The sequence below is a fragment of the Xenopus tropicalis genome, chromosome 1 (assembly GCF_000004195.4).
Source record: "Xenopus tropicalis strain Nigerian chromosome 1, UCB_Xtro_10.0, whole genome shotgun sequence".
In the NCBI taxonomy this organism is placed as follows: Eukaryota; Metazoa; Chordata; class Amphibia; order Anura; family Pipidae; genus Xenopus; species Xenopus tropicalis.
Genome location: NC_030677.2, coordinates 153394976 through 153460548, shown reverse-complemented (window position 1 = coordinate 153460548; position 65573 = coordinate 153394976). Strand labels below are relative to the sequence as shown.

General features: G+C 38.7%; 3 protein-coding genes across 7 annotated transcripts in view; all 3 read left to right on the top strand.

Annotated features, from left to right (window-relative positions):
- Positions 1 to 10771, top strand: part of ess2 (ess-2 splicing factor homolog) — a 12345-nt gene extending 1574 nt beyond the window's left edge. The window contains exons 2-10 of one of the 2 annotated variants that reach the window (XM_012955528.3): positions 1 to 74; positions 1780 to 1863; positions 1963 to 2135; positions 3781 to 3898; positions 6406 to 6539; positions 6734 to 6836; positions 8181 to 8290; positions 9752 to 9867; positions 10372 to 10771. The exon at positions 1 to 74 is cut by the window's left edge and continues 95 nt beyond it. In XM_012955528.3, coding sequence (XP_012810982.1) covers positions 1 to 74; positions 1780 to 1863; positions 1963 to 2135; positions 3781 to 3898; positions 6406 to 6539; positions 6734 to 6836; positions 8181 to 8290; positions 9752 to 9867; positions 10372 to 10654 — 1195 coding nt within the window. In that variant the 3' untranslated portion in view covers positions 10655 to 10771. 2 annotated transcript variants of the gene reach the window in all.
- Positions 10772 to 14395: 3624 nt separating this feature from the next.
- dgcr2 (DiGeorge syndrome critical region gene 2) lies at positions 14396 to 43536 on the top strand. Of its 4 annotated transcripts, none has more exons than XM_012962894.3 (11): positions 14396 to 14728; positions 24369 to 24401; positions 28206 to 28328; positions 31558 to 31683; positions 35536 to 35746; positions 36320 to 36396; positions 36969 to 37145; positions 37759 to 37962; positions 39020 to 39172; positions 39467 to 39703; positions 40556 to 43536. In XM_012962894.3, the coding sequence occupies exons 1-11, from the start codon at positions 14650 to 14652 to the stop codon at positions 40813 to 40815; spliced, it is 1680 nt and encodes a 559-aa protein (XP_012818348.1). In that variant the 5' UTR covers positions 14396 to 14649; the 3' UTR covers positions 40816 to 43536.
- Positions 43537 to 52186: 8650 nt separating this feature from the next.
- LOC779564 (carbonic anhydrase 15) lies at positions 52187 to 64191 on the top strand. Its single transcript, XM_002931906.5, has 8 exons — positions 52187 to 52782; positions 54660 to 54695; positions 57668 to 57838; positions 58137 to 58297; positions 58733 to 58825; positions 58910 to 58976; positions 60785 to 60951; positions 62698 to 64191. Exons 1-8 carry the CDS (start codon positions 52716 to 52718, stop codon positions 62905 to 62907), a joined length of 972 nt encoding a protein of 323 aa, XP_002931952.3. The 5' UTR covers positions 52187 to 52715; the 3' UTR covers positions 62908 to 64191.
- The last annotated feature ends 1382 nt before the right edge of the window (positions 64192 to 65573 follow it).

Genomic DNA, 65573 nt, shown 5'->3' with positions numbered 1-65573 from the left:
TGAGAAGATGAGACAGATTTCCATTAAGTTTGGCTCCACCTTGGGCAAATCAGCTCAGGATACTCCACTGCCTTGTAAGTTTATATTACTAATGAGCTCATGGGGAAGATCCTGTTACTTATATATTTTATATTCATGCTACTTAATTAATGCAAATGCTGCTTGGGTTTTAAATAATGGGCTTGCCTGCTTAGAAACAACATCTAATGGGTTAATGTAATAAAATGTCTAAAATGTAGCAATTTGTAGCCGCCAATCAGTAAACAGTAATTGCTACTAGCTAATTGATTACTTTGGGTTTCGAGACAAGCTTTACACATTATTCCCATGCGAGATAGGGAGTAGCAGCCTGGCTTAAATAATTCCGAAACATTACTACATATATAAATGTAAATATTAATTGTCAGATGAGTTTGTTTTTTTAAAGACTGCAATAGGTATAGAATTTCCAAGACTGGAGCAGTGAGAAAAAGGTTTAAGGTAGGAGACAGCAATGGAAGTGGGTGGCAGTCGCATTGAAAACTTGGGAATATGTTTATTAATACCAATTTTAATTCTAGCTAAAAATATTCCCAGGTTTTTACAGTATACACTGACATATTTTAAAGATAAAATAGCTTTTTTTTTGTTTACATTATTTTGTGTTCCGGCTGTAAAACTTGGAATTTAGAGTGATAACTGGTTGCTGGGGTTTTTGTACCCTATCAATGAGGCAGAAGTTTGGAAATCAGAATGAAAGATAAAAAACTTCCCAAAATGTATTATTTAAAGAAAGTGTAATTTTATGCCTACCCTACCTTTCCAATATACATTAATATAGATTTTATTTTTAAATTAAATTAAAAGCAGCATCTTTTTATAACTTTTTGTTTTCTAGGCCTACCTTAGACTGTCAGGTTAACTGGTTCTTGAAACTGACCCTAGTGTATGTGCATACATACTAGGGATCTTATATTGTACGCTCTGCTGTGTTAGGGCGAAGACAGATGGGGTGATTAGTTGGCGTGATTTTTAAAATCCAGTCACAGCAACTAATCACCTGTTGGAAAAGTCGTGGGGACTGGTCCTGCACGGTACCATGCAAATGCAGTGAATTGTATATCTGTGCACAGAGATTATTCTTCACGAGAAGTGATGGGCAAAATAATTTGGCAGGCATGGATTTGCTGTGAATTTTCGAGTTTCGCCATTGGTGGCTTGTTTTGCGAAATGGGCGACAAAATCCGGTGCACATGGAATTTTCGCCGTTTTGTGAATCTTTTGACAGATTCGCTCATCACTATTCACGAGCGTGGTTTTCGTGCGCAGCGACTAATTGCCCCATCTGGTGTTGAGGATAATGAATTAAATAAGACTTGCCCTAAGGCTGTTTGCTGAGTCATAATACAGGTATGGGACCTATTATCCAGAATGCTCGGGACCTGGGCTTTTCCGGATAAGGGATCTTTCCGTAATTTGGATCTCCATAACTTAAGTCTGCTAAAAATCATTTAAATATTTAATAAACCCAATAGGACTGTTCTGCCTCCAATAAGGATTAATTATATCTTAGTTGGGATCAAGTACAAGGTACTGTTTTATTATTACAGGGAAAAAGGAAATCATTTTTAAAAATTAGAATTATTTGCTTATAATGGAGTCTATGGGAGATGGCCATTCCATAATTCGGAACTTTCTGGATAATGGGTTTCCGGATAAGGGATCCCATACCTGTATTTAGTTGTAAATGTGTCAAATGCACATATGGGAGATTTGTACAACTCTTTATGTTTTTTGCAGATGTAACACCAGCAACCTTTGAAACTCCTGCTGGAGTTCCTGGCACTCCCTCCATGGCCACTGTCCAAAGAACAGGAGAGGAAGGTAAGTGATTATCTATTTTTTTTTTAATATGACAAAATTGAAAGCAAAATATTCACTACTTTTTCACACTGCTTGTTTACATTAAAATATATTTTACAGCAGATGGAGCAATAACAGAAAAGAATGTTGACAAGCTTCCTGGTTTGGACAACTTTTTGGCCAGACACACAAGTGAGGATAATGCTTCTTTTGAACAGATAATGGAAGTTGCTAAAGAGAAGGAGAAGAGCAAACATGCTTGGCTTTATGAGGCAGAAGAAGAGTATAAAGAGGTATGGGGAATGGTCATTTAAAGAGTACCCACTGATGTACAGTGGATTTTTCTGCATGTCTTTACACACTAACACAAGTGTTAACAGATTTCAGTTTTTCCTGTTTGTCTATACCCAAAGGAGTGTTCATCACTGTTCACATCCAGTTTTGGACTTACTGCTTGAAAGGGTTGCTATAACCCCCACATTCCTTCTCACCCAGTTGCAGGATATAGAATTTATTTTTCAGTATATGTATTCCCTAGGGCAGTGCTGTCCAACTTCAATGGTGCCGAGGGCCGGAATTTCTCTAGCATACATGGTGGAGGGCCGCTAATGGAAGCCAGTTTTGACCACTCCCCTTTTTGAAACCACACCCACTTCCAACCACACCTATTTTATCACAATGGTGGTAGCACAGCAAAATCTTAAATGCTTGGTCCTTACTGTGGGTATCTCAACCATCATTCATATGTGAAAGAATTATGTCATATTAAGATATACCCTTAAATTCCATATGCCTCCCCCTCCCCTGTGGATAGCACAGCAACCCCCCGTACATAATTACACACCTTAGGGACCATATAATGACTATTTCCAACTGCTAACAAACTCCCACAACAAACCCCTGCCAGGATCACCTTCCACAGGCAGCATAGGGAAAGCAGAGTAAGGCACACACAGGCAGCACTCTGCCTGTCCTATGCTGTCTGTGTGTACCATACTCTGCCTGCCCTACCCTGCCTGTGTGTGCCATACTCTGCCTGCCCTGTCCTGCCTGTGTGTGCCATACTCTGCCTGCCCTACCCTGCCTGTGTGTACCATACCCTCCCTGCCCTACCCTGCCTGTGTGTGCCATACTCTGCCTGCCCTATGCTCCCTGTGTGTGCCATACACACAGGTAGCATAGTCCAGGCAGTACCTGCATAGGTACCTACAGTAGGTGTGAAAAACACAGGGGATTACATTTTTAAACAATACAGGGGATTACAGCCTGAATCTGAGGTGAGAACCATGCAGGGGGCCAGTTAATCTCAGTACTGATACCATTTAAAGCTTACAGAAAGGTAAGCCATCAAAGCAGCCAGACAAGTGGGGGGCCACACAGAGGGGGGCCGCCAGTTGGACAGCACTGCCCTAGGGTACAGAATTGTGTTTTTGTCTTTTTATAAAACCTTTTAGGCGGATGTCAGATTGGGTCTGAGAAGGCCTATTCCTATGTTTTTTTTTGTCAACAGCAAAACACTGATGCAGAAAATGGATATAACCCAAGTCTGATTTGTGTTCTTAGTAAGAAACATCACTGGCATGTGCCTGTTACTATTTACATGGGTGGATTTTCATCCAAATATGCATATCTGAGATGGCTATGCAGAAATATATCCCCTGTGCACATTGAAAGGAGCAAGCCATTGATGTCACTACAGACATGGGGCAGGAGCTGGTGACCTCTTTTTCTCTGCCAGCATTCTTTTTGTCGTATTTGAAGGCTGGTTGTTCCTTTGGCTTATTAAACTTTCTTATCTCAGTTACTCAATTAATCTTGCAAAATCTTGTGCAAATGCAGAATGACAGAACTGCTTATGTGAGTAAAATTAAAAGTTAAGTATTGTCATAAGAGCTGTCTTCTAAGGACTGGCACTGAGCCTTATTTCTTACTTTTCAGAGACTCCAAAAGAACCTGGCTCTGCCTTCAGCTGAGATGCAAGCCATAGAGTGTGGGAAGGCTGGTCTGGACACATGGGAGTACAAAGCCCAAAACTCTCTTATGTATTATCCTGCAGGTATGTTTTGTAAATGTGGGGTGAGGAGAAAGTACAGGAACACTAAAGAGCACATGAAAATTATTTCCCACATGCCATATTTTTTGTTCTGACCTCAACACAACACCTGAGTAGAGCTTTGTATTGGGCTATATGCATGTGTATAATGAGTGAGTGCACCAGCTGGCCCATTATGCCAATGCATGTGATGTAGGATCAGTTACGTTTCCCTGCATAATGAGCATGTGTGAGCTGGAGCAATATCTACCCATATTTAAATGATCTCCCTTTATTTGTCCAGTGTTTTATATTCACATTTTGTAAATGGGTCTGATTTGGCTTGGCCAAACACCTAGGATTTATTTGGGCAGAGCTGCAGTAGATAGGTTGTTGGCAGGCAGAAGTTTAGGCTGAATTGCTATTAACTCACATATGCTCAAAGAAAATCTCAGTCTTTTGTTGCAATAACTGAGGACTGAAGACTACATTTCTTCTTAAGTTCTATTTTAAATATTTTAAAATAGTTATTTGACACATTTGCTTGCTTGAAGCTACATCCACAAATTAGTAGATTTTGTTAGATTAGCAAGAGATGCCGCTAGCCATTTCATGGAATGTCTTTGACTGCATTACCAGTTTTTTTTACACACAGTGGTTCTTTCTAAAGGGATTCTGTCACGATTTTTATGGTGTCCTTTTTATTTCTAAATTACACTGTTTACATAGCAAATAATTTACTCTACCATTTAAAATGTTATTCTTGAACCAACAAATGTAGTTTTGTTTGGTTATAATAATGGTGTGTAGGCAACTATCTTAGTGCTTTTGTAAGGAGCCGGCACTACACATAAGAACTGCTTTCAGATAACCTGTTGTTTCTCCCACTTCCATGTAACTGGAGGAGTCCCAAGACGGACTTGGATTTCTTACTATTGAGTGCTATATAATTGGGGCTGCTATCTTGCTGCCTTCCCATTGTTCTGCTGATCGCCTGCTGGGGGGGGTGATATCATTTCAACTTGCAGCGCTGCAGTAAACAGTGACTGAAGTTTATCAGAGCACGGTCACATGGCTGTGGCACCCTGGGAATTAAAGAATATGACTAGCCCCATGTGAAATTTCATATAAAAAAATCTGTTTGCAATTTTCAAAAATGGATTTCAATGCAGGATTCTGCAGGAGAAGCTATATTAACTAATGCATTTAAAAAAAACAAAAAAAAACAAAACATGGTTTCCCATAACAGTGTTCCTATAAAGAAGTACTCTTTGTCCCCCCTCTCCTTGGTTTTTGGGCACAGTACCCTGTTCTAAATGTTAATTGAAAAGTAAACATTTACATATGGTGTGGAATGTTTGCAGTTTTGACAAATTTACTAGTGCAGTGCATTTCAGAATATAATAGTGTCTTCTAATAGTAAGGGGAAGATTTATTAACATTCCAATTTAAGGTTTAAAAGCAATTTACAGGAGAAGGAAAGGATAAGTCACTTGGGGGTGCCAAAATGTTAGGCGCCCCCAAGTGACTTAGATCGCTTAACTTGTACCCTGGGCTGGTGCCCCTGTTAGGAGAAAAAAGCATCAGCCCAGGCCACCTGCAGGAAGCGCTTCCTCCTTCCTTTTTCTTCTGCTGACGAAATCCATGGGCCGGCGCATGCGAATAGGAAGTAGGAAGCGCTCGCTGCTACCCCGGGCTGGTGCTGTTCTCTCCGTACAGGGGCACCAGCCCGGGGTAAAAGGTAAGTGATCTAAGTCATTTGGGGGTGCCTAAAATTTCGGCACCCCCAAGTGACTTAGCCTTTCCTTCTCCTTTAAGTTTTTGAGATTAATATGAAATTAGCCAGACTTGTTGAAAATGAAGACTAGAATGGGATTTTATTGTAAGTTGTTTTTTAAGGTTTAGGTTTTTAAGAAATTGAGGTTTCAAGCATACATTTTTTCCACAAAATAAGCTCACATTTGAAATTTTTGAGTTTAGAATTAAAAAGAAAAACCTCAAAATCAAAAATTCTAATTTTGATAAATCTACCCAAGAAAGGGACTAAAATGATCTATTTGTTATAAAGAAGGGGCAATAGTACTATGTTTGGCGACCATTTCAAACAGTAAATTTTGGAAATACGTGTAATATTGAGATCTAGTTTTCCAAAATGCATTAACTCAGAACTAGTTGTGCTTATCTGTCCTTTATAGCTCATTTTGATTGAATCTACCACATGGCATAATTTATTCAGAGAAGTCAAAACATACACAAGAAAAATGTTTTCTAAATGGGTCTGCAAAGGATGCAATATCTTTAGAGTGCTTATAGAATAACTTTTGTATCATGACTTCATCCAGTCAGGATGCTTTGTACTTACCTGTGCACTTTTTGCTGTCTAGTTGCTTGTTCTTTTCTTCTGCTATTTTTTACTGCACAGTAGGCTAGTCTCTTGTCTACAGTTCCAGGTAGTAGAACACAGTTCTACTATTGTCCTGGCTGTGTCTGCTTGAATTTATTTATTGTAGAGAATAATTATCTATTTACAGGTGTCCCAGATAAAGATAACATATTCAAGAAGCCTCGAGAAGTCGTTCATAGAAACACCAGGCTCCAGAAAGACCCCTTCAGTCAAGCGCTAAGTAAAACACAGCTACAACAGGCAGCAGCTCTTAATGCACAGGTACCAATAACCTTTGTCTTTATCGCTTATTCCATCAGCTATGCTAAGGAAAAATAATGGTATACAAAATGGCAGACCTCTTTTTGGTTTTTAAGTTTTCTAACATTAGACTATAGAAAGGGTGTACACGTTAACTTCCTTGCAATGTACTAACAATAACTAAACATTCTGACTCCTTTTCTTTCTGTTGGCAGTACAAACAAGGAAAGGTTGGTCCTGATGGAAAGGAGTTGATACCTCAGGAATCTCCAAAGGTCAACGGCTTTGGATTTGTTGCCACACCTTCTCCAGCTCCAGGTAAAACATGTGATTTTGCATGTATATAAGCACCCAAAGTATGTTGCCAAATTACTGGGGGTTTCGCACATTATAGTAATCTGCTTTTGTGTTTAGTAGCAATATAACATGAATCAAATATAAAGCCTTCTTTCCTTACACTGGTCACAATGAGTGTAGTCTTGTTACTTGCATGGTCCTAAAGTAAATTCTTTTACCTGACGATAGTATTCTCTTTTCAGCCAGATGCAAACGGAGCAGATCATCTGCTTTCTCCGCCTGCATTTTGTATACAGGTAGAGGAAGGCTGATCCGCTGTCATGCACTCCTTCCTGTAGCTCCATTGACAGTGGGCCTGTCTAATCCACGAACGTCCGAAAAGCGTCCGAATGCGTTTTTTTTGTAATGATTGGTATTTTGCGACTTTTTCGCAAATTTTTCGAGCGCTCAATACGAAAAAGTCGCGACAATTCGCGAAAGTTGTAATGGCTATGCAAAAGTCGCGACAATTCACGAAAGTCATAATGGCTATGAAAAAGTCCCGACAATTCACGAAAGTCATAATGGCTATGCAAAAGTCGCGACAATTCACGCAAGTCGGAACAGCTACGAAAAAGTCGCAAAATGTTCGTTTCCAATCTGATTTTTTCCCATTCGGATTCGTGGATTAGTAAATCAGCCCCATAGTGTGGATATCGGCACGAAAACTCGAAAGTATGCATTTTCATACCTATATTTATATAATAAATTATCTTCATGGATTAAAAATAAATCTGCTTCAAAGGATGCTAGTGGTGTGTAACACTTGGTTGCAGCTGCAACAGCAGGCAAGAGCTACCATGTTTTTTTTCTATCCTTTTTTTTTCATTGCTCTTTTGCTCTCACCACATTTGTGTTTTCACCCACAATCCAAAAGACAAAGTATGTTGTGAACATAACTCAGTTGGTCTAAATATATTTTTATATTTATTTTTACTACTCTTTATACTAGTATTATATTTTTATTATAACTCAGGGGTCCCCAACCTTTCTTACACGTGAGCCACAGTCAAATGTAAAAAGACTTGGAGAGCAACACAAGCATCATAAAAGTTCATGGAGGTGCCAAAAAAGGGCTAAGATTGGTTATTAGGTAGCTTCTATGCACACTATCAGCTTACAGGAGTCTTTATTTGGTAGTAAATCTTGTTTTTAATTAACCTAAACTTGCCATCAAGTCAGGAATTCAAAAATAACTGCCTGGTTTGGGGACACTGAGAGCAACATCCAAGGGGTTGGGGAGCAACATGTTGCCCCAGAGCCACTGGTTGGGGATCACTGTTATAACTACTGGTATACTTCATGAGCTATGTTCTATTTTAATAGGAGTTAATGAATCACCACTTATGACTTGGGGTGAAGTTGAGAGCACACCCTTTAGGATCGATGGATCAGAAACACCATACATGGAGAAAACACCTGGACCATCTTTTAAGGTATCAAATTATTTGGTACTAGCTGTTATAACACAATGTATTGGATACATGATACTCAGTGAGGGTGAACTGGCATCTGTATGGCTTGGGGTAATTTTTATGTATTAATTTTACAATAGTATAATAACATGTATTAAAAAAAACAATAAAATCAGTATATTCTGGCAAATCGAGGCCAGTCAACGACTAATATTGTTTCAAGGCAGCACAAATAGTTTAATTTTTATTAAAGAAAGAGAAAGAAGGAAAGTGTGCTAAGGAGTGGGAAGTTGGCAGTGGTTTGATAAGGTAATATGGAAAATATGGGGAAGAAGTTGAGTACTATTGGAAGAATTTCAAAGGCATTAGCTTCAAGTGGCAACTTGATGCAGAAAAAAATATTACCTTACACTTATCACTTTACATTTATGAATATGTTAAATTCATATATTAAATTTCATCCATTAAAGCGTTTTTGCAATAAAATCAGCTCTTTATCTGTAATTATTTCTTTTGTGAAGCCGTTCTTTGACAGAGGAAATCTGTGAGGGTTTCTAGTGAACAAGCATTAGCATTTCTATGGCATTTAAGGGGTTGTTCACCTTTGTACAACATACACAAATCGAACAATATTTGCCATATACAGTACATAATGAACAAAAAATGTGCAGCTGAATAGATATTCACCTAGAATCATTTCTGATCCTTCACTTCTGCACAGACCCTGTGCTGGGGGTGGGTGGTTTAATAAGATTTGGACATTGAAGGTGAACAACCCCTTTAAGAAGGTGTGGAAGTATTATTTAGTGGGTTCAATGCAGCATCTACAAAATAGAAAAGTAGTACAAATTTCTGCCACCATAGGGATTTCCCCTACCCAATGTTTCAATTAAATTGCAAGACCAGAAGCTATGCAAAAAATAACACACTTCTTTTTTAAGCTCTATTGAGCAGGGCCCTCCCTACCTGTTATCATATTTTTGTATTTGATGTAAATGTTTGGTAGATACACTCGTGTAATGTACAGCACTGCAGAATATGTTGGCAGTTTACAAATAGTTGTTCATAATAAATTTATAAATATACCTCCGGCAGAAGCTGCTGTCAGCGGGAAATATTTTGTGCAAATGATCTGGCATGTGTTACCTGCAGCTTAGAAGCTCATTATTACATTTTTGGTTATGGCAGCATCCATAATGAGCTAATTAGTGTTGTAGGGTTCTGTGTTTTTATTCAGCCTGCTTGAGTATCAAATTTTACAGAATTTTTTTTTAAATTATTTTTGCAGTTTAACATTGAAACCTATTGTACAAAGCTTTACAGTTTTGCAGTGTTTATCTAGTATGAACGCTTAAACTAGAGTTAAAATTAGCAAGCAATAAATATTAAATATTTTTTTTATAACTTCAGTTTCAGAATTTTCTTATTCTGATCTGTATATGCTATACTGACTGCATTTTAACCTTGTTCTTTTTGGATTAGATATTGGAGCCAGGTCGAAGGGAACGTCTTGGGCTTAAAATGGCAACTGAGGCAGCAGCCAAAAACAGAGCAAAGAAGGAAGAAGCATTAAGAAAAGTAACAGAGAATTTAGCAAGGTGAGTGTATAGCACTATATCAAAAATACTGTAATATTTACACTATAGTCAGTTACGGACTGGTGCTGCTGTCTTTATTGTAATACACATTATGAGAAAAAACAAATCCTAATTTTTATGGAGGCTTTAATTGCTCATTCCAGCATCTTAGTGAAGCGAGTTGAGAGAGTAATTCAACACATCCTCCCTCTGTGTTATTGTGGGGTATTGGCGCTTTAAGTTTTTACTCCAAATATGTAAGTGTTATATGGATTAATTGAGTATGGACCTTAAAATCTTGCAATTAAAAATGTATTCACTTAGCTAATAAAGAGCATCACAACAAGTCAACATCTTCCTTGTACAGCATTACATACATCACCTGACCTGTGCAACCAGTTTCATATAGTATGGAACAGGAAGGGTAAATAAACAATTTAGGCAACTGCCACTTGGTTTGTTACAAATTGGATGAACTTTGAAACTCAGGATTTCTTTCATTCTTTTTTCATTTTTTTTATACAGTTTGACCCCAAAAGGACTAAACCCATCAATGTCTCCAGCACTGCAGAGGCTCGTAAACAGGACTTCTAACAAATATACAGATAAAGCTTTAAGAGCTAGCTACACACCATCCCCTTCACACACAGCAACCCCAGCCTACAAAACTCCTAGAGGCCTTCACACACCTACTGTCACCCCCACAGCGAGGACTGCATCACAGACTCCTGTTGCTCCAGATCCTACGTCTATCACTGATAACTTACTTCACTTGCCCAAACGGAGGAAGGCATCGGATTTCTTCTGAAGGACTACATCCCTTTCTGATACTCACAGCTTCTTATCTATATTATCTAGACTATGTAGGTCATTTCCTGAAACTTGCTCTGCCTTTATAAGATTATTTAAATACATTTACCAATTAGGACAATGACAAAAGAGGAGATTAGTTGCCAGCGTCAAATCTCCTCTATCGTGGATGACTAATTTCCTCCAAATGTCTTCCCACTGGCAATCATGTAAATTGCAGTGGAAAAACATAAGCTTTACTTTGGCTTTCTGAAGTTGCCAGCAATTTACAATTTATATTGCTGGTGAAGGCATTTGGAGGAGATTTTTCGCCTGAGATAGAGAAGATTTTTTGTGGGTGACTAATCTCCTCGTCTGTCAGGGCCCCTAAAAGGACAAGGAAAGGCTAAGTCACTTGGGGATACCAAAATGTTAGGCACCCCCAAGTGACTTTAACGCTTACCTTGTACCCCGGGCTGGTGCCCCTGTTAGGAGAAAACAACACCAGCCCGGGGTACCTGTAGCGAGCGCTTCCTCTTTCCTGCTTTCCTGGGACCGGCGCATGCGCATTAGAGTGAAAAGCCAACTTCTCTGTTAAAGTTCGGCTTTTCACTCTACTGCGCATGCGTGCGCACGTGGAGCAGGAAGGAGGAAGCGCTGCAGCTACCCCGGGCTGATGCTGTTCTCTCCGTACAGGGGCACCAGCCCGGGGGAAAAGGTAGGCGATTTAAGTCACTAGGGGGTGCCTAATATTTTGGCTGTACAATTTGAAATTAAATGCTATAATGAGAAATTAGAAGCAAATGACATATTCATGCCACATTTTTTTTTATATTTGTTGCAAAGTATTTGCACTAAAAAAAAAACAAAAAAAAAACGCCCTTAAGAAAACGATCTACTGAACAACATATGTTGTTTTTACTTGTATTAATTGTAGATTTTTTTCATCCTGTGCTTTATAGCAAACAAGTTTTAATTTATAGATTTCATTTTCCCAAAATACACAAGTTTTACGTTGTGTTTCTACAATGCATCACTGTATGGCTAATCATGTACTACTATAACACAGTATATAACAGTCAGTTCCAAGTTTTTCATAAGTGTTTGTGTCTTTGGATGCAATGAATAATGAGTCTTTTATCAATAACCAAAATAAAGGCAAGTTAGAATATGGTTAAAGAAGGGATTTGGCCCTCCAAACGTGGAAGGTTTCTCAAACTGACTTTAAAAGCAAATATATTTATAACTTTTATTTCTAAATATTGTGTTGGGTGTTTGAGTGACCACTTTAGAAATGAGCAGTTTAATATTAAAGAACTTGGCACTAAGGGAGAAGAAAAGGTTAATTCACTGGGGTGTGTGAAATGTTGGCACCCTTCTGTAATGATAATAACCTACCTGATACCCCAGGCTGGTGCTTCTGTTAAAAGAAAACAGCACTGGTCTAGGGTTCTTTTCAGCAAGCACCACAGTGCGATATATGTCATCTGCTTATTTTCCCAAAACCTCCTGCCAACGCATTCGCAGCAGGGTGAAAAAGCTGCCTTCTTAGCTCCTACCTCTACTGTGCTCTCACACCCAGCACCAAAAAGGAAGAAGCAGGAAGACGTTTGCTCATTGGTGCTCACTGAAAAGTACCCTGGGCCGCTGCAGTTCTCTGCTAACAGCAGCACCTGCCAGGGGGATCATTTAAGTGATTGTAATTAAGGCTTTCCAATGTAAATGTATGGGTGAAGACACACTAAAATAGACAATACTGACCATTTACAGATAATGGTCTGAGGCAATTCTCAGTTTTTGTCTATGGCAGGGTATTTTCTGGAGTGTAGTAGCCGTGAAAAATGAAGCTGCTACTAGTAGCTCAGTGTGTCTTCACCCTTAAATGCATTTTGTCTTCCACAGGGAGAACAACTGGTTGCTGTTGATGAATGTCCTTTGTAACATTGCCCTAGCAATACAGTAATGGTACAGACAGGGACAAACATTGTAATAAAGAAAAATAAATATGCACTGTAGGAAAAACATACACAGTAACAAAGCTTAAGTGCCACGTGCAGGAGCAAGGATGTCCCTACTCTCTGGAGCTGGCAGTCTGAGTGTGTGGTTTACTTACAGGCAAAACAGGAGGGTAATAGGCACTGTTATTTATAATGTATATAGCAATATGTGCCACTGTCCAATAAGTGCCAAGACTGGACCAGATACAATTGTATTGCTCAAAGGTAAGATTGGGGTTTAGTCTGATGAGGCTGAGAGAGAATTCCTCATTGAGGAGTTCAGGGATGATTTTTTAGAGTTAATGAGCAGTAAAGCTGGCCATGCATGGGCAGATTTAAGATGCCAATTTGGCCTCTTCAGACAGAATTGGCAGCTTATCTGCCCATGTACGGGCCTTACTCAACATTTCAAATGAACATTTTTTACCTGCATGTTGTGTGGTGCAGTCATCTGAGGTCTTTAAATATTTTGGTTGTCTGTGGGTGGGCAATGAGTACAACTGACAGATCTAAAATTGGAATAAAAGTAACTTCAATACTTTTCCATTCAAAGGTATTTTCAAGCGTCCTGTTTCACACGGACAGCATGATTTTGTTGGTTGACAAAGCCCCTGTGTGTCATTACCCTTAAAATATACAGTGTGGCACAGTGATACTATATAAAGACCATAGGTGTCGGAACCCCCATCCATTTTAGAAGTTGTGGCTAAACAGAAGTGAAGGGGTGGGCAGCTCAGGCGGGAAAGGGACAGCAGCGCAAGTGGACTTCATGGGGGTGCTCATTTTGGCCACAAAGAGTGGGTTTGTCCAAAAATTTTGGCATGCCACAAATCCTCCCTCTCCTTACCCCCCAACCAAAGACAACTTCTGCTGCTAAAGGCATACATACCATTATATTTTTCTGGAGTCTGCAAGATTTATTTACCATTTTTTGGTGGGGTACTGGTATGGCAGTAACTATGGTTGGCACCTATTCATAATATTGGCTTCAATCATCATTTTAACTGACCAGGTGGCAACCCTAGCTAGGGGTGGTCACTGGTTATAGCAGTGGTCTCCAACCAGTGGCTCGTGAGCAACATGTTGCTCACCAACCCCTTGGATGTTGCTCTCCATGGCCTTAAAGCAGGTGCTCATTTTTGAATTTCTGGTAAGGAGGCAGGTTTTGGTTGTATAAAAACCAAGTATAATGCCAAACAGAGCCTTCTGTAGGCTGCCAGTCCCCATAGGGGCTATTAAGTAGCCAATTATAGCTTTTATTGGCACCCCCAGGAACCTTTTTTGTACTTGGGTTGCTCCCCAACACTTTTTCCCTTTAAATGTGGCTCACGGATATAAAAGGTTGGGGTTCCCTGGGTTATAGTAATAACTAGGAATGGTTGGGGAGCGGCCAAAAAAATCTCCCGGAGAGCAGATCTGTGATCCTATTCCACAAACATAGCTGATTCTAAGAGAACTAGTTAAATGCTATGGTGTCTCGCTGGAAGCTTTTTTATTGTGTACGGACACAAAGAATTTAAAACCAGCTGTCATATGTCATTGCCTGCGCTCTCGCAACCTATAAGTTAGAAAGACTGTTGATGACAAAACTATTTTATTTGCAGTTGCCTAAGAGACAGGTTTAATTTAAATATGCTGTACATTTTCCATTTTACAGCCACTTTAATATTGCATCTGACTGCAAAAGCCTCCGTTTCCCCACGTAACTTATTCGCTTTGCGGACTTCCGGCTCGCTCACTTCCTTTTTCGCGAACTAATGGGTACGTCCCTCCTTCTACTCTCTGATTGGCTATGGAGCGGCCTGTTTGTTGTGAGGGGGACGGAGGTCGCCATCTTGTTCCCGGCGCTAACTGAGGCTGGGTGCCTACCGGTACCGAAAATCCAGTGTCGAAGCATGTCCCTGGAGACCTAATACTTGCATTATTTGTAAAGAGCGTTCCGTACCTCGCCCAGTTTTTCACCTCCCCGGCAAGTGCCCGGTTTTCGCGGCTGCGGGTGAGGATGAACGGAGGATAAATGGTGCCCAAACCGGACAGCGGCACCTTCCTTCTCCTCTTTTTGCTTGTACTTACACTGACTGAGCCGCTGCGGCCAGGTGAGTTGAGAAATGCGTGGCCTCCTTAGTGCTGCTGGCGGGGGGCATTAGTGCCCAGAGGCAGAATTGTAGTGTCAAGCCCAGCCTGCGAGCTGCCTAGCTATTGTAGAACTACAGCATTCAGTAGGCACGACAGACTGACTGATAGCAATAAGAAATCATAATAAGCAGGTTGGGTTAGTTTAGGGGATCTCATAGGGTAGGCATGAAAGGGTGTGTCAGAGTGCCCCCAGCTCTCGCATAATGCTGCGGCTTGCTGACTGTGGCTGAAGCTTCTCCCCAGAGGCCCGACATTCAGTTCAATCTGTTAGAACTGTGCTTTTAATTGTGATTTGTGTTTGCACTTTGCTACAAGACCCTTTGGGAGGCGGGGACAGAAGCCAAATTCGTATTGGCTAGGTTCCAGTTGTCAAACTCTGTTTAATGTAACTTTGTTTCCACTTCACTATACATGTTTGTATAACGCCAATTTATATCTCGCACAATGGAACAATACATGCTTCAAAACACAAAAGCATTACCTGTATTATAGTCTTCAAGGAACAGCTCAGTGTAAAAATAAAACTAGGTAAAAAAAGAAAAAAAACCCTAAAAACTGATTGTGCCTGGCATGACCAAGTTACTCTACTGGACAAAAAGCTATGCTGTAGGCTGGAGAGAATGGATGCCTAATGTAATTGCCAGAACACAACTTCCTCCTGTGCATTTCTCTAACTTGTTTGATAGTACAGCAACTTGAAGGGGGGACCACATGTGACATAACTGTTAAAGTTTGCTTTTGATTGTGAGCACACTGGTCAGATCCTTGCAGCAGTATCTTGACAAACTGGCAATCTGGGCGCCTAAGTGGCAGATGAGATTTAATGTGGATAAATGTAAGGTCATGTAAAAATATGCAAGCCACTTATACACTTTATGGAACTACAAGGCAAATCCATAATGGAGAAGCACCTTGGAGTTCTTGTAGATAATAAACTTGGCTGTAGCAAGCAATGCCAGGCAGCAGCTGTATTAAAAGGGGCATGGATTTGTGGGAGATGGGGGTTATTCTTACACTTTACTGAGCAATGATAAGGCCCCATCTAGAATATGCCATTCAGGTTTGGTCTTAAAGAGGGCCTGTCACCCAGACATATAAAGCTGTATAATAAAAGTACTTTTCAAATTAAACATGAAACCCAAGTTCTTTTTTATATTAACACATCCAAACCCATTATAAAGGCATTTAAAAATCCCAGCTGTCAATCATATATTTCTTGCCCCCAGCTCTATGCCTTAGGCATAGAGGCGGGGCAGACAATAACTTTAGCTTTCCGTTCAGCACTACCTAGATGTCACTGCACATCTCACTTTTCCCCTTCCTCCTCCTCATCTAACTGTGTAGCCAGTGCATGGGCATGGGCATCTGGTCCCCCAGTCAGTCACATAAACAAGATTTTGAGGTGGTACAAAGCTTGCCTTAATAACCGTGTCCACAAAATGGTGCCTGCTTGCTTTGATTGAGTAATTCCAAGACAGAATGAAACAAGATTTATATTATTTATATAGAGTAAGTGAAGTTTATTTTGCTCAACTAACAATATAGAAAATAATTTGGAGTTATTTCTTAGGGTGACAGGTCCCCCCCCCTTCAGTGCTCAAACAAGATATTATTGAGTTAGAGAGGGTACAGAGAAGGGCAACTAAGCTGGTAAAGGGTATGGAAAGTGTCAATTATGTGGAAAGACAAGCCAAGTTGGGGTTGTTTACATTGCAGAAGAGGTGCTTAATGGGTGATAAGATTACTACGTATACGTATATAAGGGGATCAATATAATAACCTCTCTAATGCTTAATTTACCAGTAGGTCCTTCCAGCAGACATTATTATTGTTATTATTAACATGTATTTATAAAGTGCCAACATATTCCGCAGTGCTTTACAATAAGTGGATTTCATATATTGGACATACAGGATTACATACAAAGCAACCAATAACTGATACAGTGAAGGTGAAGAGGTCCCTGCCCAAAAGAGCTTACACTCTATAAGGAGAAAGGATTGAGACACAAGGTGTGGGAATGGGCAAGATCAGAATTACGCAGTATAAGAGATGTAGCACAGGGTATTGCTTTTAGCAGCCTACTGAGGCACCTATTCTGATTAGAAGAAAGGAGGTTCATTCTTAATATTCGGAAGGGGCTTTTTATGTGAGAGCTGTGAAGTTGTGGAATTCTCTCCCTGAATCAGTCGTACTGGCTGATACATTAGATAGCTTCAAGAAGGGGTTGGATGGCTTTTTGCCAAGTGAGGAAATACAGGGTTATGGGAGATAGCTCTTCGTACAAGTTGATCCAATTGCGATCGAGTCAGGAAGGAATATTCGCCCCCCCTGCCAAATTGGAAAGGCTTCAGAAGATTTAATTATCAGGCAGGTTATATAGGCATAAAAGATTAAACTTGATGGATGTGTGTCCTTTTTTCAAACTAACTTAATGTTTCTATGTATGTAGATTCTGAAGCAAAGTAACTGAACATGTGCCCTCCTTCAATTCGCTATCTAACAGGTTACAGAGGTTCAAAGGAGGAAGTTGTATCCTGGTTATGGTAGCCTTTAGCCTTTATAGATTACATTTTTGGCTTATTTACTATACTGAAAACATTCTATATTTTGCGAAGCCTATCTATTCTTTTCTGGTGAGTTTATCTACAGTAGGACTGCATGCCATAGATCTTCTCTGCTGTACATACTTGCTGAAACAGTATGAGCTCTAGGATAGTATACAGGGTACTTTTTTCTAAAGTTAATGAATGAAATATGTCTTCTACATCCGATACATAAGCATAACTGAAAATATTCTCATTGCAGTGTTTCTAAAAGCTTTCTGGATTAGGGGTGTTCGCATACCTTTAATCAGTACTTAAATATTCCTTTGACAAAGTATCCTACTTATATTTACTGTTTTCACATTGATATATTTGCATATTAATGACTTAAGTCAGATTAGCAACATTTAAATGTTTGCCACGAAAACTCATGAATTTAAATTAGGGCTTCCAAAACTGGAATGTCTCATTTATTAAGCTCAAAGAATTAAACAAACTTTAATGTGAAACTTAGGCATCTAAAAGCTTGCGAGTTCAATGTAGAAGTTGTACTAGGCAAAATGTAAGCTATTTTTTTGAGTTTTTTGAAAATTTTCTAAGAGTTTGCAGATTGATAATGTTGAGCAGAATGCAAATTTAAGTTGAGTTTTTTCACATTTTTATTTAAGTGTTTTAGATTAAATTTTTTTTTAATAAGCAAACATTTGAGTTTGGTAAAATTTTGAGTTTATTCAAACTCTTAAAAAAAACTCTATAATCCATTCATTCTAATTTTGATAATTACGCTTCCTGATGTCTGTTTTTGTATTAGGCAATTGAGGATTAGGTTGTGTTGATGTATTTTGGTCACAAGAAAGTCATTTTATCTTTTTTATGTTCATATCAGTATTGTTTGAATAGGTCTGATTTTATTTTCTCAGAGGGGTTTATTGCACAGACTGATATTAATTGCTCTGCTTTTGGAAAAGTAACATTTGTCTATTGATTTTTCTTAAAAACTTTATATAGATTTATGAAAATTAACAAAGTGTGTAATTTCAGCGATCTGAGTCTTTTTGGCTGATGGCATCAATGCTGTAGTGAGCATTTGTATGATAATGACTGGTAGTACTAATGATTGCAGGGGTCTCCAAGAATGAGTCAATGGGAGGTGGTTTCAGGCCAAGTGTTGTACCTCATAGGCATCCCTTAAAAACTTTTGCAACCTTTAAGTTTAGATAAATGCGCTATCAATTTCACCTCTACCAGACACTTTTTTTTTTAACATATACTTATTCTGTATTTTTCAGAATAGATTTGATTTGCTGTTACTAGTCACGTTAAAGGGGTTATTCACTTTTGAGTTAACTTTTAGTATAATCTAGAGAGTGATACTCTGAGACAAATTGCAATTGATCTTCATTTTTTATTATTTGTACTTTTTTTTATTTCACTGTTCAGCAGCATTCTAGTTTAAAGTTTCTGCAGTCTGGTTGCTAGGATCTAAATTACCTTAGCAACCAGGCAGTGGCTTGAATGAGAGACCAGACTATGACTAGGAAAGGACCTGAATAGAAAAATACGGTATTCAAAGCAACAATACCATGACTGTATTTGCTTGACTTGCCTTGTCTCAAATTACATAATACGTGATAAATTGAATAATAAGGCACTGCCGAATATTATCACACTTCAAGACTACACTACGGTAATTGCATAAAATCTGCTTTGTTTATCTGAGTTGCTGTGGGATATATTAACATGAGTTGGACACCTGTAATCCTGTGATTTTAGAAAAACGAAACATTGAGCTGACAGGCTTAGGCTTAATAGCAGCAGTCTGAAGGAAGCACTTAAGTCCTCTAAATGTGACTTAACATTATTTATAGGCCATATGCAGTGTCAGGTTCAGTGATATTGTAGTTTCAACCCACAAAAGCTTGATTGATAATTATATTTTCATTACATTTTTTTCTATAGAAATAAATGTCAAGTATAAATGGCCAATCACATTGAAATTTAGGGTTAATAGAAGGAATTTCATGTGTGTGGTGGCATATTTCTTTACCACAAAATTCCATGATAGTTAACAACCTTTGAGGTGGTGGTAGCGCCAGGATTCCCTAGAATGAATAGACACACTGAATTCAAAAGCAAGTACAGGTATGGGATCCCTTATCCAGAAACCCATTATCCAGAAAGCTCCGAATTACGGAAAGCCTGTCTCCCATAGACTCCATTTTAGTCAAATAATTCACAATTTTACCTTGTAATTGATCCCAACTAAGATATAAATAATGCTTATTGGATGCAAAACAATCATTTTAGGTTTAATTAATATTTTACTGATTTATTTAGTAGACTTCAGATATGGAGATCCAAATTACGGTAAGATCCCTTATCCGGAAAACACTTGGTCCTGAGCATTCTGGATAACGGGTCCTATACCTGTATAGGCGGGACAGTGTAAGAAGCAAGTGTAGATGCAAGTACCTTTAATGAATGGTGTATATTTGCACGACAACTGTGGTAGTTCTTACTAAATAAGCCCTTATATGGCTAAGAGAATCCGGGCTCATTTTTAACCTAACTTTAGGGACTCTTCTCAAATAATGCCTCGGTGCCACTCACACAAGTGTAGAGGGTATTATAAGAGTAAATGGACAAAATTTATAATTATTCCCTTGGCTTAGGAATGAGATGTTGGAAAAGCAGGTTTTCAGATACTTTTTGTCATATAGAATATAGAGCTATAACAAAATGACTGATATGGTTTTTTCTACATCAATCTACAAATGACTGATATGTTTTTCTACATTCGTAGCTTTATGAGGTTGGGGGGGGTGCAGATCAAATGTTTTGTTTTTTAGAAGGTCTGAAAATCTTTGTTCTAAGACAAATCTTCTAATGACTGATTGCCATTGGCCGGAAATTATCAGGCTGATAACTCGAAGCCCGCACATGGTCCAAAAATCATACAAAACTTCGCTTCTAATGGTTGTCGGTGTGTGTGTGGCCAGTTCATTTATGTTTTCGCAGTGGCATATGCTCCAGGGCTTTATTCTTTTGGTTTCAGGTCCTTGATATTTCAGTTCTTAGCTAATGTCAGCGACTTAATGTACCAAATTGACCCACATAAGAGGAGAGACAGGAAAAGCCAATTATGTTTAGACTTTAGCTGGAGGCAGCCAACCCACTTCTACATCTCCCAAGGAGTATGCACTTTTAATAAATGTGTGCAGGGTGCTAGTGTTAAAATAATTTAATAATTTATGTTGGAATGATTGAACCTAGTTTATCTGTATTCATTAGTCTTTCCTATCCGGGGTAGAAGCATGTGCGTGAACTTGACTACTGGAGGTTTTCTTGTGCTTAAAGTGATACAGACACCAAAAAAATTCTTATAAAAATATGAACCTACTTCCAAACCTACCTATAGGCCATGCTGACTGTTTTTTCCTAAAAGTCCTGTTTCTCTACATAAATCCTACTGAAGATCCTGAACCCAACTGTAGCATCTCAATCTGTCAAAAGGACTACGTCATAAACTGGGAGGATTCAGCTTGCCGTTTGCTTCAAGAAGTTCCCCCTCCCTCCCTAACATAGCATCGCATGGCGTTGTGAACTAGATAGCAGGCAGGCTTGATCTTTCCATTGCCTGTCTATTTCAGTTCCTCTTCTATTTCCATTCCAGTCTGTCATTCTAACCCAGCAGTTTTCAACCTGTGGGTTGGGACCCCTTTGGGGGTCGAACAACCCTTTCACAGGGGTTGCCTAAGACCATTGGAAAACACATATGGTTAATGTTATGGTTGGGGGTCACCACAACATGAGGAACTGTATTAAAGGGACGCGGCATTAGGAAGGTTGAGAACCACTGTTCTAACCACTGCTTGGTTGCTAAGGTTAACAAGACCCTAGCAACGAGAGCTGCTAAAATACTAAATTGGAGAGCTGCTGAAGAGAAAGTGAAATAACTGAAAAACCATAAGAAATAAATGAAAACCAATTGCAAATTCTCTCAGACTATGAATGTCTATAGTTACATAGTTACATAGTTACATAGGGTTGAAAAAAGACCATTGTCCATCAAGTTCAACCCATCCGAGTAAACCCAGCACACAACCTATACTAACCAATCTATACACTCACATACATAAACTATATATATACAACCAGTAATACTAACTGTAGATATTAGTATCACAATAGCGCTGGATATTCTGCTTGTTCAAAAACTCATCCAGGCCCCTCTTAAAGGCATTAACAGAGTCTGCCATTACCACATCACTAGGAAGGGCATTCCACAGCCTCACTGCCCTCACCGTGAAAAACCACCTACGCTGCTTCAAATGGAAGCTCTGTTCCTCTAATCTATAGGGGTGACCTCTGGTGCGCTGATTGTTTTTATGGGAAAAAAGAACATCCCCCAACTGCCTATAATCCCCTTTAATGTACTTGTACAGAGTAATCATGTCCCCTCACAAGCGCCTCTTTTCCAGGGAAAACAACCCCAACCTCGACAGTCTAACCTCATAGCTTAAATCTTCCATCCCCTTTACCAGTTTAGTTGCACGTCTCTGCACTCTCTCCAGCTCATTAATATCCTTCTTAAGGACTGGAGCCCAAAACTGCACTGCATACTCAAGGTGAGGCCTTACCAGGGACCTATAAAGTGGCAAAAATATGTTCTCATCCCTTGAGTCAATGCCCTTTTTTATACAAGACAGCACTTTATTTGCTGTAGTAGCCACAGAATGACACTGCCTGGAATTGGACAACTTGTGATCTACAAAAACCCCTAGATCCTTCTCCATTAAGGAAACCCCCAACACACTACCATTCAGTAGATAGTTTGCGTTTATATTATTCCTACCAAAGTGCATAACTTTGCACTTGTCAACATTGAACCTCATTTTCCAGTTAGCTGCCCAGTTTTCCAATTTTGTCAAATCGCTCTGCAAAGCGGCAGCATCCTGCATGGAACTTATAGTTTTGCACAATTTAGTGTCATCAGCAAAAATAGAAACAGTACTGTCTATGCCCACCTCCAGGTCATTAATAAACAAGTTAAAAAGCAAAGGACCAAGGACTGACCCCTGCGGTACTCCACTAACCACACTGGCCCAATTAGAAAATGTTCCATTTACCACCACTCTTTGTACTCTATCCTTCAGCCAGTTTTCTATCCAATTACAAATATAATGTTCTAGGCCAATATTCCTCAATTTGATCATTAACCTTCTGTGAGGTACTGTATCAAACGCTTTAGCAAAATCTAAGTAGATGACATCAACTGCCATTCCAGCATCAAGGTTCCTGCTCACCTCCTCATAAAAGGCAACTAAATTAGTCTGGCAAGATCTGTTACGCATAAAACCATGCTGGAACAAACTAATAGTATTGTGAACTGCAATGTATTCAACTATCCTATCCCCTATTACCCCTTCCAGAAGCTTTCCTACTACTGATGTTAGACTAACAGGCCTATAGTTTTCAGGCTGAGAACGAGATCCCTTTTTAAATAATGGCACCACATTAGCAATCCGCCAGTCTCTCGGCACCATGCCAAACCTCAACGAATCCTGAAAAATTATGTGAAGAGGCTTGGCAATCACAGCGCTCAGCTCATTTAATACCCTGGGATGAATCCCATCCGGTCCTGGACCTTTGTTTACCTTTACATGTTCAAGTCTCTTTTGAATTTCCTCCTGAGTGACCCACGCGTCAGTAGCTAAATTACTAGCACTGGGTAAATTAAAAGGGAAGCCTTCATTATTGGCTCCTCAGATGTATAGACAGATGAAAAATAAGAGTTCAAAATTTCTGCTTTTTCCCCGTTCTCATCAACCAACTTACCCCCCGTGATAATAAAGTTCCCACCCCTTCTTGCTTCATTTTTTTACTATTCACATAATTAAAAAATAATTTTGGATTCTTTTTACTCCTTGCTGCAATATCCCTTTCCATCTCTATTTTAGCTTGCCTGATAGCTTTTTTGCATGCTTTATTTGCTTCCTTGTACCTGATGAAAGTTTCCGCTGTCCCAGCTAACTTGAATGCTTTAAAAGCACGTTTTTTATTACCAACCTCGACCTTAACTCTTTTATTCAGCCATAAAGGTTTTGCTTTGCGATGCCTCTCCTTGCTTACAAGGGGAATATACTGTTGTGTATACTTGCAAAGCAATGTTTTAAAGATGTTCCATTTTCCTTCTGTGTCTAACCCCATGAAAAGCCTTTCCCAGTTGACACATTGCAGAGATGCCCTTATACTGGCAAAGTCTGCACGTCTAAAATTGAGTGTTTTAGTTACTCCCTTATAGAGCTGTCTCTGCAGCATTATCTCAAAGGAGACCATGTAGTGATCACTGTTCCCCAAATGCTCACCCACACAAATGTTAGAGATAAGTTCAGTATTATTAGATATTACCAGGTCCAAAATAGACTCATTCCGAGTAGGTTCTTGAACCACCTGAAATAAAAAGTTGTCATTTAGCATATTTACAAACCTACTAGCTTTTTCTGACTTAGCCACCCCATTACTCCAGTCAATGTCCGGATAATTAAAGTCCCCCATAATAACAACTTGACCCAATTTTGAAGCCTCCTCCATTTGCAAAAGTAGCTGGGCCTCATCCCCCTCATCTATACGGGGTGGTTTATAGCATACACCAATGATCATTTTCTTTGTCTATGTCATACTAAAAGTAGGGATGCACTGTATCTAAAATTTTAGGATCCGGACGAACCCCGAATCCTTTGTGAAAGGTTGGGCTGAATATATTAAATACATTAAAATATATTTTAATGTATTAAAAACTTTATTTTATATATACATTCAGTGTTCCAGAATGCAGTTTCACGCAGAATTTCATTTAGTGTGGCTGCATCTGGGCCAAAGCAATGGCTCCGGGTGCTGTCACAACTATTAGATTTTTCAAGCGTAGGGGCGGATTCTCGGCCTGTGTTTATGTGGACTTTTATAATTGTTATGCTCTTTCACTTTGGTATGTAGACAATTAGATTGTAGCTATAATTATTTTGGTAAGTTTCTTTTAAATTCTAAATTTCAGGTCCAGGAATAGTTCTGGCAAGACTTCAATCAGGTGAGCATGCTTCTAGCTGTGGTAGTGAGTAGTAGACTGAATGGTAGAAATTGTTGTTAAAGGCTAATAGATGTCACGTGGTATCATTTTGTAGATATAAAATGGCATATAGTTGAAAATTCTTGTAGAATATTTATAAAGGTGTGTAAAAAAAAAAAACTAAAAAAAAAACTTGTTATGCTGTTAGTCAACTTGTAGATATAAAGCTGTGTGGACAAATCTGTAGTTGAGTGTAAAATTCCAATAAAAAAAAAATATAGGTTTAAGCTTAAAAAAATGGCAGCAGTGTGCTTTACACCCATATTTATGCAAGAATTTCTTTACTGCCTGAACCTCTCCCTGTGACTTTAAATTTCTTGCACCAGTTATACAGCAGTGTTATATATTGATATCAATTTCTGGAGTTCATCAAAATCTACACCTTTATAAATGATACTACTTTTGACAATTGTAATGGATTCTGCTTGCTGATTTCACAAATGGTGTTATAACTAGGGATGCACTGAATCCACTATTGTGGCATTTGGCAGAATACCAAACCGAATCCTAATCCTAATTAGGATTTGAAGGATTTAGGTTCAGTTCGGCCAGGACTATGGAATCTGCCAAATCCTGCTGAAAAAGGCAGAATCTTGGTGCATCCCTAGTTATAACCGCGATTTTGGTGTAAAATATTTTGTGCATCTTTATATATGTTACATAAAACCCAGCAAGCCCTAAAATTGTGTAAACCCCAAGGCCAACAATCTGATCATATTGAGTGCATATACAGAGCAGTCAGAAAGTCTGAAAGGGCCCATACACAGGCAGATACGCTTTCAACTTTCTCTAGAAGGGCGAAGTCAATACTTTTTATTGGCCCTTGTTTGGCCACCTTAAGTGCTAGGACTGTCTAAAAAAAAAAAAAAAAACTTTCATTTATTTGTTTTATAGAATGTTGGCCTTGTAGGACTACTTCACCAGGATGCTTGAATTATACACACAAATGAAGATTTGTCTTTATATTCATTATTAATTTGCAGGTTCTAATATGAGCTGTCCAGCATATTTAAATACTTTGGTGTCAAATTGTATTATGTGCTTTCATGCAAAGAAGTCTGTAAGTGTCCTGGGATGTAAAAATGCCTTAACAGGACAATTCTGGACCAGGAACTCCCATTAGACAGCATGTTGTTACAGCATCTCTCCCATGTATCATCTAGTTTATCAGCCATTGTTTTTCAGACTGATGATTTTCCTTAAAGGAACAGTTCAGTGTAAAAATGAAACTGGGTAAAATAGATAGTCTGCGCAAAATAAAAAATGTTTGTAATATAGGCAAAAATGTAATCTATAAAGACTGGAGTGAACAATGTCTAACATAATAGCCAGAACACTACTTTCTGCTTTCAGCTCTCTAACCTCTTAGTCAGTGACTTTAGGGGCACATGGAACATAACCGTTCAGTTAGTTTGTGAGCAAGCAGGTCAGATTCATATGCAAACTAACTGAACAGTTATGTCCCATATGGGCCCCCCTTTAAGTCACTGATTGGTTACTGACTGCTAACAGCTTAGAGAGATGAACGGAGGAAGTTTGTGTTCTGGCTATTATATTAGACATCTACCCATTCCAGCCTTTGCAGATTACATTTTGCCTAACTATATTGAAACATTTTTTATTTTGGGCAGTCTATCTGTTTTACCCAATTTAATTTTTACACTGAACTATTCTTTTAAAGAGGAAAATGGTTTCTCTTTCAAATACAATGTGTATGTGGAGAACAAGATCAGTAAGCATAGCATGCACATTCCATGTGAGTTTTGTAGGCATACTTGGGCCAATATTAACTCCTGACTATCTCTTTGGAAGAGGACTGTATGGAGCTCTGTTTGTGGTCCTCTCAGGACAGGTCTGGATGGGATTCTAATGTGATCCAGTCATTTGTCAGGGGCCATGTAATCTGCTCTATTTGGCCAGGATGGTCTGAGTAGGTCAATTATATGCTTATTTGACACCCCCCTAAAACGCAAAAACGGGTCTTTGGAAATGTTTGCATTCATGTGCTACAACAATTGTGTTTGTTTTTAAATGCTTTTTAAAACATTCCAGCTTTGGTTCCTTCAGTGTACTACATAGTCTGAGTGAGATAATGCCCCTTCAATATTAGTCTAATACCTGTCTTGGTATCATTATCCTTACATACACCTCATACCTGGGTCTTATATATATATATATATATATAATAATAGTAAACCATTGGTTCAATAGATTAGTTTTTTTGCTTATCGCCAAAGACCTGGGAGTCCTGCACCCAAACATGTAACCTTATTAAATGGAGTACATAATTTTTGCTATATACACCCCCTCCCCCTGTATCATATTGGGCACAGTACACTTAGGATTGGGGCTGTATATTTCATGAAATGCATACATATTATACGTATAAATAGTGAATTTGTCTATAGTTTTTTTAAAATGCAGTTATTGTGAATTTACTTGCACTTAATTGATAGATACTGAGAATATTTTAGTTGATACAACAAGTAAAATGTGTTTGCCATAAGGAAGCATGTCATAATATGCAATAAAATCTGACCTTTCAGAAAAAAAGCAATTTTCATCTGCCTCTGTAAAAATAATTGTTTGCTTCCTAGCAGACCATGCAGAAATCTTGCTGCTAATACGCTTAAGAATTGTTACAGGGGTCCCTGCATACCCTAGAACACTTTTACAGATGTTGCTTGTTATAGTTTTAGACCAGCTGTCAGTCTTCATGATGAGTATCTTGTCATATGAAACTATCTTGACAACATCTTGCTTTGCTAAACTTCCCCTCATATAGAGGGGACTTTCACTCAGGTATGCACAGAAAGGGCTTATATCTGTGAAAGGCTATTGCATTTATTTGGTTTACATATGAACAGCGCCTGCTCTTTAGGGACACTTGCTGACAGAGGTGATTGCTGACCCCTCTAGCTTTTTATGGAACACTACATATAAAGCTTGGTAAGGGCATAGACAGTTTCAGGAACTCTAAACATGTGCCTATTCATCACCTACCTGCTGCATGCCTAATGGTAGTATTGCTCTGTAGAGTGTTTGTAGGCTTAGAAAAGTAAGCTCTTAGGTTGAATAGCACATTATATGTCACTGAGGAGGAGCATGCTCTCACATAGCTGAAATTATTTGTATAATTAGTGTTTTGTGCACGAAGGTGAACATCCCATTTTAATACCCCAAATACGCCAGAGCACCTGTTGAGTCGGCGGTACTTGAACAGGCAGCTATGCCTGACATGCTTGTATAGGCACTTAGGGCCATTTGGCACTTTGGTGCCACATTTTTGCCTGTTTAAATGCACCCCCGTCTTAAAAAATGAAAGCCTAGTCCAAAGCAGAAAGTACAGATAAGGTTTGAGGTCACAACAGTACAAGCATGGGATCTACCATACGGAATGCTTTGGACATGGGTGTTCCATATAAGGGACCCTTTCAGTAACTAGCATCACCATACATTAACAGTTAAACCTGAATTGTAGGATTTTGACATCCATATGCATTATGCAGCTTAGGTACCATCATGTAGATGCCACTGTTTTATTATTACATAGAAAAGGACAGTAATAATAAAAAAAATCATAATATGGACTATGGGAGATGGCTTTACCATAATTTGGAGCCATCTGGATATCCGGTTTCTACACAAGGGTTCCCATTTCTGTGCTTGAATTTTCTGCAGTTACTTAAAACTGGTATCAAGTTTAAAATATACACAAGGTAAACTCCTAGAAAACTCAGAAAATTGGTGTTTTTTCTCTTGCAGAGCTGCGCTGCACACCAGGGCAGTTCGCTTGCCACAGTGGTACCATACAGTGTATACCCCTTCACTGGCAGTGTGATGGATGGCCAGCATGTGAAGATGAGAGTGATGAGGTCAACTGTCCAGGTAGGTCTACAAATATCTGTTGTTTCTATTTATCTGCAAGTCTCTCTTTCCCACACCAGCATAAAAATGTAAATCATTCTAAAAAACTTAAAACAGTGTGATATAACTTCTTACATAAATGCTTCAACATGAAATCATGAATCATTCAGGAATCTTGGATGCCAGTGATACTACTCTGAAAAATTCTTAGCTATACTAGGAAAAGAAACATAAAATGTTGTAAATAGGGAAGTGTATCAATCACATTATAAACTCATAGGACCAATTAACAGAAAATATTAATCTGACTTGAAATACAGTTTTTATGTATGGGTATATAAATTTTTTTAAAGCATATTTATTGATTTTTTTTTTTTACTGCAGTATATCTACTATGATTATACTCCATATTTGTATCGTCTAAACAGAGCCTCAGCAGTTCTGTTCTCACTGGAACCTAACATACCCCCTCAACTGCACAAGCTCTCACAAACAAAAACATTTTACAGCTTAAGGGAGAACTAAACCCTAGCCCATTCTCACCCCCCTCCACTTCTAGAGTTCAGTTCTTTTTTTATTTTAAATCTTCTGTTCTCTAGAAAGATTAACTGGTGAATAACGGCATTGGAGATTTTATAATGAAGTTAATAATGATTACTAGATTTATAAATCTATAAGAAATCCATATTTTCACCCCAAACACCTCTTCTCCAATTTAATTAATTTTAGTTTGGCAGCCTACAATCATTGTAAGACCTTTATACTCCTTATCAGCTTAGTTAGTCATACTTCTCTGGAATATCTGTTTTAGTAATGTCCTTTTATGAGTACTAAAAGCAAAAAAAATCCAGTAGCACACTGAAGATGCAAGCCGTGAAAATTTTTTGTTTTATTTGCCCAAGTACATATAAACAAGCAACGAAACAAGAGCAACGTTTCGGGCCCCTCCGGACCCTTTCTCAAGCTAATGGTGCACTATTTAATGTGCAAGTTATAAAGGTTTATAATTTAAAAATTATAATTTTGGTACTAAAGACCAAAACTGCACTGCATATTCTATCTTGGGCCTTACCAGTGCTTAGAGGGATAAGGGGAAAAATAACCTCTTTTTCAGTGACTCTATATGCCATTAAATAGGGGCTTAACTTAAATACCTTCCCCCTCATCAGCATTCCATACTTTTGCAATTCTTTTCGACTTTTAGAGCTTTAGTTTTGGACCACTAATTCCAGGCTTTTGGGTCATCCACTCTTTCTGAAATTGACAGACAGCAGCCCCTGTGTTTACTGGCAATACAGAAAATTCAAAGGGTACCTGGCAGTTTAAAACTGTATAAAAGAGTTAAAGGATATGTCAACCCAAAAAAAATTTCTTACCTAATAAAAGAAAACATAATTCTAAGCAATTTGCTATATGCATTCATTACAAATGTGTTATTTGTATATATTATTGCTATTAAAAGCAGTGTTTGTCATTTTCTTTTCTCTGCCCTGGTGGCTGACTTTTGAAACAGTGTTACACAGGCCAGCAGATTGTCAGACCTGTCTTGCTGGAGGAGATTGACCTATGCAACATTGTTTAAAAAGCCATAACCAGAAGTTAAGCAAATGCTGCTTTCAGTAGCAGTTACATTTACAAATAACTTTTAAAGCACATGTTGGAAAGTTGCTTAGAATTATGTTTTATTTTTCATTAGGCAAAATATTTTTTGGGTTGACATGTCCTTTAATATCTCAGAACACATTTGTAATGGAAAATTAATGTAAATTGCAAAAGTGGTACTGCACTGAGTAGGTTTGCATCAGTCAATGTTTTGGGTTTGATTCCCTTTAACGTGCATGTTGCATAAGTTCTAACAAAGCTTCTTGCATTAGTGAACATTTATTAAATGACAGCCCATCCCTGCAAAAGTAGTTTAGAAATGTTGTGCCCATCTTCGCCACTAGCCCCTTGCTGGGCGTTCCCCTCTTTTAATCCCACAACATTCTGAGCATAACCTCCAGTCAGCGATACACACTCTTAAGCATGTAGGAGCCTTGCAATGGATTACCTCATTCACCATCCTATTAACCAAATCACTTATTACCACTTCCTTTGTCTTTTTGTTCTAATACTCGCCTTCCACCTGTATTAGAACAGCCCTGCACTGCTTTGAGAGTTCTCCATACAAGCCAGTTCAGAGCAGTCAGACCTGACCTTTATGCTAAATAGTGCAGAGTATGCAAACATTTAGGGCTGTGGCACACGGGGAGATTTGTCGTGGGTGTACATGGCCGGTGGGATGTCATACGCAGCACCGGCGATTTGCTGCGAACTTCCACCGCGTATGCCATTTACACTCTCGCCGGTGGGATGTCATATTGGGGTCGCGTGTGACTAATCTTCCCCTGTGCCACAGCCCTTAGGGGCCAATTTTATTATGCTGTGTAAAAATTGGCAACAATATTCAACACACATTGCCAAGTTTTGCAGCGTAAAAACAGCACAACTTTTTAATGCATTTAATTCTCCCACTGGAAAGTAAAAACCTGGTGTTTGGATGGTGAAATTCACCATTTATTTTACACAGCTTTTACACTGTTTTTCAGCAAATTTAATTTTACACAGCATAACAAAAAATTGCCGCTAAGTGTCGTGAAGTCAGTCCAACTTAGTGCTTTGTCATCCTGTTTCCTCACACAGTCCAACACAGGCATATTTATTATAGTGTGTAAGCCAACATCATCTGTGATGTTGTCCATAGCATCCAATCAAATCTTTGTTTTGTAACTTGTAGCTGACAATTCAAATCTAAATGCTGATTGGTTGCTATAGGCAACATCACCAGTGATGTTGGTTTACACACTATAATAAACATGCCCCTCAGTGTATGTTATATAGGGAAACTAATTGATTGTTAATACTACTAAGGCCTAATATGAATGATGAAGAGCTGCGACTGTGTAACATGTTGGCATAATATAAATGATTTGCATGCATTCAACCAGATGAAAACCAACTGCGACATACCAGCAGACCCCCGTCCTAGGTCATGCTCCCAAACTGGCATCTCATGAGAAAATTATCACTCATGAAGAGATGATAAAGAGCAAGATGAGAAGATAAATTGTGAAGCAAGAGTAAAGCTGTGGCTTTAGATGCTTCAGGAAGTCATGTATTAGAAATATATAAATAATAAAATAATCATTTCTAATTGCAATAAAAAAATGAGAGCAAAAATGCTCTTTTAACATTGTGTATTGTATAACAGGTCTGTCTGGAGACCAGCGAACGTATCATGGAAAAGAGAGTGTGGACACACGGTTTAACAGAGGCCGGAGTGGGGAAACCCCTCGATTCCATACAGTGAATTTTGCCCAGCCTGTCCGTTTTAGCAGTAAGTTGCATTGAAAGAGAAATTTTAAAATGGAAAATGTATTCTTGTCCTTTTATGGCAGGGGTCCCCAACTTGTTTTACCCATGAGCCACATCAAAATGTGGGGGAGCAACACAAACATGAAAAATTTACCTGGGGGTAACAAATAAGGCTGCGATTGGCTGTTTGGTAGCCTGTTTGCATGGACTGGCAGCCTACAGGAGGTTCTGTTTGGCAGCACACCTGGTTTTCCAAGCCAGGAATTCAAATACAAGCACCTGCTTTCAGCAACATCCAAAGAGTCGGTGAGCAACATGTTGCTCCTGAACCACTGGTTGGGGACCACTGTTCTATGGCATTCCTACTTAATTGAGTACATGTACATAGATAACAGGCATGCTTATCGTTACACTTTTACACCAGATCACAAAAAGGTTTTGGCTAAGATATGCTAAGTGTCAAATAAGACACTTGGAAAGAAAATGGTGATATGGTGCGAAGCTACATATTTTTTTTTATTTCTTAAATACAGGTATTAATATGCGTCGATATTAAAACATGGACACGAATCTGGTGATTTGCAATCAGAAAATATTAGCAAGGGAATAATGGCCCAACCTTGTTAACAGTGTTCCCGCTAAGCTGTGCACATAAATACACACGATACATGCCTCTCCACAGTTACAACATTTTATGCCTTGGAAAATGGCACAAATAGAAATAGTCTAAATTAGAAGTTGCTTAAAGACAGGTTAAATTCAGACAGAATAACCATGTAAATAAGCATAGTAACATAGTAACATAGTAAGTTGGGTTGAAAAAAGACATACGTCCATCAAGTTCAACCATAATGCCTATACCTAACCTGCCTAACTACAAGTTGATCCAGAGGAAGGCAAAAAAACCCCATCTGAAACCTCTCTAATTTGCCTCACAGGGGAAAAAATTCCTTCCTGACTCCAAGATGGCAATCGGACCAGTCCCTGGATCAACTTGTACTAAGAGCTATCTCCCATAACCGTGTATTCCCTCACTTGCTAAGAATCCATCCAGCCCCTTCTTAAAGCTATATAATGTATCAGCCAGCACGACTGATTCGGGGAGGGAATTCCAGAACCTCACAGCTCTCACTGTAAAAAATCCTTTCCGAATATTTAAATGGAACCTCCCTTCTTCTAAACGGAGTGGGTGCCCTCATGTCCGTTGGAAGGACCTACTGGTAAATAAAACATTAGAGAGGTTATTATATGATCCCTTTATATATTTATACATAGTTATCATGTCACCTCTTAAGCGCCTCTTCTCCAGTGTAAACAGACCCAACTTGGCCAGTCTTTCTTCATAACTGAGGCTTTCCATACCCTTTACCAGCTTAGTTGCCCTTCTCTGGACCCTCTCTAACTCAATAATGTCCCGTTTGAGCACTGGAGACCAAAACTGAACAGCATATTCTAGATGGGGCCTTACCAGCGCTCTGTAAAGGGGAAGAATAACCCCCTCCTCCCGTGAATCTATACCCCTTTTAATACAGCTCAAAACCTTGTTTGCCCTTGCAGCTGCTGCCTGGCATTGCTTGCTACAGCCAAGTTTATTATCTACAAGGACTCCAAGGTCCTTCTCCATTATGGATTTGCCTAGTGCAGTCCCATTAAGGGTATACGGGGCTTGCATATTTTTACATCCCAGGTGCATGACCTTACATTTATCCACATTAAATCTCATCTGCCACTTAGCTGCCCAGATTGCCAGTTGGTCAAGATCCTGCTGCAGGGATGTCACATCCTGGATAGAATTGACTGGTCTGCAGAGTTTTGTGTCATCTGCAAACACTGATACATTACTCATAATACCCTCCCCTAAGTCATTTATGAACAAATTAAACAAAAGTGGACCCAGTACAGAACCCTGAGGAACCCCACTGAGAACCTTACTCCAAGTAGAGAATGTGCCATTAACAACCACCCTCTGTACCCGATCCTGTAGCCAGTTTTCTATCCATGTGCAAACGACTTCACTAAGACCAATAGACCTTAGCTTAGAAAGCAGTCGTTTTTGTGGGGAACGGTATCAAATGCTTTGGCAAAATCCAAATAGATTATATCTACTGCATCTCCACTGTCCAGCTTCTTACTTACCTCATCATAAAAAGCAATTAAATTGGTCTGACATGACCTGTCCTTCATAAAGCCATGCTGATTACTGCTCATAATGCCATTCTCCACTACATAATTTTGAATGTGATCCCTTAACAAGCCTTCAAATAACTTGCCCACCACGGATGTCAAACTTACAGGCCTATAATTGCCAGGCTGAGATCTTACTCCCTTTTTAAATATGGGAGTGACATTCGCCTTCTTCCAATCCCTAGGTACCATACCTGATGAGAGCGAGTCTGAGAATATCAGAAACAAGGGCCACTGCAATTCTGCCCCTAGCTCTCTCAGTACCCGAGGGTGTTTTCTTGTACACACAAGAAAATGATTAAACAATTATTTAAAAATCTTATGCTCATAATTAAGTGGTGCCTAGTAATAAAATGCATAATGTTTTCATTTTTTTTTAATAAATATGATTTAATCTGCATTTTATTGTATGTTGGATCTGTTGTGTGCCAGCCCCTCCTGCTTTGTAATATGGCTGAACTACCTGGTTTAAAAACCCTGTCAGGTGAGAATAACAGGTTTTGGTGCAGTGCTCTCCTAACAGGCTTACATAGGCCCATTTTTCTCAGGACTTCAACAGACTTGGGAAGCCATCGTCTAAGGCAGGGGTGTCAAACTCAATCACATAAGGGGGCTGAAATCTAAAACACAGGCTAAGTCGCAGGCCAAATTTTTTATTAATATACTTAGTAAGATACTAAGGGGTATATTTGTCACAATGTGTAAAAAATGGACTTTACCGGTGATGTTGCTCGTAGCAGCCAATAAATGCTTTGCTACTGTTGAAATCTGATTATTGATTGGATGCCTTGGGCAACATCACTGGTAATGCTTCACTCCACTTTTTACACAGCATGATAAATATACCCCTTAGTCTTAGTTACTATGTGAGGAAAATGGAAACTGATCAGGCTGGATGGTCAGACACACTCACCAAGGGCCACATAAAACAGCCAGGTTTGCCGGATTTGGCCCCCGGGCCTTGTGTTTGACATATATGGTCTAAGGACTAAAGAGAATCCCCAAAAGAACCTGCTCATACTACCATCCAGGTCCAACATGCTGTGCTATGTTTGGGCAGTTTTACTCATGTGTTACTCATAAGGGTGCATTTACAGTGCCCTACGCAGTGGGAAAAACTCTGCAATTACCCATTTTTTTGCCCTTTCCTAATTGCATGGGGGCATTCTGCTAATATCTGTACACACACACAAAATAAATGGCTGCACTTTAAATCTTGTGCGCCCTGCATTAGGCCTGCAGTTGTCCTCTCCCCCACCACCCACCTTGCACTTCTTTCTGAGGCACAAGGTGGGAGCGGGAGCCCTCTACTGAGCCCTGTCCTTAACACCTCCGGGCAACTACTCTAAGAACAGAACCCGGGGGCAAAAGTACTTATAAATATGAACTAAGGAGCAACACCCCCCGGCGTTGTAAATGACCCCTCTAGCTTATTTTACACATTTAAATGATTTATACTCTTGCTTATAAATATTCCTTACAGGTCTGAAATAGGTTATTCATATTTTAAAACCTTTATTCTGTTCCCTTTACTAACTACTACTTTAAATTAGGGTTGGTTTTGTTAAGCTTTGAAGTCCTTGATAATCTGGTATCAGAGACTAACTTTTTTCATCACTGATACTGATGTTTTTTTCATCGATGTTTATATCTTGGGGTGTGTTCCCTTTTTCTCATACATGTTTTCTAGGAAAATGCCCATCAGGATGGCATCACTATGAAGGAACAGCAAGCTGCTATAAGGTATATTCATCAGGAGAAAATTACTGGGATGCTGTACAAACATGTCAGAAGGTAAATGGATCTCTGGCAACCTTCACTACTGACCAGGAGCTGAAATTTATTTTGGCCCAGGAGTGGGACATGGAGGAGAGGCCATATGGAAGGAAGGATCAGCGGAGGTAAGACGTGAATAATTGTTGAAAAAATGCAGTACAGGTATAGGAAACCCATCATCCAGAAAGCTCGGAATTATGGGAAATTAATCTCCCATAGACTCCATTTTAATCAAATAATTCAAATTTTTAAAAGTGATTTCCTTTTTCTCTGTAATAATAAAATAGTACCTTGTTATGGAGCCCAAGTAAAATATAATTAATCCTTATTGGATGCAAAACAATCCTGTTGGGTTTATTTAATGTTTAAATTATTTTTTAGTAGACTTAAGGTATGGAGATCAAAACTACAGAAATACCAGAAAATCTCAGGTCCAGAGCATTCTGGATAACATGTCTCTTACCTGTACTTTCTAATCTATACCTTTGGCTAATAAATGTATTTTCTCCAGTGGCAGAGAAAATGGCAATACTGGTTGCTTCTGTCCCATGTGTACAGTTACTTGTATGCATGGCATGAACTGTGTCACTGTGAACATGATGTTTATTTCATCTGAGTCTTTATTTATATACAGGTTCTGTATTGATTATTTTATACCACTGAAAATAATGAGCCTTTATTTGTTTTTTCCTAAATAGATTGTGGGTTGGATACCAGTTTGTTATTACCAGCAGGAACCATTCTATGGAGGGTCATTGGGAAGTAGCATACAAAGGTGAGGTCTTTTATCTAACTGGGTTTGTCTGTGCTTGTAATATTTTCTCTATTTTTAAATGTTTTGTGATGGTCTAAAACAGGGGTGTCAAACTCAATCACATAAGGGGGCCGAAATCTAAAACACAGGCTAAGTTGCGGGCCAAATGTTTTATTAATAAACTTAGTAAGATACTAAGGGGTATATTTATCACAATGTGTAAAAAGTGGAGTAAGACATTACCGGTGATGTTACTCATAGCAGCCAATAAATGCTTTGCTACTGTTGAAATCTGATTACTGATTGGATGCCTTGGGCAACATTACTGGTAATGCTTCACTCCACTTTTTACACAGCATGATAAATATACCCCTTAGTCTTAGTTACTATGTGAGGAAAATGGAAATTGATCAGGCTGGATGGTCAGACACACTCACCAAGGGCCACATAAAACAGCCAAGTGGGCCGGATTTGGCCCCCGGGCCTTGAGTTTGACATATATGGTCTAAAATTTCAAATGCTTAATTCGGTATTCTGTACATTTAGAAGAATAAGCAATATATTCAATAGTTGTGTTTACTGTTATTGTATAGGATCTGCTGAGGTTTTCCTGCCTCCCGTGCCTATCTTTGGAACAGCAATGTCTGACAACGAGAATATCTTGTGTGCCCAATTGCAGTGCTTTCACCTACCATCATTAAGACATCTTGGTCTGCACAGCTGGTATGCAGAAAACTGCTATGAAAAATCATCTTTTCTCTGCAAGAGAAGTAAGTTAGAAGTCTGGTACCAGCAATGTGTCATGAAGTAATAGCAACTTGTGCTATATTCTTTATCTTATAGGTCATCGGTTTTTTTTTCCTGACTACAATAAGGATTTTACACTGGTTTGCTGGAGCTCAATAATATATTTTTTTAGTATTCTGTAATGTAAGAAGTGTTTTAAGCATGTCAAGCCTGGTGCAGGAACAGGATGCAGCCTAACTTAAATAAGGGTGTATTTAAAAAAAAAAAAAAAAAAAAAGCCTTCAAGGACTTTTGGTAGAGACCTGGAGGATTGGGATGCATGGCAAATACTACATTTACTTCTTAAAGATGCTTTATTGTAGATTTCGTCCTATCCAAGATTATAAGGCAGTTTCAGAATATGAAATGTAACCTCAAATTTACAATGTGTTTCCCAGTACATTAAACCAAGTGTTTACCTAGACCATACTGCTGAGTAATTCCATGTTTACAGTTAAACTGCTTGTTTGTGTGTGTGTGTGACCACCAACACTTAGTTCCACAAATAGCTTATTTAAAATGAACCATGATTCTTTGCACTGTGTTTGCATAATTATTTACAGTTCCCACCCCTTACCCCTTTGTTTTGGTATGTAGGCCAGACGTGTGTTGATATCAAGGACAACATTGTTGATGAAGGCTACTACTTTACACCTAAGGGAGATGATCCGTGCTTGAGCTGCACATGCCACAATGGTGAGCCAGAAATGTGTGTGGCTGCTCTTTGTGAAAGACCACAAGGCTGTCAGCAGTATCGCAAGGACCCCAAGGAGTGCTGCAAATTTACCTGCCTTGATCCAGGTAAGGCACAGTGTATGAAAGGATAATTGGGTTATGGATGCAAAACCCTACACTCTTTATACTTGCCACACAGTGGCAGCTTTTGCCATGTTTTTTCATTCTCTGTGTCACTCTTTTAGGGCTGTGACCCGGCGACTAATCTCCCCGAAATGCCATCCCACTGGCGAGAATGTAAATAGCTGGTGGGATGGCATACGCAGCTCTGCAATTTGCTGAAGTCGCAGAAGTTGCCTAGAGAGGAAACTCTCGCTACTTCGGCAAGTTGCTGTGCCGTGTATGCCATCCCACTGGTGATTTACATTCTCGCTGGTGGCATTGGCATTTCAGGGAGATTAGTTGCCCACAAGATTTTGTCGCGCAGCGACTAATCTCCCTGTGTCACAGCCCTTAGTAGTAACTCCATGGATTGTTTTAGACTGTATTGCATTATGCATACAACTTTACTTGCTATGCCATTATTATTCACTAGGTGGGAGCAGATCGCCACCTAGTATGTGGTGGCAGTGTACTCAAGAAAAATGGTGAATGGCTCAGGTGCTTTCAAAAAGAAAGCATATCCACATGTAAATGATGAAGCATAGTGGGCACTCAATAGTGGTACTGGGGGTTTGCTTTAATGGTTGTATACGTTTATTAGGGATGCACGGAATTCAGGATTTGGTTTGAGGTTTGCCTTTTTCAATAGGATTTGGCTAAATCCATGCTCGTGGCTGAACCGAATCCTTAAAATCTCTGTTTAGTATTCACTGAATCTGAAAATAGATTCGGTGCATCCCTAAATTTAGTTGCAGCCAGGGCTGTCACTTTCTTACTGATCTCTACCTGCACCTTTGTACTGTACTCTCTCTATTCTGTTATACTGTTAATTTAACATTGTATTTGACGCCTTCCTAAGTTTTAAAATGCATAGCTGGAATAGGAATGCAAACAGTTAATGTTGCCAGAAATCACAGAAAGTATGTCTGTGCAGCATGGTTTATGGTGCCGGAGGATAGTGGTTACTGTAGAAATTTAATTATATAATTTTATGTATTTACTTTTTTTTTTTTTTCTTAAGATGGAAGCAGCCTATTTGACTCTATGGCCAGTGGTATGCGTTTGATTGTAAGCTGCATCTCCTCTTTCCTTATTCTGTCTCTTCTGCTATTCATGGTTCATCGTCTAAGACAGAGACGCAGGGAACGCATTGAGTCATTAATTGGAGCCAACTGTAAGTATGTTAAAGAGCATATATAAATTTTGAATCTGGAACTGCAAGTTTTGAATAATGTCCAAACTATTTGTCAAAGTATCTTTCATAATAAAAAAGAAAATCTCTGCCTCCTTGATTATGCTACAGTTTACATTTTAGTAAATGTTTTCCAAAAGCAAACAACCCCATTCAGTTATTACTTTGAAATATCTGTAAAAAAAAAAAAAATCTTACACTTACTTATACATGTTTATCTATTTTCTCACTGGTTTTATTGTTCATTAATAAAGTGTTTCTTTTATTTCTTCACAGTACACCACTTCAATCTTGGCCGCAGAATGCCAGGGTTTGACTATGGACCTGATGGTTTTGGCACAGGTCTGACACCACTTCATCTGTCAGATGATGGAGAGGGTGGGGCATTTCACTTCCATGAGCCACCCCCACCTTATACAGCTTACAAATACTCTGATATCCAACACCCAGATGATCCACCCCCTCCCTATGAAGCATCCATTAGTCCTGATATCATACTGTGCTCAAGTCCAGGTATCAATAATTATTTGAAGAGTGGTTTTTATTTTATGGTTTAAGAAAAAACAGCTGATTTCTTATTAAGACATTAGGAGATGGGGGGGGGGGAGGGGTCAGGCAAAATATCCTTATATCATTTAAGACATGCATTTTATATTGTAGATTCAACCTGCATCTTGTAACCAGATAGCTTAAAAATCTCTTGTTTGCAGCAGACCCAACAATTACCTAAGGATACACCTCAAACAGCTGTAACATGCTGTTCAAATGATGTTTCTTTTTCAAATTTTGCTTTTCAGTGAGCCATGCTAGTTCAGTTGCTAAAACAACTGTTCTATGAATTGAATTGAGTAGGAGTAGAGCTCAGGTGCAATGAGTGTTGGCCACACAACATCAGTTCAGCACAGTTTGCTAGGTAATGCTTTTTCATACAAGCAGAAAAAAAGCAGATTACAGTTTACTTGATTACAGCTCTTTGCACTGCGGTTACAATAATGAAAACTGATATGGTATTTTTCATTATTTTAGTAGTTAAGGTGGCCTTACACGGGCAGATTTAAGCTGCTGATTCCAGTCCTTTAGACCAATTTGGCAGTTTATCTGCCGGTGTATGGTGCCCCAGACAGGCCTACCCTATCAGTATTTGTTTCCCCATCGGATCAGGGAGCACATGAGCTCATTGATGCGGCCCTAAGGCCCCTATACCCGTTTGACACAATATTGCCCACCTTAGGTAAGCGTGTCGGGAGAAGATCTGCTCATTTGGCGACCTCGCCAAATGAGTGGATCTTAATGTATATGGCCAACTTTAGTCATTATCTGTTCCTTTTTTTTAATCTTATTTTCTTTGTTTTTTTCCCTGTGCAGATCAAGTGAGTCACCAAGCTGCTGTCCTGGGCCAGTTATCAACTGCAAGCAGTAGCAATGCATCAACCCCTCAAACAACAGAAGAGCCCTTGCCCCCAGCAGTGCTATGTCTTGCCCAATCTCAAAGTGACACCACATGCTCTGGGGATGTCAGTAGTTCTTTGCTGGTGCCCCCCAAATCCCTTCAAAACGAAGCCTTCACTAGTGATACTCAATCTGGACCTTCGCCAAGCAATTGTTCTCTCAACACAGTTGTTTAAAAGAGCTTAAAAATGGCTGCCAGCCATGCTGGATTTTGAGAGCAAAGCAAATCGGCGCACTCTTTGGATGTAGATATGTCCAAGTGAAGGGCAGGAAAATGCTCCTAGAACTCACATTCTTAGTTTAGGGGGATTTGGGGTATTTTTTTTTTGTTGTTAACCCCTTTGCTACCTAAGGTCTCAGCATCATGTTGCAAAGTTCCACCGGCAGCTCAGGTGTTAAGCAGGCTATTAGGCCTTGTCTTGAAATCAGAGCAATCTATCATGTAAATATTACATTTCAAAAGCTGCACTTTCTTCATTCCCCCATAAGAGTGTTATTTTGTGTCAGAGAGAGTGGGAAGAACAATCTGTAACTCACCTCTGCATTTTTATATACAATGTGGGACTGGATTTTACTTTTTCTTTGTGAATTACATAACTTGCAATAATCATGCAAGATCCTTAACCACGGAACTCCAGCACAAAGTATGACGCAGTGAAAATGCACTTCAAATTTAAGGACATAAGGAATTATTTTATTCATTGGGGGAAATGGACAGATTTGGCTGCTTTCTGACCTCTGGCAGTCTTGAATGAAACTCTACATTTTTTTCTGAACATGTTTATTGTGAGGTTGTTGGTATGTGAGTGCTGAGTGGATGGTTTTGCCTTTCGTTCTGTAGTGTGTAGATAATCTCTACAGTCGGGACCACACTTTTTTTTTTCCTGCCCAAAAGTTCCCAACCATCATTTTTAGGTGCTGTCACTTTGCAATTAAACTTGGTGTTTCTTCAAATTTAGGCCCTGCGTTTGTTCATGGGATCACCAGCTTCTCTATACATCATGTATTGTTCTTTTAATATAGCGTGTATTTCGGGACGCTGGGCTTTCTGTGGAATAGATTATAGGAAGATGATTTTTGGAGATGCACTACAGTACATGCATGTGAGAGGCTTTTAAAGATTTATGGTATGATAGTTAAATGCTCAGTTTGAGCTGTTGGTGCTGTCTCCTCTGTTAATGAATGCCATGCATCACCTATAATATTTTAAGTATGATAAAACAATGTAATTGAAATGGTTCAATGGCAGAATCAAATGAAATTAAATGGAATAAGATTTGTTAGCATGGCTCAGGGTCTCAGAGTAAAAAAAAAAAGTCTGGAGAATATTTTGTAATATAGAAATCAAGTACTATAAAAATCCAAATAGTTGCTATTGGATAAATACAAGTCACGGTATATTCCATATATCGAGGTTTCTTTGCTTATTTTTCCCAAAGTTAAAAATTAGAGCAACATTTGGGGCTCACCTTATTTGGCATTACTGCTTTGTTGTTGTTTCTGTTTATGGCTGAACTGTGTAAAAAAAATAGATAATTTAATCTTCATGATCTTTAGGATTGGCTTACTCAATGACTTCCTTGCTTACGTGTAATGCTTAAGGCTGAAGCACTCACAAAAATATTGAAATCTATTGAAAACAAGGGAGTGACCTTGTCTTTGTCTCCCCCAGTAGAGTGCAGTCTTTGTACTGTGTTTTGCTGAAACATCTCCATCACTACTGGAAGGTTGCAGTCTATATATTTGTTAAAATACTAATACTTGGTGATCAGGTGCCCTTTTTCTTATTGATCTGTGGATATTTTTGAGCAGAGTCCGACCAGACAGCATAGATGTAATGGAAACTGGCTTAAGCAAAGGTGGAAGCGTAGTAGCTCCAGTGTAATTGTGTAATTACTACAAAGCCTATGAGTTGCATGAAATAATCATGTAGCTGTCTCCCTGGTGTAGTGTTTCAAGACAATCCAGAACAGCAAATTAGCATTTACCTAAAACCCAAGGGGGCAAGCCCATCTATGGGGAAACTTGTCACCACTCCTTCAGTCATATTTTATAGCAAGAATGGATAGTGTCACCTAGGAAAGTTATGGTGCTTAGCGTTAGTACCACTTGTGCAGATTCAGAAATGTTTGCCTTCAGTTCTAGCTTTTATTTGGTGCAAGGGCTCAAGCTCCTGACTATGGTTTCTATACTAGCTTGTCCTGTGAATGTGTAGGCTGCTAAGTTGGGTCCATCGTTTAGTGTTTCTTAGAGAGATATTGATTATACATAATTCATGTGAGCGTTAATAGAGAGATGTTGTTTATACATAATTCATGTGAGCATTAATAGAAAATTTCCAATTTTTTTTTTTTAATAAACCGTTCCACATATGATGTCTTTACGTGGGAGTTAAGTTGACGTCTGTAACACAAGCAGGTTTAAGATCAGATTACTGGGCTCTTGCACCGCAAAAATACCTGTCCCAGTTTGTAGTGCAATATATGACCACTTTAATTTCAGGATTCAGGCTTCTTTTCTGTGACATAATGCATTTTCTGTAGGCTGTATCACCACTGCTCAGCCTTGCGTTCCCTACAGAAGAGTCCGTATCCCTTTAAATTGGGTCAGGAATGTGATGTAGTCCTTCTCATGGCAGAAGGGTTGTAGGAATGTATATGTCCTTGACATGGCTGCTTTTGGTCTCATCCTCAAACTTTGTCACTGACTCTAACCTGTGGCTGTGTGTAAATAGTTTTGAAACAACTTGTAGGATGACACATTAAACTGTATCTTACAGACCATGTGAAAATATCATATTTTTTCCATTTCACACAATTTGCTGTTTTTTTTTTTCTTCTGTTACTGTGAGAAACATTCATTCAAATGCCAAAATTAAACTGTATTCTGAAAAAAAACTTGTTTCTGTTACTTACTCCAAATGTTTCCAGTTACCTATGTTACTGTGTTACCTCTGAAAAGTAAACTTTGTTTCTGAAATGAAAAAAACAAATTTATAGGTTGTCAGTTGTGCAGGTATATCTGCAAGATGTATATTCTAAAATTGTTAATCATTTGTGGAACCTATTTTAGCAAAGATTTGTCATTTGGAGTTGAAAGACTGTACAAATTCGAAAGAATCTAAATGGGTAAATCTAAATATGGCTTTCTGAGGGGGAGCTTCCGAAAGATTTGAAAGTTTACGTGGGGGAAATAAGTAGTATTCCTAGATATAAAAGTTACCCACACAAATAACCAGATTCACTAAATAGCATTAAAAATCACTGATGGTTTAGCTCATAAAGTAATGGCGATAATGGCTTTCGGTTCACTAAACAAATTGGAATTTATCTTGTTTGGGCAGGAACTGACTTCCAAAAGTGATATTGGGACTATTAACCTAAAAAACTATTTTAACTAATATTGACACCAAAAATAAATGTTAGGCCAGGTATGGAGATTTTTAGAGAAAAACGTTTTGTTGAAAACTTACATGCAGGGACTCCACAGCAGACACAACAAAAATGCCTCCGTGTGCTTCATATACAGGTATAGGACCCGTTATCCAGAATGCTCGGGACCAAGGGTATTCCTGATAAGGGGTCTTTCCGTAATTTGGATCTTCATATCTTAAGTCTATTAAAAAATCAATAAAATATAATTAATCCTTACTGGATGCAAAATCTTAAGAGTTTAATTAATATCTTAATTGGGATCAAATACAAAACACTGTTTTATTTTTACAGAGAAAAAGGAAATCAGTTTTAAATATGTGAATTATTTGATTAAAATGGAGTCTATGGGAGACGGGCTTTCCGTAATTCGGAGCTTTCTGGATATCGGGTTTCCGGATAAGGGATCCCATACCTGTACTGATATGGGCGAGTGCAGATAATGTTTTGTCATTGTTTGCCCTCAATACTTTTTTTTTTTTTTATAAATAGTTTAGTGTAAGAACAAATTTACCTTTTTGGGGATATATATTTACTGTATATAAGTAGTTGCAAATTGCAAGAAAACATGTACAGAAGGCACTCACAGGACTTAAAAGGTGAGGGAAGTATAGTTTGTACTTCAATAAAACTAAAAGTCCTTTGAGTGCATTGTCTCTTTTCCTTATAAATATATGTGTGTGTGTAAAATATATAATCTGCCGTACATACTGGAACTCACCTCACGAATAACTCCAGATACCAGAGCCTGGCTGCAGTTAAATGTACAAACATGAAATCACTTGGTTCCCCAGCCTTTCACTGCATTATCCATAACAAACTCAAGTGCTGAGAAAGTACCCACATTCCATCACTAATTACATCGTTACAGGGACACCATACAACCCCCAAAACAGTTAAACATAACCAGGGCCAGAACTACAGGTAGGTAGAAGAGGCGCGAGCCTAGAGCACATTTCCATTTTTAATTTAGTTTCTCTTTAAAGGGTTTATTTTTTACCTTTAAATTAACTTTTAGCATGATTTAGAGATGCTTTTCTGAAGCAATTTGCCATTTATTGCAATTTTTTATTTGCATCTTTTTTTTTTTTTTTTAAATGTTTAGCTTTTTTTTCAGCAGCTATCTGGTTACTAGGGTCCAATATAACCTAGCAACCAGGAAGTAGCTTGAAAAAGAGACAGGGATATGAATAGAGGAGGGCCTAAATAGAAAGATAAATAATAGAGAGTAAAGATAACAAAATTGTAGGGTCAGAGCAATAATTTTTTGGCTGCTGGGGTCAGCGGCCCCCATTTGAAAGCAAAGAAAGTCTTAAGACTATAAAAAAAAAAAATGAAGACCAATCTTAAAGTTGATAAGAATAGGGCATTCTATAACATACTAAAAATTAACCTGAAGGGGAACTACCCCTTTAATAATAACAGTAGCTTGTACTTGATAGTAACTAAGCTGCATGAATCAATATAGGTGGCAAAACAAACTTATTGGGTTTATTTATTGTTTAAATGTTATAATAAAGTATAAATATTTTTTAGCAGACCTATGGTGATCCAAATTACAGAAACTCTATTATCCAGAAACTCCCTGGTCCCAAGATTCCAGATAATAGATGCAATGGCTGTACCGATATTTGGGCTCCCAGACAACAGCCTGTGTGTTTTATTTACAGTGTCACTTATATAAACCATTAATCACACTGTGTAGTTACTTTTAATTTCTTTTCAGTGAATTTAATAATTAACAGCTGTGTATTGCTGCTGACTGTGACAGGTTCATTGCACAGTGAGACTAATGAAGTAGAACATTGGCTACCAGTCTTACCGTAAAATATATAAAAAAAATTTTATTTTGCATTGTTCTTAATTGTTTTTGCTGTAAAAAGTTGTACAATATTTTCATTTTGGGGGATCTACAGGGCCCTATAGTTTACTAATCCTACATATATATATATATATATATTGGGTAACAAGCGACTAATCTCCCCGTGTGCCAGAGCCCTAAGGAAGCTCCTCTCCGTTGCCTGCTTCAAGGTACTCCCCCTCCCCCTGCTCCTCAATCAGATAGCAGACACAGAGATTTCCGTTGCCTGCCTGCTTCAAAGAGCAGGCAGGCACGCAGAGCAGGGACTTGAGCTAAGCCTTCATGTGCGATGAACTAAGGAGCACCAGTCGCCAGATTGGATGATTCCTCTGGGTTTTTTTTTTGGTTGAAGCGTTCCCTATGGTAATGCAACTGCTTGTTTGAATTTTTTTTTAACAGTTTAGTATCTTATAACAATAAAAACACCATGGCAGGTTTAAAAATAATAATAAAAAGAAAAGTATATTGCGTGTCAGTATCACTTTAATTTGCAGCAGCCAAAGTGTCAGCCATGAAAGACCATAAGTACTGTTTTCATTTAAATGCCACATACTCAGGTTGTTCAGCAGACCCCTGCCATTCATATATAGGATGTTTCATCTCAGCACCTAATGGCATGTGGGAGACAAGATGCTGTAAATATTCAGTAAGTTAAAAAGAAAATACTAAAAACTGCAACTTCAGCAAAGCTTTGCAATTTGAAGTAAAAAGACATCTTTAACTTTTTTGGATTCAGCAGAATGTGGACTGTCCAAATATAAATGGTTTCCTGGGGTAAACCTGCCGTGGGTGGCATTTCTGGAGTCTAGCTTTGAAATGGATGTACTGTACAGCTGGATGATCCTGCTTCTCTGTACGCGCCAGGGATCTCCATAAAGCATAATTGGTATTGGCACGTTGGGAGACATTGGACTTCCCAAATCACTTTAAGACCCGTGCCTCCCAAGCAGGTCACTAACATATTATGATATAATAAAATATTTGAAATGTCTCTATGAAAAATTAGTTTTTAATTTTTAAGCGTTGGTGGCCTATATCTCGTTACATTAGTGAAATGACACAAGCATTCAGGCATACTGAAAAAACCTAGGTTGCCTAAGGTGTGTGGAACTTGCCTGGCACTTCAATGGTTAACAGATGCATGCTCATTAAAGGAAATCCAAGATCGGCTTGGAAATGCACTATGTAGCCAGCCATAGTCATTATGGGCCATTTATTGTGTTGGGTTGAAAACCCCAACATACTGTTCTTCGACTTTGGCTTATTCTTCCGCTTCTTCTTCTTCTTCTTCTTCTTCTTAGCGCCCCCCATTTTCTAAACACTACTCCTCCTACAGTTTTAGGGGTACAATACCCAAACTCTTCACACTTATTCGCCCTATAGCAGAGCAGGTTGCTTGTGCTTTTCTAAGTGATCCCACACCCCTGTCTTTTTGTGGCGCTGCTCCAAACCCCCCCAATTTTCCCATTGACTTTGACAGGGAAGATTTTCAAACTGCTGCCACTCTTACAGCTTTGAAGCTACACCCCCCAAACTTGACTAACATAATAATGGGGTCACCCCAAATGAAACAGCGACATTTGTTGGATCATCCCAAAGTGGGAGGGGCCAACAACAGCCAATCAATTTCACCTATTGACTTTTATGGGGAAATTGAAACTGCTGCCAATCTTACAGCTTTGAGTCGCCACTCCCCAAACTTGAATCACATAGTCATGGGGTCAGCCTGAATGAAAATATGATGATTGTTGGATGCCCAAAAGTGGGCGGAGCTGTGAACAGCCAATCAGATTTTATCTTATTTATTTGGCGGAAATTCAACCTGCTGCCATTCTCACAGTAATAACAACCGGGTCCCCAAACTTTTACATTTAGTCACTAGGGGACTGCACTTTTAGTTTTGAAAAGTGGGCAAAGCCACCAACAGTGAAATTTCACTTATTGATTTTTATTGGTTTGATGCCAGAGTTCCCAAACTTTGCACAGTCAGTCACTGGGTGACTACGCATTCAAGTTTTTTAAAAGAAATGCAAAGTGGGAGGGGCCGACAGCAGCCAATCAAATTTTACCCACTGACTTTTATGGTGAAATTGAAACTGCTGCCAATCTTACAGCTTTGAGGCTACACTCCCCAAACTTGAATCACATAGTCATGGGCTCAGCCTGAATGAAAATATGATGATTGTTGGATGCCCAAAAGTGGGCGGAGCTGTGAACAGCCAATCAGATTTTACCTATTGACTTGGCGGAAATTCAACCTGCTGCCATTTCTCACAGTAATAGCACCAGGGTCCCCAAACTTTGCAGAGTTAGGCACCAGGTAACTGTGGTTCAAGGTTAGAAAAAGTGGATGGAGCCACCAACAGCAAATCAGATTTTACCAATTGACTTTCAATGGGGAAATCCAACCTGCTGCCATTCTCACAGAATTAACACCAGGGACCCCAAACTTTTCCCAGTTGGTCACTAGGGGACTGCAGTTTTAGTTTTGAAAAAGTGGGCGGAGCCACCAACAGCCAATCAGATTTTACCTATTGAATTTTATTGGTTTGATGCCAGGGTTCCCAAACTTTGCACATTCAGTCACTGGCTGACTTCATACTCAAGGTTAGAAAAAGTGGGCGGGGCCATCAAAAGCCAATCACATTTCTTTTATTGTTTTCAGTGGGGAAATTTTAACTGTTGCCATTCTCACATGTTTAATGTCAGGGTCCCCAAACTTTGCACAGTTTGCCACTGGATGACTATGTTCCAAGTTTAGAAAAGTGGGCGGGGTCAGCAACAGCCAAACAGATTTCACCTATAGACTTCATATGTTTACATTTAAACTGCTGCCATTCTTTAAATATTAATACTAAGGTCCCCAAACTTTGCAGATCTAGTCACCAGGTAACTGCGGTTCAGAGTTGGAAAAAATGGGTGGAGCCATCAGCAGCCAATCAGATTTTAACTATTGGTATTCAATGTGGAAATTCAACCTGCTGCCATTCTCACAGTATTAACACCAGGGCCACTAGGGGACTGCATTTTTAGGTTTTAAAAAGTGGGTGGAGCCACCAACAGCCAATCAGACTTCACCTATTGAATTTTTTTGGTTTAAATTTAAAATGCTGCCTTTCTCACACTATTGATGCCAGGGTTCCCAAACTTTGCACAGTCAGTCACTGGCTGACTACATATTCAGGGTTAGAACAAGTGGGCAGAGCCACCAACAGCCAATCCATTTCCACCCATTAAATTTCATTGGTTTATATTTAATGGATGCCATTATTTAAGTATTAATTCCAGGGTTGTTAAACTTTCCAGAGTTACTCACTGGGTATTTGGCGTTCAAAGTTAGAAAAAAGTGAGTGTAGACACCAACAGCCAATCACATTTCACCTATTTCACCCCAAACTTTGCACAGTTGGTCACTGGGGGACTGCAGTTCAAAAATAGGAAAAGTGGGTTGGGCCACTAACAGCCAATCAGATTCCATCCATTGAATTTTATTGATTTAAATTTAAAGTGCTTTCGTTCTCACACTATTTATGCCAGGGTGCCCACTGTTTGTCACTGGGTGACTTCGACTCAAGGTTAGAAAAAGTGGGCACACTCACCAACCACCAATCACAATTTACCTATTGATATTTATTGGTTTAAATTTAAACTGCAGCCATTCTTTAACTATTAATCCTAGGATCCCTAAACTTTGCAGAGTTAGTCACTGAGTAACTGCAGTTCCAGGTTAGAAAAGTGGACGGAGCCACCAATCAGATGTCACTCGTTGACTTTCAGTGGGGAAATTTAAGTTGCTGCCATTCAGACACTATTAAAACCAGGGTCCCCAAACTTTGCACATGGGTTTTTACTATATAACTGAAGTCCAAGGTTAGAAAAAGTGGGCGGAGCCAATAACAGATCAGATTTTATTCAGTGACTTCCCGTTTTTTAACCCAACATGAAGTTTGTTCTCAAACTTCCTTTCTAGTTTTGATTTGAGTTTTGAGTTTGTTCTATTTAATGTCACTTTATTCCCAAGCCCCCAAGTCTGCCCTGCTTATAGAGCGCCACATTAATCAAATTGTTATATAATTGTAGCGTGAGTAAATCTGATCCCTCCTCTCTCAGTGGCTCTTTAGCACTTCGAGGTGTGTAAGGATGAGGGCCATTTAGGCATTCTATTGAAATTCTAAACGGGTACCGGTATATTGTTACAGCTCTGTGGTTTCACATTGTATTAACACCTTCACTGCTTTCATTTAACAATATTAGAAGCAAAGCTTTATTTTTTTTAAGTGACCCTGTCTTGAAACGTGGGGATATTTTGCAATTAACAAGTTACCAAACAGTAGTGCTTAATTTGTATATACAATTATTCCATCTGTCCTCAGGCTCAGCACATATACGCTTGGATTGAAAGAGGTTAAATGCCTGATAAATCCATTAATGAACAGCTTTGAAATGGGGTGGTGTGAGGTAAGTTCCTTACATAAGATATGGTTACCCCAGGCCCCAGCAGGAAACTATCATTGCTTTTATATTAAGAGCCAAGGCGGCTCGGAAAGAAATTGCCAGCGAAAGGTATTTTTGCTCTCCTAACTTTTAACATTTCACAGGAGTTGAATATATTACCACTCTATGGAAAATATGAGTCTATAAATATAATTGTATATATATTAAAGTATTTAGATTTAAAATGCTTTTGCAGGCTTTTTCCCAGTAAGAGAGCTTTTTGTTTACCAAGTATAGTTGCTTGATCCTGCGACTAGCTGTTATGCGCTCTCTCTTTCTCACTTGGTGTTTCAAGGATTGTGGAAGTTACAGTTCTTGACAAATATCCAAGATCCAGAAATAAAGCACAAGCCAGGCCCATATCTCTAACCAATGTGTTCTGCCATGTGTTTTTCCTTTTTCATCATACTAGCAAAGTTATCAGCAGCTAGCTGAATTTATATCTATTTCTCTCATGTTTTGTTTTGCCTGGATTCAATGAACACAGTTTTCAAACTGAAGAAGCTCCCTTTTCTCTCAGGCCGGCTAGCCGCATCTTCCAGCCCCAACCCCTGCATTTTTTGAGAATACTTTGCAACAATTATACACTCTAAGCGCTAAAGGTGTATGGCCAGTAAAGGGTTGTTGGAACCATAGAACTCAGTCCTCTATCTTGCGTGTATTTGTTACCTTGGCTTTTCATCATCTCTACAGACATATTGCCACCGAACTTACTGTATGTCCCAATTTGTTTAGTAGATTTTTATAGTAACAACTGCTGTAGTGCACTTTTGATTTACTAAAAACCCACATAAATCCTCTAACACTTTATAAGTGAATGTTTTGGAAACTAAGCACTATTATTCAGCCCATAGTTTTGTATCTGGGTTATACCATAAGATGGGAGATGCTTTCTCGAACTGATATTTCATCTTGGTACCAACATGCTGTACATCCTGTAGACCTTTTTTGGTAATGATTTGATACACGGGTATGGGACCTGTTATCCAGAATGCACGGGACCTGGGGTTTTCTAGATAAGGGTCTTTCTGTAATTTGGATCTCCATTTCTTAAGTCTACTAAAAAATAATGTAATGTAATTGAACCCACTAGAATTGCTTTGCTTCCCATAAGGATTAATTATATCTTAGTTACCATCGAGTACAAGTACCTGTCTTGTGATCAGTTTTTATATTGCTAGAAACGGCATTTAACTCATTTGAGTTTTTCTTTAAATATGCTAGCGATCAAGAAAAACAAGAGAGTCTTGTAATATAAGGCAGACTCCCTGTATTGGAGAATTGATCATTAATATACTTTTATAGAAACCCAGTGTCAGATTGGCCCACGAGGATACCAGAAAAACACTGGAAACACCACAAAACAATGCTCCTATACAGTAGTGGTATTAGTGGTATAATCACGAGGTGTTGTGTTGCCCCGGAAAGTCTCCTCTCCCATGGGCAATGACTCGCCCAAAAACATGGAGGGGCAGATATTTTGAGATGCTTTGCTGCTCAGAAAATCTCCTCCTGTGGGCAACAAATCACCTATAAATATGCAGGGGCATGTAATTTCAGGCTCTGTCGCTGAGAGGGGAGTTTCCCACAGATGACAAGGTTTCCTGTCTGCCCCTTTGATGTTACTCCAAGTGGCCTCAAAGTAGGTGCCCATTTTTAAATATCTGGCTTGGAGGCAAGTTTTGGAAGCCCAGAGACACAGATTTGCTCCAAGCAGAGCCCCTGCAGGCTAGCAGTCAACACGGTGCTACCAAATAGCCAATCACAGCCCTTGTTTAGCATCATCAAGGAACATTTTCATGCTTGTGTGGCTCACGAGTAAAAAAGGTAGGGGGTCCCTGTTTTAGAGAGTCCTTGGCAATACAAAGCTCCCGGTGGACCACAAATGTCCCTCCATTTGGACAGTGTTTCACTGTATCAGCTCTGGTCTTTTGCAAGTAGCAACATGAATTGATACCATAAAGGAACAAACTGCCTGCAACACACATCTCAGCAGCTTCTAATAGCAATATGTCCTTTCCAATACACTACCTATTACTACTCTCCAACAGACAAAGAGTTAAAAGAGTTAGTCCAGTACCACAGGAGGAGTCCAGCTGATTCCTCTGCCCCCTCCCAAGGAGAAAAGTGTGAGCTGAAAATTCAGCCCTGATCCCAATAAATATTTAAGTGAGACTTGGAGAGGCTATGTGTCCAGTCCAGCTCTGTGTAAGCAAGAAGTGAAGAGTAAGTGAGACTGTTGCCAGACTCCAGAGCTTTCCTGCAGTCTGACACTTCTGAGCACGAGGACATGAAGCTGCACCTGCTCTGCTTTACTTTCTTCACGTGGCCTTTAGTTGTACATGGATCTGGAGGAGGTGAGCCACTTGCAATGCCTTATTTCTGTCTTGTAGGTCTGACATGGATCTAACTTAAGCACCGGACCTAAAAATTAGAATTTTAGAATGAGCTATTCCAAGTCAATAAAACAGCTTTTATTAAATTAAAGGTCAAATTATTGTATTAAATTGTCGCTTTAGACTGCTATTTAGAGAAGTTCCGCTCTTTTATTAAACTGAGTGACAGCCGATAGAGTTTGGACAGTATAGAGAACATTGGGAAAAGTGTTTTATCTATATAGTTCTCTCACACAAAGGTTTATATACTTTTTTGATTTATCACGACTTTCCCTTTTATTATGAATTATAACACTCTGCCAACTATAAGGTCCCAAAATGGGGTGGGATATAAACAAGAAATCTTACCCTGAGAATCTTGAATTGTCCAGTTGAGGAATGTAGCGATCAAACCATCTCTTCCTTGCACAATTACACAATTCACTGGGGAACAAAACCAACATGAGAGCATTCATTATATGTAGTTTTGTATGTTAATTGCTTTTAGGCATCTCAGGTTGTTCAATCAGTTCTCTGTATTCCTACTGGCTGTTGAATACATTTCCTTAAACAAATCCTAGCAATAAGCTGGAAACCTTGCCTTGACGAATAGGTGTATTGGAGTGACTGCAGTATGGAAGCATGTAAAGCACTTACAGTACATTCTACTACAATGCTGTTACTTGCCCACTGTGGAAAGTGACCTGCTATTGCTAAATACACAGTTTACAAACTGAGAATTTATTTATAAAGCTGTCTGTAAAGATTATTTTGTCTAAGCATTTATAGAAAGTAAGTTCATTTAAACTTTATATGTCTTCTTTGAATATATCAAGTGACAATATTCTTTTAATTAATATGGAAAGTGGTCTGCTTCTAGGTTATTTTAACTGTTAATTTGCCTTAACAGCAAAAGTGAATATTTGTTTATATCCCTTATTGTAAATATTGTGTGAATTCCCCCATTAACTCACTTTCTATGTTTATATGTTCTAAAACTGGCTGCAATAAGGGTTGTCCACCTTGAAATGACCTTTAGTATGTTGCAGAGAGTGCTATTCTGAAACATTTTGCAATTGGTCTTCATTTTTACGTGTAGTTTTTGAATTATTTAACTTTATATTCACCAACTCTCCAGTTTAGAATTTTAGCAGCTATTTGGTTGCTAGGGTCCAGATTACCCTAGCAACCAGGCAGTGAATCAAATAAGAAATTGAAATAGGAATAGAAGTGGATCTGAATAGAAACATAAGTGACTCCCATTTGAAAGAGTCAGAAGAAGAAAGCAAATAATTAAAAATAAAAGTAAAAACTGAATACCAGTTGAGAAGTTGCTAAGAACTGACCATTCTATAACATACTAAAGGGTAACCTTAAAGGGATACTGACATGAAAAAATGACTTTTCAAATTATGAATCTACATAAAAAGTTGCCTATAGGTCATGTTGATCTTTTTTCACTGATAGGGCTGGTTTTGTAAGTAATTGTTACTGAAGTTCCTAAACCCGACTGTTTTGCCAACCTGACTGCCCCTTCTCAGCCTGTCAGTTATAGATTCTAATGCTAACGTACTCCTGCTGCACAAATATGGCCCCCCCTCACAGGAGAACAAGGGGGATCAGATACGGAATGGAAAAGCATCAGGAAATACTTTTATGGCAAAATTATAAAGCTCATGCAAAGATAATGTTATGATAGATGTAAAAAAGGTTTCATTTCTGGTGTCAGTATCACTTTAAGGTGAACCACCCCTTTAATGTCATGGTTGTCATCCCAAAAGCAAGTTAATATGAAATATGTTTAGTTTGTTTTTTTTAGTCAATGTGCTTTGCTAAATTTGTTATGTTTATTTGCTCAGGTCCTTGGTGTTACTCCTCTCAGGACCCCAAGTGTGGTGAGTGCAGAAATGAGAAATAATATACACTGTACATATTTAACTCCTTGGGGGGGGCAACTTTCAAACATTTTGAGACATGACCTAAACTAAGGGACTGATAGGAAATATCAAAATAGCCAATCTGTGTTAGACCAAATATAATAGAAATTAAATGCAAATAAAAGACAAATAAGCAAATTCAATACAGAGAAAATTAGATTAAAAAGAAAATATTTTACGGCTATTGCATAGGAGTAGATCATAAGGTTCTGTCCATTGGTAATTGCTAGTTAGGGGGACGGGAGGGGATGGGAACTCCCCTCATGAATACAGTTTTGACAAATGCAGACAGTGCTGTATTCATGTGGTATAAGAAGGTCTCTGGCAATTCAGAAAAGTGCAAGGCTGGGTGTAAAGTGCAAAAAACACAGCAGTTTGCCCTCATTTTTTGCATTATGCACCATGCCCTGCACTCTGTATTGACCTACCCTGGGTACATACTAATAAATCCTTTTAATTTTTTGTTTTATTTGTACAGTTTACACACACACACACATATATAATAGTAATATTACTGTGGAGCAGTTATTAAGTAATCCTTGTCTCATGTCTAGTACTTTTTATATCTTCCTCATTACTCCTTCCTGCCATTTTCCTTGCTATTTTTCTAATGACCTACTATTGGCTAGTGGTGTGTTGATATTTCTATGCTTCCTTTTTATTGGCTGGTGGCCTGAAAAGTGCCAAGCATGGGAACTGTGGTCATCCAAAGAGCTGGGGTACAGCAACCAGAAGAATATATAAGATATATACAAATATATATACAAAAGCTCTTGTAAAGGATGCTTTTACTGGTGTAATACATCAGGAATAAGCAAGTAGCATTGGACTTTCCTCCCCTTTATACTCAACATATATGTGAAATAGTTGCACAGAAATTATGATAAAATACAGATGTGCACAGATATTTTGACCAATGAGCATCACAGGCCATTTGGAACCTTGCACTCTCGCTCCCATCCTGCCCCGTATAAAGTCTCAGCCCTGAGACCTTCAGAAGGGCAAAAGTCCCACAAACAACTGTGGAATGGGGTGAGGGGAAGGGAAAGGAAAGGTCATGACATCATTTTAAAGTGTATTGACGCAGTTGCTATAAAACATTTGAAAGCATCAGTATCACTTTAACTCAATCTCATTCAGAGAATTTCCCTGATTAAATATGAATAAAGGTTAAACATTCTTTTCATTTCACTGCCCATTAATATTCATAAAGGTCAAATGACTAATAAAATGCAGAGGTTAATAGGATTATTTTTAGACAATAAGAAATTTGTGTAACTCTATCTGTGGGCTCCACACAGAAGTCCATTCCTCACAGGCAACATTCATTGAAAAAGCCCACAGCTCTCACTTAGTTTATTTCCAATGGCAATACAATAGTTACATATATCTAATTTAAGGAAGAGAAACAACTTCTCTATCTTGGAATGTATTATGCCTTATTCAAAGAGAAAAGCCAAATCAAAATAGCCTAGGCTAGTAAAGAAGGAGTTTGCTTAGGATTGGCAAATTATTTTTAGTTAAACATGCTCTTTTGTAGCAAGGGAGGCCAGACCGTAGGGCAATCTTTGCACAGAAGAGAGCAGATAAACTGTATACAGGTATGGGACCCATTACCCATAATGCTCGGGACCTGGGGTTTTCTAGATAAGGGATCTTTCTGTAATTTGTATCTCCACACTAAAAGTTTATTTACATATTAAATAAACCCAATAGGAGTGTTTTACTTCCAATAAGGATTAATTATATCTTAGTTGGGATCAAGTACAAGGTACTGTTTTATTACTACAGAGAAAAAGGAAATCATTTTTAAAAATTAGAATTATTTGCTTATAATAAAGTCTATGGGGGATGGCCTTCCCATAATTCAGAACTTTCTTGATAATGGGTTTCCAGATAACAGATCCCATACCTGTACAATTATTTTTAACAAACGGGTCAAATACACAAAAAATATTTTTAGTCTGGAATGCGGCTTTTCTAAACATATCTATTATAAAGAAACAAATAAGTCAAAGGGATTCTGGGAACAAATTCCTTAAGGCTCTTAGAAAATTCCCATTTACATGGGTTTATCCTATAGGCTAAAGAAACAAAAATATACAGCACAAAAAGAAATGTGCCAAAAACAAAACAAAACAAAAAAAAGCTATTTACATATTATTTACAGTACAAATATAGTTGACAATATCTACCAATACAAAGCTGACCTGTACTGGTTTTTAACACACTAATTCTGCAGTGTATAACTTGAGAAATATAATAGATGCTCTAAACAGACCACATCTCTAACACTTTGTTTTTCAAGAGACCCAACATTTGATATAAAGTCAGCCTTCCAGAAAGTAGCAGCAGGTGTGCTTTAAATCCGGTCTTAGACAGACCACCTGCCAAGTGGATATTAAATAGTAAAGCAAACATAGCTGCATAATTGAATTCATGCTCCTGTGTTATGATACATTTGGAAAAAAATCTCAAGTAAAAGCTCCATGAAGTTGCAATCTGTATGGAACCTTAGAAAAAAAACAAAACTGTATGGAACATAGAAAAAAATACTGTATAGATCCTGTAAAGCAGAGATAGTTATGCTTCCAATGTAGATTTTAGCGTGTGCTATATAGGCCCAGACTGGCAATCTGTGGATTCTGGCAAATGCCAGAGGGGCTGCTGTAAGATGCCATAGACAGTCACTATTTATTGGGCTGGTGGGGGCTGTTTAGGTGTCTGTGTACTTGAAATTCCAGGGCCAATTTTGAATCCCAGTCTGGACCTGTGGCTACCTATCCTATAAGCTAGTTATCAGTGGGTCTATAATATATTTGCATAGATAAAAAACATACTTGTATTATTTCTCTGTATACACACACATAGGTATGTCATAGACAAGTGTCAATAAATGTCTAATATTTAGTCCCTTCTGTTGCAATTAGGGCCAGATCACTGGAAGGACATCAGCCATAACTGTGGGGGAGAGAGTCAGTCCCCTATCAACATTGAGAGGTCGAAAGTAAAGAGAGACAGCCATTTGGGGGGAATCAGTTTCCAGGGATATGACCATGCAACACCTGGGCGGTGGAAGCTAATAAATGATGGACACTCAGGTGAGGTGGTTTAACACTTTAATTACTTCTACATGGGGGGTGGTGGTGGAGGAACACAGTTATTGACATATTACCCTTGCTCTGCTTGGTTTTCCATATAATCCTACCATAAACGTCATAGAATATTTATACTCTATTCTTTCTTAGTTGAGTATTTCCATGTGTTTCCTTTAAGGCCCAGGCTGCACATTTAAACAAATGAGGAGTTGTGGACATTTAAATTACTGTCATTAAAATACCACTGATATCCTTTTCTCATCAAAAAACCTTCTGTATTCCCTTTGTCTTCTCTTGCTAGTGCTCTTGAGCCTTAGTGGAGAGGTGATACAGAGTCACGTAAATATCAGTGGTGCGGGGCTGCCAAATACATATCGTGCTCTCCAGTTCCACTTCCACTGGGGGAGCTCAACAAGGGATGGATCAGAGCACTTGATGGATGGCAAGCAATATCCCATGGAGGTAACTGCCACCAATTAATTACCCGTGGGAATGGATTTCCAGCAATGGTGGTAGGAAATGGGAATTTGTGGTTTTAAAGAGAATGTGTATAAATATGCAGAACAGGATTAGACTTCATTCATTGAATCCAGTACTTAATGGAAATGATTTAATCCTGAAAGCTGTCCGTTGACATTTTGTACATCATTTCATGTTTGCGCCAATGTTTGCACAGAGAGAAAACTGCACCCCTAATTGTACCAAACTATTCCTAAGGATCCTGCCCATAGTTCACAGAAAGGGCTGCCTTTATCTACATGGCATTATAAGATAGCCAAATACACCAGTATCTCTGTGATTGTCCTTATTTGCCAATAAAGTTGTCTTGTTTTTGTGCGGGTGTGTGTTATTTACAGTACAATAATATGAAATGAACCGATTTTTTTCTGTCCCCAGTTGCATATTGTTCACATGAATGCCAAGTACCAAAGTATCACTGAAGCCAAGAAAGACCCCCAAGGCCTGGCTGTGCTAGGCTTCTTTTTTACTGTAAGAAATATATCTTTCTGCTATTTATATTGAGTTTGTTTTTTTGTGATTTTTTGGATTTTTAAGGCTCTTTTTTCTCTTAAGGTATCAGAGATTGACAATCCCAGTTATAACACTCTGGAAGCTGGTATGAAGAATGTGTCTTTGAAAGGTAATTGTATTCAAGTCAAATTTCTATTCAGCCTTTTGTTCTCCTCACCAAGAGCGCAAGAGCGAGATTTAATATTTACCATAATAAGAACCCTTCCAAAGAAAAATGCTCAGTATGGCTTTAAAGCAATGGTTCACCTTTATGTTAGCCTTTAACTACTGCTCTGTAAGGCTGCAATTTTATTTTTATGTTATTTTTTATTTCTTATCTTTCTATGCAGTCCCTCGCCTATTCATATTCCTGTCTTTAGTTCAAGCCACTGCCTGGTTGCTAGGGTAAATAAAACCCTAGAAACCAGATACCTGCTGAAATATCAAATTGGGAAGCTGCTAATCAAAATGCTAAATAGCTAAAAACCATAAAAAATAAAAAAAATGAAGACCAATGGCAAATTGTCTCAGAATATCAATGTCTATATCATCTTAGTTAATTTAAAGGTGAACTACCTCTCTAAAGCAGGGCAGATTTTTGGACTATCTATATAACTTCTTTTTTAGTCTCTAGTTTGTGTTTTGGTCATTTTTCTACATTCCAGTAGTAGGGGTTTTGTCATAGAACACCCAAATTACCCAGTTTAACTAACATTACACTATTTTAACCTTTTAACAGACTCAGTTGCCAACACAGCCAACTAACTAACTGAGGCATTAAAGGTATTTATTATAAGGCCACATATTCTGTTTTGTTGCAATTACTTTTTTTTTGCAAACGGCAAAACTAGCACAGACGGGTTCTCACTAAGTATTGTATGATTCCCAAAAGTAGTGGTGACAAAACTCAAAACAATGTTGTGTTTGCCTGCTATTATATACACCTTGATTTGCCATAGGTATGGCACGTGGTGTTGGTTCATAATCACACCTATTTACCAAACTCACAGTAACTCTTATTGCAAACTTTAGCAATCAGCCTACTGCAATTCTAGTTATGTTGCTATGACTATTCTCTGGATAAACATAGCAATAAAATGCTGTATATGACAACAGTCTTAACTGGGTATGGCATCTTGCCAAAGGAAACTATAATTCCTTACTAGTAAGTAAAAGTTGCAGTTGAAAAATGACATGTCCATTTAGCTTAAATCCCCAGCTTATATATTTATTTACATAATGTTAATTTAATTTTTGTGTGAGAATATTATATTTTAAAGATACTTTTTTTTTCAGCTACAGTCTCCATATCCATATTTAGTCACCCTCTAGTTAAGCATGTTGGCTAATGTTGATTTTAGGGGGAAAATTGATGGAATTTTCCCATCCATTAGAAAAACTAGAATATATGTGGGCCTCATGTGGTTCATATCTAAACAGCCAGCTTGTTTTGCAAGAGTAAAGGTATTGCTGATCATCACTTCACCTTGTAGGCATCCAGTGGAGACCATTTCATCACATTCTTTAGTAAAACTGCAAATAGGACTCCCTTCAAGTGGGGAACTTACAATAAGGCAAGAAATGGAGAAAAAAAGTCTGTGCTTAGTGAAGTAGACATAAGGTCCAGGCTTTTCAGCCTGTACCAGCAATGTTGGGATAAGTTAAACTGTGATCACAAATGACAGCTTTTTATTAAAAATATATTCTTTAGGTACATTTTTTTTCTAATAAAAAGCAAAAATAGTTATGTAAAGGTTCCAGCTGCCGCGTTTGGGGGATGCTTCAGTCAAAAGTTGTAGAGGATGAAAGGTCTTATGGTGGACCTGTGGGCCCATTTATTAAAAGCTCCCTGTCTCTTGTTTGAGATTCTATCTCTGGGATATTGTCTTATGGTTTTGGTACCTTTGTCATGCTTTCTATCTCTCCATTTCACTTCAGGGGAATTTATAGAACTAGATTCCACCTTTCCACTGGAAATGCTGCTTCCACCTCATGACAAGCTTTCTAGGTACTACCGATATCAAGGATCACTTACAACTCCAGACTGCTCTGAGGTGGTTATATGGACTGTGTTTGAGGATCCGATATCCATCAGCCAAAAACAGGTAGGCAGTTCAATGCAATACATAATTATCTCAGGAAATATTAGTTTAAAGAAGTAAAATACATGGAAATATGAGCCAAAGCATATTCTGGGGTGCATTGTGCATCTGACCAAATAAATCAATGATAAACTTTATATAAGAGATGGACAGCAAGATCCAAAAACCTATAACAATAGTAAGCTGTATGGTAATGCCATATTCTGAATAATCTGGGGGTATTCATCTTGTGGTTATGCAGCTAAATTGCACTGTGTAGGAGGCTTGTGGAAGCTGTAGTTTATTAACAGTTTCAGACATGCAGGCTGATGCTTTATGTTGTAGGCATGGCTGGCATGACCAAGCATGTTTTAGTGAAACACTGCAAATTCAGCTTCCCACCCTTTTTCATTTTTGAAAATGCAATATAAAGTTAGCATGATGTTGCCACTTGGACTTTCACCCAATGATATTGTTAGGGAGAACATTAAAATGCCATCAGCAGTGTGGTTGCAGGTACTTAAGAAAAAATGTTGTTTAAATCTAAATATCAGCGTTGCCTTATGAGCATAACTCTGCTGTCAGTGTTGGATAGATGGAGTTTCTCTTCACTGGCAGTAGTTTTGAAGAGGGTCAAGTCAATCCACTATTGCAGTGCTGAAATATTGGGCTGAATAAGCAGACTTTGAAACTGCTGTCACAAAAATGAAGGGAAGGGATAAGGAAAATTATTGTTACTTCTACTCACTACTAACAAATTATGTTTAGGTAAGCATTTAGCCAAGTAACCATAAAGATCCCTTTATTCAACACAGTAGTTTTGTCCCTGAAGCCTAAATTGTCCAGAATCTCTTCTTTTCCCTTTTCCTCTGTCAATCAAGCAGTGACTTTTTTTTCACTGCAACTTTTTTTGGTCTATTTGTGTTTTTCGCAGCAACAGCCAAATTTCTTGCAGCAAATTTTTGCTCTGGGTAACTTAGCTTAGCAAATTATTAAGTGGAAAATGAGGTTTGACCCTTCCAAGTGAACCTCAACGCACACACACAGTGTAAAAGCGCCATATGTAAAATAATGGCGTAACATCTGGTGTTCGGAAAGCAATCTTCTCCGTTTATTTTACACAGATTTTTACACCATTTTTTCTGCAAATTTGTTTAACACAGCATAATAAATATGCCCCTGTATAAGTGTATAACTAGCATATATATTATTTATACCAAAGTGCATAACTTTGCACTTGTCAACATTGAACCTCATTTTCCAATTTTTTTACCTTTGCTTTCCTAAAATAGATTTTTTATTTCTCCCTCTACTAAGTGTATTGTCCTGTTTCATTTGAAGAAGTGGTAGTAGAAAGTGAATCTGAGCCAGGTAAGGCTGATGTCAAATGTGGCGTATGGCGTATATTTTTGGCAAGCGGAAAAACGCTTGCTGAAAATACCGCCATATGCTTCCTACCTGTGCCTGCACCCGAATGAATGAGATACGCTCGGGAGCAGGCACATGTAGCCGATATCCACATAAAAACGCAAATGAATGCAAAGTCTCGGGTTTTTATGCGTATTTCGGCTACATGTGCCTGCACCCGAGCGTATCTCATTCGTTCAGGTGCAGGCACGCAAAGGAGGCATGTGGCGTTTTTCCACTTGCCAAAAATATATGCCATACCCCACGTCTGACATCAGCCTAATATTAGGACAAGCACAGGTTTGGAAGAATATGCTGTTTATTAACAACATAAGGGAGACTAATTTTTGTTTTTTTAAACAGCTGAAAATAATGACAGAAACTGCCCATTTCACTGCTAATGGAGAGACACTGGTCAAAATGTCAGACAATTTCCGCACCCCACAGCCACTAAAGGGAAGAAAGGTCTGGGCGTCCAAGGATGCTACTGTCAGTCATTCCAATGCTATCCGTGCCTCATTCCTCAGCATGTGTCTGATCAGCCTGGCCACCTGCATATTATTGCTCTTCTGATAGGCTCAGGTTGAACTACTCCAAACACATTTTTGTTGGCTCCTGCACAAAAGGAACATACAATGCACTGAAGTGGATCCAAGAAGATCTAAACTTGTTCCTGATTGCCTACAGTTAAGACATTGCCATATTGTTGAGTCTCTGCACCATCAAAATCTGATTTGATAATATGAAAACAGAAGTTGTGAACTTTAACGCTGCCTTTAAGGTCATATCCTAATTGCCAGAGGCAGATCAAGATCAAAATGCACAAATATTTTTTGGCCCATAGATAAAGAATGGGAAACCTGCAGAACTGTCAGTGACTTACTGGGAGTACAATGCCATCTCGAGAGCAATGGGGTTTCAAAGATTGCCCTTATTAAGTGTCTGGGTCCCATTGCACTTGCACTAGCTGCACTAACAGTATTTCTGCCTTATTTTTACAATTAGACACAGAAACACTGAAACACAGAACTAGTTACTTTATCTACCCACAGGTTATAAAACACAGTCAATGGGATAGTTATTGTTATCCCAATGATTCTGATTTAAATATTTAAGTACTTAAGTACTTTCCCCACATTAAATATTGCAATCTGGTGATACTAAGGGAATGGGTGATCACAAAACACATTGCACTGCCTTTAACTAACACTACAGTCTTAAAAATGCAAATACACGTTGTTTTGGATAATAAAAGAAATTCTTCTCCTGCTACATGTGTCAGAACCAACAGTGCACAAGGGACCAACAAATACTTCTTCTAGGGAATTGCAACTGCATTTAAAAATAACTTGAAATCTATTGAAAATGCTTTTGCCTTGATTGTTTAAATTATTCCTGCGTAACTGAAGGTGAGACAGATATTTTTAGCAAACCACTCTTCTTCTTTTGTAACTGAATGTATTCACTAAAGGTGCTGAGATCTCTGCAGTGGATGGATATTATAGAATAAAGAGAAACATTACTGAATAGAATTCCCCCAGGGAGAGAATGCTGTGCTTATTGCCTAAATTACACTGTGGTTGAGGTATGAATGTCTGAATTATAGAAAGGGAGCAGATTACCTATGTGTTGTTCATGGTGATTTGATTATGTGATCTGTAACATTATTTTAATTATATTTTACTTCTTTATTTGCACCAAAAAAAAAATTACACATTATTTTCTTACAATAACTTAACTGTGTCTTGTAGGTTTTTTTTTCCCATTTGTCATGCTCAGGGGTGGAGTTATAGATGAGACGGTACTGGTCAATGAAGGAAAGCTGAACTTTAAAAATAAAAAGCTGCTGTCAAACTACAACTCTCAGTAAATTTAGAAAATTCCCCCTCCCAACCCAAATAGACAGCACTCTAATATTGTAAACTATATCTGCCGGTGCCTATATGTTTATCTTGCCTTGAGCATAATCATTACCAGTCATTGCTATTTCAGTGCTGTAACAATAACTGTTCTTTCAATGAGCTTTTGCCTCTGGATCTCCATTTTGTGCAAGTGGGACCACAGTCCTGTTACTAATCTTTTTCCCCCAGTTTCTATGGTCTGTAGACTCCTGAGATTTAAGGGCAGGCTTATTACTTTGCTTCCCATGAGAAAGCTGTCCAGGGTCAGAGTCTGATCTTGCTCCAATGTTGGACATCAGGGCGTTTTTAGCAGCAATAGTACTCATGGCCCTGAGAAGTACCTGGTTTCGGCTAGGGCCTGTTGGAGGGGCCAGTGAGGGCACTGACCTTGCTTTAATCTGCCCTTCCAGTCTGATTGGTGTTCTAACATCCGGCTCCTCTTTGCTCTTCACTTTCCGGAAAACATTTCTCCACTCAGCCCGCTTCTCTGCTGCATTTGAGTAATCACTTTCCTTAGGTGGGCAGTGGTGACAACAGACTTTGACTTCCCTGTGTAATGCTCTCAGTTCTTGCCCCAGCTCTGTCCTCAGTGCCTCTAAGCTGGACTTTACCTCCAGCCGCAATGCACTCATCTCTGCTTGCAGCTTCCCCTCCAGTTCTGAGGCAAAGCATGTTGGGCTGCAGCAGTGGTTCAAGCATGAGTTTTCTTGTGCTCCGTTATCTTTGGACTGAGCCTTGGAAGCCACATGATCAAGTGTCATTTTATCCACCAGTTCTCTCATTTGATTTCTGGGACTGTGTTCCCTAATTTGCATTCTAATTTGCCCCCTCAGCTGTTCTAGTCGAGGATGATTTTTGCCCTTGTTGAGCAGTCCATTTTTCATGTGCGTGTAGCTTTTCTCTTTGGACTGATTATCTATTACTTCAGTGGATGGTGTTGCCTTCACTTCAGGCTCCATGCCATGGACAGGTGTAATGCTTGCGGCATTATGTGGGGAGATGCAGGGACTCTCGCTTTGTGCCCCTTCAGAAATGGTGTAAAGCAACCCCATTGTGTTGTGTGCAGTCATCTTAGCAAAGGAACTGAGCAAAATGCAGGATTACCTGGGGCTCTCACACACCAGCACCATAGAGCCTAGGGAGTAGACGTAACTGCTGGTAGGCCCTAGGGAGTAGACGTAACTGCTGTTGTGGCAACTGTACAGATAAACCACAGTGCAATAGAACAAGTCAGATGCTCAGGGAGCAGTTGGATTACTTGTTGTTCTGTATAAATCTCCAGAGCACATATTAAGGAGTAGCCATCTACTTAAGGACAATATGATCCCAAACACTGCA

Coding starts and splice junctions, on each gene's coding strand:
- dgcr2 (XM_012962890.3), top strand. CDS start 14,650: ATGGTGCCCAAACCGGACAGCGGCACCTTCCTTCTCCTCTTTTTGCTT. Junction 36,397..36,968: donor TTGGGAAGTAGCATACAAAG/GTGAGGTCTTTT, acceptor GTTATTGTATAG/GATCTGCTGAGGTTTTCCTG. Junction 39,704..40,555: donor CATACTGTGCTCAAGTCCAG/GTATCAATAATT, acceptor TTCCCTGTGCAG/ATCAAGTGAGTCACCAAGCT.
- LOC779564 (XM_002931906.5), top strand. CDS start 52,716: ATGAAGCTGCACCTGCTCTGCTTTACTTTCTTCACGTGGCCTTTAGTT. Junction 54,696..57,667: donor CTCTCAGGACCCCAAGTGTG/GTGAGTGCAGAA, acceptor TGTTGCAATTAG/GGCCAGATCACTGGAAGGAC. Junction 60,952..62,697: donor TATCCATCAGCCAAAAACAG/GTAGGCAGTTCA, acceptor TTTTTTAAACAG/CTGAAAATAATGACAGAAAC.